Source organism: Heloderma suspectum, chromosome 6, assembly GCF_057233095.1.
Source record: "Heloderma suspectum isolate Gila_16-S chromosome 6, 16-S_ref, whole genome shotgun sequence".
NCBI lineage: Eukaryota > Metazoa > Chordata > Lepidosauria > Squamata > Helodermatidae > Heloderma > Heloderma suspectum.
In genome coordinates, this window is record NC_139463.1 from 92842488 (window position 1) to 92903794 (window position 61307).

The following is a 61307-nucleotide window of genomic DNA, read 5'->3' on the forward strand; positions in this document are numbered from 1 at the left end:
GATCTCTCCCTAGCCCATACGTTTAGGGTCTTCCCATGATTCTCCTTCAAACGGGGACCAACTGCCTTACCTGGAGCTTTGGCTACTCTGCTACCTTTCCCCTGGGCTGTTCCTTGCTTAGTCGCTGGTGATTAGCATCTGAAAGAGTCACAGAGTCAAGTTGTAAAAGGAATAAAGCCTTGAAAAGAATCCTTTTCATCTGTGTCTTGAGTTGGCTATTGGAGGTGACTGTAAGAGGCAGCTAGGGCGCTCCTGACATCATGCTGCAATACATGCGATGAAGGATAGCCGGATAAGCAGGAGGTATTACAACTGAGTCACATTGATTGATGATAGACACAGCACAGTTTTAATGTCTTCATCTGGTTCCCATTTTATGAATGTTATGTGGGGATGTTAGAGAAATCTGCTGCGGATTCAAATGAGGCCAGATTCCAAAAAATCCGGCCTCCGGAATCCACAGCAGGATGGCCCCACTTACCACTGCTCCAGGAGGATTTCACGTGGAACGGCTCTCGGCTGCTTGCTTAACCAGAACCGTTCACCTCCACGCTGTGTCCATAGACTTATACACAAGATTCATGGCTCTATTTTGCGTATAAGTCTCTGGGCACATCCTGCCAATGGTCTTTTTTTTTTTTTAAAGGCGATTTGTACTGAGGCAAACGGGTCCAGGACCAGGTAAGTGGTGCTCAAGTTGGGCAGCTCCGCGGACTTGCTAGGAATGGATTGGCTCCCCCCACCCACCCGGCTGGATTCCCCACCAGAACGGACAGTGGGGAATCCCTACATCCCTAATTATGCCAAGTACATAATTGCTGCCATAAAGATTTAGAGCCAAAACTACTGAATATTGTGGAAAGAACATTTTGTTTGTTTGTTTGTTTATTGCATTTATATCCTGCCTTTTTTCCTCCAAGGAGCCCAAGGAAAGAACATGGAGCTTTATTAATTAATGGCAGTAACTGCCTAGTTTTGTCTAAACAGAAGATGTTTTGGCAATTATCACATCATTTGTAAATTACAAAGAGAATCATCCAGAGATGATCTCCATAACACTATAGAACTCTCTTTCTCTCTCCCTCCCTCCCTCCCTCCCTCCCTCCCTCCCTCCCTCTCTCTCTCTACCTACCTCAGCATGTTAGATGATCTTAAGAGAGACAGGGTGCAAGGTGGTCTTAACGTAAGATCATCACTACTTCAAACTCTTCCTCTCTTTCCTTCACACAGAGCCATAACATAGTCATTCTCTCACACGCCTAGGCTCATGTTGCCATCTATCTATCTATCCATCCATATACACACACATCCTTCCATCCATCCATCCATTCACACAATACATTCTCTTTTTCTTCTCTTTGTCTTTCTGGGACCACTTTGTTTGGTTTTTGCTTCCCTGGTGATCCTGCTTCTCAAATTGTCAAAATCAATATGAATGTTCATCCTTTTGCTCTGATGAGTTGAATGAGACTGATCAGGGCTGGCCCTACCGTTAGGCAGAGTGAGGCAGTCACCTTGGGCAGCAGGTACTGAAAGGTGGCAGCAAGGTGTTGGAGGAGAACCCTGTGGTCCATACAGCCTGCCCTGCATCCCTACGTTAGCCTGCTGCCTTCAGATGTGGTGGAGGATGCTGCCCCATTGCCTGTGTTGGAGGAAGATTAAATGAAATAACCAGTCCAGTCAGCTTTTGTACATGGAATGGGAGGGGTCTCCATCTTGTCCTTTTCCTCAGGAAGCAAAACATCTTGGGCAGCCCTGTTTCTATTTTCTCATTGACCAGAGCCCTGTCTGTTGCCTGCTGATATGTGAATGGAAATCTAGCAAGTGATGGATGAACAGAAAGAAGAAAGCTTTCTACCCACCGAGAAATAAAGTACCAGGGGTTCCTACCAAAACAGGACCATGTCTCTCTGTCTCCACTCAGGTAGCTTGCTTTGCTTAGGGATGGGGGAGAATTTCTCCCTGAAACTTCGGGGGGCTGAGTGCCAATGCATTCAGTCCTCCGAAGGTTCGGGGAGAAATTCTCCACCCCCCCGCCCCCCCGCCCCCCACCCGGGATGGGACTTACCTTTCACGAATGTTGCTCCCGGCGGTGGGTTCCGGCGGCGGTTTGGCAGGTCTTCGTCAGGGGCGGGGGCGGCAGCTGGTCTTTTGACCGGCTGCCGCCGCCACCATTACAAGAAAAGTAAAAAAAAAAAACACCCCTGTGATAGGCTACGTAATGATTAACGTAGCCTATCAAGGCTACATTTGCAAAGTCAGCCATGATAGGCTACGTTAATCGTCACGTAGCCTATCACGGGTGACTTAAAAAAAAAAAAGCACGTACGCTAATGGCGGCCCCCATAGGGAGCCACCATTCATGTTCCTTATTTGGTCCCTGTAGTCTACGTAAAGACTTAAAACGCTATTTGCGTTGCCCTTATTTTCACCGTAGTCTACGTAAATCTTTACGTAGACTACAGGGACCAAATAAGGAACGCGAATGGCGGCTCCCTATGGGGGCCGCCATTTGCGTATGCGCTTTTTTTTTTTTTTAAGTCACCCGTGATAGGCTACGTGACGATTAACGTAGCCTATCATGGCTGCCTTTGCAGATCTAGCCGTGATAGGCTACGTAAATCGTTACATAGCCTATCATGGGGCTTTTTTTTTTTTTTTTAACTTTTCTTTTGAAGTTCGCGGCTGGGGAGACGGGGCGCTTCTCCCCAGCCTGAATTTTGGCCGGGCAAGGCGGGAAGCCTCCCCCCGGCCTGAACTTCAGGGGGAGAAGCGAAGCGCCTCCCCCCCACCGTGAAGCAAGCTGCGAGACCAGGTAAGTGACTTTTGTACATCCCTAGTTGCAATGCTGTGTGGGGAAAAGAGGCTTGGGCTCCAAATGAAAAGGTGAAGAGGGCAGTGCCAGAGTGGAGAGGTCATGGGCTGGACAGGGACCCAGAATTTGGGAGTTATACAGACAAACATACAGATCCACACAGAGAGAGTTTCTCTGCTGGAAGCTCCTGACAAGAAACTACAAATCTTCATGATAAACTGTTTCAAGTAATATATTTTATTTCTTTCACATTGCTTTGTCAAAGCTGTTGAGGGGGGAAAGAACTCAAGGTACAAATCACTGTGCACATATATTGGTCTTGGCCTTTAATTCATTCTTGATGCCCAGTTGAAACCAAAGTATTCTAAAGTGGAATGAATTATGAGTGTGGATGTGGAACTCAGCAACACTTGAGCTCATTGAAGTTCTCCAAGTTACAGCTGAAATCTTGGTCTGAATCACGACTGTATCAGATTACAAGTTTTCCCCCCTCTTTCCATGTAATATCATGAAGTACTTGGGTGAGCATTCAAACAGGCATAAGCTTATCCCATTGATTAAAGTGTGTTTATGAACATTTTTAAAAGTACACATTTTTCATGCATATTTTTCGAATGTATGCATTTTTCAAACACATTCCACCCCCACTCCCTGCAAACAGAGACAGACACTCGGGAGTGCAGATCGCACTGATATTCAGGTTCAGGAGATGCAAACAGGGTAAGTTCTCCTCCTCAAAAAACTAAGACAAATTTCCTTAGTACCCCTAATTATAAGATGCTGCAGATGGGGGCCAGAAGCGTGTTTCATCCAAGATTTCTCTTTATGAGTTGCTCCCGATTGTTCAGCTCAGGCCTGAAAACAATAATGTAGCATTTAGGGAAGAAGATGAAGCCCAGAAGCCCAGCACTTGAGGCTAAGATAGAAAAGACCTCCACAGCTACCATGTATCTCCCCTTGCTGCTCAAATAGGCTGGAACAAAGGATAACCAGACACTGCAAAACACCAGCATGCTGAACGTGATAAATTTTGCTTCATTGAAACTATCAGGGAGTTTCCTCGCTAAAAAAGCTACAATAAAACTAACAATCGTCAGGAAGCCCATGTAGCCCATGACACAATAAATCATAGTAACTGAGCCCTCATTACATTCCAATACAATTTCTTCCATTTCTGAATGCATATCAACATCTGGGAATGGAGGAGAAGTTGACAACCATACAGTACAAATGCCTGCTTGAATAAGGGAACAGGAAAGAACAATGGAGCTGCCCAGTCCTTTCCCCACACACTTCCTCATCCTGGATCCTGGCCTGGTGGCCATGAAAGCCAGAACCACAGTGATGGTTTTTGCCAAGACAGATGAAACAGCCATAGAGAAAATTATGCCAAAGGTAGCTTGGCGCAGGAGACATGTCACCCTGTGGGGTTGGCCAAGGAATAGCAACGTACAAAGAAAACAAAGCAAGAGAGAGATTAGAAGAATGTAAGTGAGGTTCTGGTTGTTGGCTTTGATTATGGGAGTGTCATGGTGCTTTATAAAAATTCCTAGCACTGAAATGGTGATAAAAGAAAATGAAAGAGCAGCAACTGTTAAACCAAGCCCCAAAGGTTCTTCATAAGACAAGAAGGTTACAACCTTGGGAATGCACGAATTGTGGTACTTATTTGGATAATGATCCTCTTGACACTGGTGACAGTCAATCATATCTGAAAGATAAAAGATGTAATTTCAGTTATACAGATGACTATGTTATAGTTATCTTGAAGAACTCACTTTAGGGGGAACGTGACTGCAATAATGAATACATCTCATAGATTTTCACTTATATGGACATCCTTACACTCACATCCAACCCAATGTAAATGCACAATGCTTAATTTGTGTGAAAAATATCTGGCACCTGTAGTCTCACTCATATTTTCAATAAGTAGTACAGGGACAGAGAGGGATAGGCAGGGCACAGGGGAAAGGGAAACTCAAGCCACAGAGTACGAGGACCAAACCACACAGCTGCTTAGGGGTGGACGAAAGTGACTTACCTGTCCTCGAAGCTTGTTCGCAGTGGGGGGGAGGTGCTTTGCTGCTCCCCCTGCGAAGTTCAGGCTGGGGGGGGGGAGGCTTCCCGCCTCGCCCGGCCGAAATTCAGGCCGGGGAGGAGGCTTCCCGCCTCGCCCAGCCGCGAACTCGAAAGTTAAAAAAAAAAAAATGCCCCTGTGATAGGCTACGTGATGATTAACGTAGCCTATCATGGCTAGATCTGCAAAGTCAGCCGTGATAGGCTACGTAAATCGTCACGTAGCCTATCACGGGTGACTTAAAAAAAAAAAGCGCTTATGCTAATGGCGGCCCCCATAGGGAGCCGCCATTCGCGTTCCTTATTTGGTTGCTGTAGTCTAAGTAAATCTTTACGTAGACTACAGCAACCAAATAAGGAATGGGAATGGCAGCTCCCTATGGGGGCCGCCATTATCCGTACGCGCTTTTTTTTTTTTTTAAATCACCCGTGATAGGCTACGTGACGATTGACGTAGCCTATCATGGCTGACTTTACAAATCTAGCCGTGATAGGCTACGTTAATTGTCACGTAGCCTATCACGGGGGCGTTTTTTTTCTTCTTTGATTGCAATGGCGGCGGCAGCAGCCGGTCGAAAGATCGGCTGCCGCCCCCACCCAGGACGAACACCCGCCGAACCGCCGGCCGGACCCGCCGCCGGGAGGGACATTCGGGAAAGGTAAGTCCCATCCCGGGGGGGTGCGGGGGGCGGGGGGGTGCGTAGAATTTCTCCCCGAAACTTGTTCGGGGGGCCGAACACGTTGGCACTCGGCCCCCCGAAGTTTCAGGGAGAAATTCTCCGCCATCCCTACAGCTGCTTCAGAGAGTTGTCTGAAGGCTCAGAAAGACAAAACAAGTATGCAAACAAATCTGAATGCTGAGATTCTTACCGGACACTTCTGAATATGACCATTTAGATGTAAGGCTCCTGAGCTCAGTTGACATTACTCCCAGATAAGTTGCTATAGTATTGCAGAATTAATACACCAATTCATCAATTAATCAAAGCATGCATAATCAATCAAAGCACACAAAAGCAATCTTTGGAAAACTTCCATAGTGGATGGAGGTATTCAAATTATATAACTTTAAAACAAAATGTAAAGTCAATAAATCCCAACAATAAAGTGCTTGAATTCACATTGATGTGGAGAGGAAAAGTTAGAATGTGGGTCCTTCAGAAACAGAAAATTGCTTCCACAATATTTTTTGTTGTTGCAAGTATCAGACAGATCACACTATCTAGATCAAAGAATATGGAAGATGCAGTTGTTTGCTACCTCAGTTATGTTTATTGCATTGCCAAGGAAGAGGCAAACACAGTACTGGGATTAAACCTAGGCCACAAATGTATTTCACTGTGTATGTACTTACAACAGTAATACTGGTTTGGTTGGTGGGGAGAAGGAGGCCAGCATTTTCCTTATTTGTTCAGGGAGCTGCCCTGGCTGCCTGGGCTCCTTGAGGGCCAGCTTGAATCTGAGCCTTCAGTTATTGTAAAGTGTTACAGTGGTTGTTAGAGTTATGTTATGCATGATCCACTATTCCAACAACTGCCCAACATCTTCTGAGTGGTATCACTCCACTCTATGACTGTAATTATTGGTATATCTAATTTCACTTTCTACAGGTGTTAATCTATGTCTCCTTTGCTTCTACCTACAAAGTTGTGGTGGTTATGTACAACATAATGTTGTATACAAATACCTATGCCAGGCTATACCCCAGGGAAGGTAAAAACAAAACTAAACTAAACTGTGCCCAAACTTTGCCAGTCTGAAGGACAAGAAATAACCCTCTCCAGACTCCAACTAAGCAACCAGCTACTTCCTAAGGTAACCCAGGGTGGATGGGTTGTGCTGTTTGGCCTGCCAAATGAGCCTGGGACACGTGTGGTAAGGCCTTACTTACTTACTTACAAGACTGAGATACCTTCCCACATCAAAAGATTTTGGAGCAGTAAACAGCAAGGATAAAAGAATAAAACACCATATTAATACAACGAAAACATTTTAAAAGGGTTCCGACAAGGCCAAATTTAATAAACTACGGCTGGTCACTCAAGGAAAGTTTCCCCAAATAACCATGTCTTTAGGAGGCACTGGAAGGAACACAGAATGTTGGCACCTGCCTAGCCTCCAAAGGCCAGAATTTCCACAGGAAGGGGGCCACGACACTGAAGGCTCTTTTCCTGGTGGACTCTAACTGGGCCATGGGTCCTTGTGAACCACTCAGTGACCAGGCGGGTTGGTAAGGAAGGAGGCACTCTCTCAGGTATCATGATCACAAGCTATTTAGAGCTTTTTATACTAGCACTAATCTCTTAAACCTGGCCTGATAGCGAATGCACAACCAGTATTCGGCAAAGGAGGTGCGCACTGAAAAGGGGCAGTTCCTGACAATAGCTGAGCTGCTGCATTCTGTGCTAGCTCCAGCTTCTGGACCAGCCTGAAGGGCAGCCCCACATAGAACACATTGGAGTAATCCAGTCTTGAGATTAGGGATGTCCACGGAATCCGCCGTGGACTCCAATGAGGCCGAATTCCAGTGAATTTGGCCCCTCAAAGTCCGTGGTGGAACGAATGCACTTACCTGTGCCTCTCCAGACTGAATATCTGCCCCTGGCTGATTCTGTTCTGCTGTCTGTGCGGAACCCGGAAGTAAGTGATCGGGTGCAAATGGTGTCCGCTATGCCGTTTGCGTCCCCGTTTTTCCTCGCGATAGGCTACGCATCTGTATTTATGTATACTTACGTAGCCTATCGTGTGAAAAATCAGGGACGCAAATGGCGTCCACTACACCATTTGCATCCCTGGTTTTTCATGCGATAGGCTACATAAGTATCTATGTAAATAGAGATGTGTAGCCTATCACGAGGAAAAACGGGGATGCAAATGGTGTTGCTGACGCCATTTGCATCCGGAGAGCACTGTAGGAGCCGGGACGGAGCCGGCCAGCTTGGATTGCCGGGGGAGGTTCGGATCGCCCCCCCCGGTGGACCCCCCCACGAATGTGAGGTAAGGGGACCTGTACATCCCTACTTGAGATTACTAATGCCTGTACCACCATGGTCAAGCTATCCCTTTCCAGGAGAGGGAGTAGCTGGCAAACCAGCCAAAACTCATAGAAGGCACTCCAAGTTGCCATGGACGTTTGGGCCTCCAGTGACAGTGAGAGATCTAGGAGTACCCCCAAGCTACGGACCTGATCTTTCAGAGGGAGTACAACCCCATTAAGAACAGGCAATGAGCCTATCTCATGGACTTGGGAACCACTCACCTACAGGGCTTCCATCTTGCCAGGATTCCGCTTCAGTTTATTGGCCCTCGTCTAGCCCATTACTGAGTCTAGGCACTGATTCAGGACTTATAGAGCCTCTCTTGATTCAGATGTCACAGGGAGATAGAGCTTTGTGTCATCAGCATACCGAGGGCACCTGGTTCCAAATCCTCTAATGATCATTCCCAGTGGCTCCATACACATGTTAAACAACACTGGGGACAAGATGGTGCCCTGCGTTACTCTGTAGCTCAATTGCCAAGGGGCCAAAGAATAGTCACTCAATGTTACTTTTTGAAATCATCCCCATAGGTAGAACTGGAACCACTGTAGCACAGCATCTCTGGTAGGGATTGCGGAGAATTTCTCCCTGAATCTTCGGGGGACCGAGTGCCAACGCATTCGGCCCCCCAAAATCGGCGGTGAAATTCTCCGCCCCCCCACCCCCCCCGGGATGGGACTTACCTTTGGCGAATGTCCCTCCTGGCGGTGGGTCCCGGCGGCGGTTTGTCGGCTTTTTGTCAGGGGCGGGGGCGGCAGCTGGTCTTCTGACCGGCTGTCACTGACGCCATTACAAAGTAAAGTTAAAAAAAAAAAAAACCATGATAGGCTATGTAACGATTAACATAGTCTATCATGGCTAGATTTCCAAAGTCAGCCGTGACAGGCTACGTAAATCATTACGTAGCCTATCACGGGTGACTTTGAAAAAAAAGAGCGCGTACGCAAATCTTGACGTAGACTACTGGGACCAAATAAGGAACGCAAATGGCGGTGCACATAGGGCACCGCCATTTGCGTACGCGCTTTTTTTTTTCCAAAGTCACCCTTGATAGGCTACGTAACGATTTACGTAGCCTGTCACAGCTGACTTTGGAAATCTAGCTGTGATAGGCTACGTTAATCGTTACATAGCCTGTCATGGCGTTTTGTGTGTTTTTTTTCACTTTTTCTTTCCTGGCTGGGGAGACGGGGCGCTTCTTCCCGGCCTGAATTTCGGCTGGGCAAGGCGGGGCGCCTCCCCCCCCAGCCTGAATTTCAGGGGGAGAAGCGAAGCGCCTCCCCCCACCGTGAACCAAGCTGCGGGACAAGGTAAGTCCCTTTTGTACATCCCTAGTCTCCGGTACCCATCCCACAGAGTCAATCCAGGGGGATAACATGTATGAAAAGCTGATGAGAGGTAGAGCAGAATTAACAGGATTGCACTCCCCTGTCCCTCTCTTGATAAAGGTAATCCATCAGGGCAACCAAGGCTGATTCAGACTAAAACCGAGACTGGAATGGGTCTAGATAATCAGTATCCTCCAAGAGTGCCTGCAGTTGTTCCACCACAACCCCCTTAAATAACTTCCCTATAAAAGGGGTATTTGTGACTGGGCAGTAGTTGTTAAATACCACAGGGTCCAGAGTGGGCTTCTTCAGGAATGGTCGCACCCCCACCCCCACTCACCATTTTTCTCACCTAAAAAACTTGAATATAGTAACCTTTCCTCATAGGATTGTTTCTCTAGCCCCTTGATACACCATTTCACTATTTCCTGCACCATTTTGGCTCTACAGTATCTATTTTTATGGCATTCAGATCAGGAGTATACTAGGGATGGCGGAGAATTCTGCCACGGATTTCAGTGAGGCCGAATTCACTGGCAGTCAGCCCCTCAAAATCCATGGCAGAATGGCCTCCCACCCCCTGCCCCCCACAGAATCCCCCCCAGGACGAAGCTTACCTGGGGTGGATGTTCTGGTGGCGGTGGCTCCGGCAGCGGTTCTGGCAGCGACGGCAGCAGCAGCTGCTGGTCTCTCAGTCAGCTGCTGCGGATTCAAATGGCAGCCACCACATCATTTGCATGGCTGCCTTTGCCATGATAGGCTATGTAAATACGTAGCCTGTCATGGCAAGCAAAAAAACAACAACTGTGTACCCAAATGGCGGCGGCTATGGCAGCCGCCATTTGCGTTCCCTTTTTTTCGCTGTTTTAGCCTACGTAAATATTTACGTAAGGTATTATGGTGAGAAAAAGGGGAACACAAATAGTGTAGTGGGCGTTATTTGCGTTCCTCTTTTTTTCGCTCTATAGCTTCGTAAATATTTACATAGGCTAAAACAGCGGGAAAAAAAGGAATGCACATAGCGCCCACTACGCTATTTGCGTTCCCCTTTTTTTGCTGTAATAGCTTATGGAAATATTTACGTAGGCTTAAACAGCAAAAAAAAGGGAACGCAAATGGCGGCCACCATAGCCACCGCCCTTTGCATACGCGGTTTCGTTTTTCCAGAAAGGTGCCCAGCGGCCGGATGTCCGGCTGCGGGCGGCCCCAGCCAGTGGCTCCGCAGAGTTTCCGTGGAGTGGAGCCAGGTGGATTAGGATTTCAGGGGGTGGTGCAGAGCGCCTCCCCCCACCGCGAATTACCTCGTTGAAAAGGTAAGTGACTTTTGTATATCCCTAGAGTATACACATTATTGAAAGTGTGGTCACAAAATAAATGTGTATAAAGGCATTACAATACTGGCAGATTTATTTGTATTACTTTCCTAATGATCACCAATATGGAATTTGCCTTTTTCAAAGCAGCCACACGCTCAGTTGATACTTTCATTGAGCTACCCACCAGAACCCCAAGATCCCTTTCCCCATCCGTCACCACCAGCTGAGACCCCAGGAACATATATGTGAATTGGGGGGGGGGGGAATTGCCCTATTGTGCATCACTTTACAGTAGCTTATACTGATCCAAATTTTCCATTTTAATGCCCATCCCCCAGTTGCAAGAGAGCATTTTCTAGCTTTTCATTTTAACCATCCTAAATTATTTGATGGCATTACCAGTCTTGCTCACCCTACTATTTCCCCCTAATGGCACATCATTTCTGAATGTAAAGCACTTTCCCCAATGCAAATGTTTGAAGATGGGGGGGTTCACACAACAACGGAAGGAGAAGTGAATGGAGAAGTATCAATGTGTTTAAAAGGAATCAGCTTTGCTGTGCTTTTGTCCATGCAGGGTTCCACGTGCAAGTTCTCTGCGCCAGTAAAAATCGCTGTACGGAACATACTTCCAGGTGCAGGTGGGGGTTGGAGTGAACATCTTCTGACTGGCAGGGGCTGCTCAACCAATAAGAAAGGCTTCCCTCCACCAGGCTCTTTGCCCCCCACCCCTTTTCTCCTTTCCCCTGAAGCTCCAGATGCACCTGGATTTAAGGAACGAGCCTCATTGACCACAATGGGGTACACACACATCAGTTGGTGCTGGGAAAAGGGAAACACCTTTTGTCTCAATACAAGAACAACAACAACAACCTTCTTTTCTCTCTCTCCCCTCCCTGCACCTGCTTTAAGTACTTTCTTAAAGCGAGAATCATTTAAATAACAGTGTTCTCCCTGCCAAAAAATCTCCTCCCCCCCCCACATTACTTCCTTTGTAAAAACAAAAAAATAATCAGTGCTGGATCAATCAAAGCTTAGAAGCTTTGGCATTAATGCTCCTAAATGTGTTATTTTGATTCATGGGAATCTCAGTGACTCCCGGTCGTGTGCATTTTGGGGACAAGCCTCAATGAGCATAATGAGAGTTACTTCCAACTAGACACAGATATGCTTGTGCTGGAAAAGATGGGGGGACAGGGAGGTGAAACCAGCCCCCTTTCTAAACTGATGCTGCACAGGGTCCTTGTAACAAAGGTATGAAGTAGCTACTTCCTAAGGCAATGTACCAAACAATGGAGAATTGGAGCCTCGAGATCACGCTTTACACCCTTTGGGGAAATTCTGCTTTAAACTAGGGATGTCTGAGAATTTCTCCATGAATCTCAGGGAGGCCGAATGCCAGCGCATTCAGCCCCCCGAAATTGGTGGAGAAACGGTCTGCCCACCCCGCGCCCCCACGGGACGGGACTTACCTTGTGCAAATGTCCCTGGCGGCGGCGGCTCCAGCGGCAGTTCGGCGGTGGTTTGGCGACAGCAGATGCGGTGGCCGTTCTTCCGACCGGCTGCCACCGCCGCCATTTCAAAGTTAAAAAAACCAAAAAAAACAAAAAACGTGATAGGCTACGTAAAGATTTACGTAGCCTATCACGGCTAGATTTTCAAAAAACACCATGATAGGCTACGTAAATCCTTACGTAGCCTATCACGACTGACTTTGGGGAAAAAAACGCGTACGCAAATGGCGGCGCCCATGGGCGCCGCCATTTGTGTTCCTTATTTGGGCATGGGTAGTCTACGTAAAGATTTACGTAGACTACGGTGAAAATAAGGGCAACATTATATAAGTGTTCCCCTTATTTTCACCGTAGTCTACGTAAATGTTTACGTAGACTACACATGCCAAAATAAGGAACGCAAATGGCGGTGCCCATGGGCGCCACCATTTTCGTACGCGCGGGGTTTTTTTTTTCACTCAGCTGTGATAGGCTACGTAAAGATTTACGTAGCCTATCACGGCTGACTGCAGGGACGCAAACGGCGGCGGCTACAGCTGCCGCCATTTGCTTCCCGGCAGGACAGGATTCGCGGCCGGAGGGACTGGGTGCCTCCCCCCTGGCAAGAATTTCGGGGGGAGGGATGGGGCGCCTCCCTCCTGGCCAGAATTTTGGGGGAAGGGACGGAGCGCCTCCCCCCCCACCACGAATCAGGCTTCGGGTTCAGGTACGTGACTTTCGTATATCCCTACTTTAAACCGGACCATTCCAGTTGAGGGGGATCTCTGCAAATTCTGATGTGTGCATTCAGAGGACAAGCCTCACTGAGCACAATGGGAGATTCTTCTGAGTAGACACTAATTGCTTTGTGCTGGGAAACACAGGGACAGGATACACCCCTTGACCAGATCCATACCTGGGCAGGGCTAGCGTACCTGAGGCAAATGTGGGTGCTGGGGCACACAACACCTTTAGCACCAAGAACCCAACTTAGGGAAAAGAACTGGTCTTCAAGCAGTCTCAGGAAATCTGGTTGTTGTGGTTGTTTTTCTGTGATAAGCGCTGGGGTGGCTGGTGGATAGCCATGATGTCATGTATCCCTAACGACCTCCAGACGCAACTAGCTCAGAGCAAATTGCTCATAAAGACACACACACCCTGCACAGTTGTTTACATCTCTCAGCTGCAAGGTGTCCATTTACACCCACATGTTCCTCTAGTTCATACTCAGTGACAGAGTTTGCACCATCACAAAGGGAAAATATGCCATGGTGGCTTATTTTCCCTGCCTGCACATACCAGTCTTGAGCTGCTTAATTAGTTGTTGTGACCTCCAAACCTAGCAAGGGTGGATGACTGGGATGGTTTACAAACCACCCTGAAAACCATGGTTTGTTCTAGCGTTTTAGGGTACTTTGTAAACCACCCAGCCACCCACCAACTGCATTTGGATGCCATGACAACCCCTACTCGGGGAGGGTAATTATGTAAATTATGCAGTTCACAACCAACATGTGTGGCAAGGGAAATGGAGCTACCATGGCTTATTTTTCCCCGTGAGGTTAGGGATGTTAGAGAATTCTGCCACAGATCTTGGTGAGGCTGAATGCCAGTGCATTTGGCCCCCCAAAATCCATGATGGAACGAAGCCCCCCGCCCTGCAAAAGTTGCGCGACATGGAGCACTTACCTGCTGCCGTTTGTGCTGCTTTGCGAATGTGTGGCCGCCATTCACTTCTTCATTATAACTGTGATAAGATTCATCTCCTCTCATGAGAGGAGAGGAGAGGAGAGGAGAGGAGAGGAGAGGGAGGGAGTTTTGCTGTGAGACAGCCTCTGTTTGCTCATTGTGAGAGTGACTGGAGAGGAGAGGACAGTCGGAATGTTACTTGGCTAGAACAGTGGACTCCAAAGTGGGGTGCACAAACCCCCAGCGGGGGACAAGATGATCCACTGGGGTGCATGAGCAACCTGACAATTGCGCAGCCCAGACGAGATGCTATTGTGTGTAATGATGGTGGTGGTGGCAGCAGCAGCAGGATGGGATAGAAGCTGAGAGGGAAGTTCCATGGCTTTTCTCTCTCCACCCTAGTCCTATCCTGCCACTGCTGCAGCCACTGGGGGCAACTGCCCCAGTCTCTGCCAGGCATGGTAGAGGAAGCTTTAACCTTTCCCTCTCTCCTTTGGCAGAATGAAGCCAAGAAGAAAGTGAGTGCTATGGGGACTGGGTAAAACGAGGATCCATACAATCAAAAAGGGATCCTCATGATTTCATATGGTTTTTAATGGAGAGGCCCGCAAAACCACCATCCAATCACAGAGCACATCTGCCTCCATGGACTGAACCAGAAAAATCACAGGTCTGCCAGCTGTGCCATGGCACAAACAATGGATCGTTGGCAGGGATCCTCTTGATTTCATTTGATTTTTGCAGAGCAAATCCCCCAAACCACTGACATACCACTGGGCACACCTGCCTCCATGGACCAATCCAGAAAAATCATGGCTCTGCCCTCATGGGCACAGTCATTAGGGATGGCGGAGAATTTCTCCCCGAAACTTCGGGGGGCCGAGCGCCAACGTGTTCGGACCCCCGAACAAGTTTCGGGGAGAAATCCTCCGCACCCCCCCGCACCCCGCACCCCCCCCCGGGACGGGACTTACCTTCCCTGAATGTCCCTCCCAGCGGCGGGTCCGGCTGGCGGTTCGTCCGGTGTTCGAGCAGGGCGGGAGCGGCAGCCGGGATTTCGACAGGCTGCCGCCCCCGCCATTGCAATGAAAGAAAAAAAAAAAACACGTCCCCTGATAGGCTACGTGACGATTCACGTAGCCTATCACGGCAAGATTTGCAAAGTCAGCCGTGATAGGCTACGTGAATCGTCACGTAGCCTATCAGGGGACGTTGTTTTTTGTTTTTTTTTACTTTCGTGTTCGCGGCCGGGCGAGGCGGGAAGCCTCCCCCCCCGGCCTGAATTTCGGCCAGGCGAGGCGGGAAGCCTCCCCCCCGGCCTGAACTTCGCGGGGGGAGCAGCGAAGCGCTCCCCCCCACCGCGAACAAGCTGCGAGAAAAGGTAAGTGACTTTCGTCCACCCCTAACAGTCATAGGGATGGCAGAGAATTCCCGGGATGGGACTTACCTTTGGCGAATGTCCCTCCTGGCGGCGGGTCCGGCCGGCGGTTCGGCGGGTGTTCATCAGGGGCAGGGGCGGGAGCCCATCTTTCGACTGGCTGCCGCCACCGCCATTCCAGGAACAGTAAAAAAAAACAAAAAACGCCCCCATGATAGGCTACGTGACAATTAACGTAGCCTGTCACGGCTAGATTTGCAAAGTCAGCCGTGATAGGCTACGTAAATCGTCACGTAGCCTATCACGGGTGACTTAAAAAAAAAAAAAAAAGCGCGTACGGATAATAGCGGCCCCCATAGGGAGCCGCCATTCCCGTTCCTTTTTTGGTCGCTGTAGTCTACGTAAAGATTTACGTAGACTACGGCGAAAATAGGGGCAGCGACCAAATAAGAGGCAGGAGTCGTCCCCCAGCCAGGCACCTGGCCTCCTTCCAAGGAAGGGAGGGAGCGCAGTTGGAGGGCGACTCCTGCTTTCATGCCTGTCGGGGGTTGGCGGGCTACGATGGGCAGCATTTCCCTGGCAGCGCCAGCAGTGGCTTCCCCAGCAGCATGGCAGCGCCAGCTCCCCTGGTGGCAGCATCCCCCCCAGGTAACGGCCTGGGGGTTGGGCTGCATGTTGTGGGGGCAGAAGCAGGATTCACATGTCCAAATCCCGCTTTGGCATCATAAGCCAAAGAGGCTTGCCCCTCCCCCCGAATCAGCCTGAGCCAAATCGGGCTCGCCTCGGAAGCCCCGAAGCAGCTTTCGAGTTGGATCCAGGGGTCCATGCCCAGCCCTACTATGCAATATGATGCTCACCATTCCGGTCAGACATCTTCCCTTCTGGACACGGGATGCAATCGTAGCAGCAGAATGGCTCCCCCTCCTTCTTTTGCTTGCTGTGGCCAGGCTGGCAGTTGTCATTGCATACAGAGAGGGGCTGTGCCTAATCCACCAATGGAAGAGGGGAATGTTACTCTTCAGAAGAATGGGTTAGCAGAATCCTTAAGGTTCAGAAGGGAACGTGATATAATGCAATGCGCTTCTGCTAGTTTCTTAGTCCTGATGTGCAGTTCAACTGGATATTTCACATGTATAATAAAGGCCTAAGGCAAATAGGTCAGATGATTTGATGCTTAACCAGTTGTCTCAGGATGCAAACCCAGACCCACTTGCCTGCGAATAAGCCCCTTGAAACTCAGTTGGACTTACTTCAGAGTAGTGCATACAGAGTGGCACTGTTATACACTTCATGATATGAAATAAGAGTCTGTGTTCTGGACTTAGGTGTTGAAGATGTTAGTTAGTGTTCCTCCTGTGAAGATCCTACAGTCCATACATTGTATAGGTTAAACTAAGGAAAATGAATGGAATCCATCTTCTTCACCACCTCAATGGGCCTTAGAAATTGAGGGGATAATTTGGGTTTGTGCCTAAATAGGAGATATGAATATAGAGGGAGAGAAAGAGAGATTTTCTTTGGACTCTGATACATGCTGAGAAACTTCTCCATGCATCATGTCATGGAAGATAACCCCTTTTAACTGCCACACCTTATTCATAATTGACACACTTCCCAAATGCCTGCATTCATTCAAGTCCTACCTGGTGAAATGAGCTGTGCCATACAATGTCATCTTCATTAATGGTCAATGCTTCGGCTACTGGAACTTGGGGGTTTATCCTTCCAACTTTTAGTCTAACAAAAGAATGGTTTGGAAATGTGACCCAGTTTAGAACATCAAAGTCTGTTATTAATACCCCATTCTGGTCAAAGGAAACCTTGTCCCCAGCACTGTTGTTAAAAGACACTTGTTTCAGAAAGTGGTGGAGCTAGATTGAATATGAAAAAGAGATGTTTAATAAAAAAGATGCAGCAAGAAACTCTATCATCTATCTATCTATCTATCTATCTATCTATCTATCTATCTATCTATCTATCTATCTATCATCTCCATCCTGGCTGTTCTTTAAGCTTACATCTTGGATGCATCACTCCTTCTTTTTGAAGGAAATGGTGCATCAATCGAAGCAGTGACAAAATATACCCAGTGGCCTCATTTCCACTGACGCATGCTTTGAAAATGTAAAAATTATTCCCCCCCCCTCCAAAGGGGAATGTCTGGCTCCATTTCCAAATGAAGAGGTGGAATATGCAACCCTCATCCACCTCGTAAACCATTAGCATTAGAATTTCTGTATCTCCACATATGGAAGTTCTGGTCTAGGAAAGAAGCTAAAGCACTGGGAGGTTGCTACCAAAGACCACCAAAGTTTATTGGTCCAGAATAAGCATTTCTGGCTACCTTTCTCAAACATAAGGAAAAGCCCCTTTGCTAAGACATGTCAATCCAAATTCTGATTTGGAGGGTAAGCTGTTGGCTCCATGACACTCAGTAACAGCTTACCCTCCTTTCTTTCTCCTGATCATCACCCATTCAAACAGAACCTGTCTGTTTCTTGAAGATCTTGCTCCAAGTATGGCTAGCAATGGTGCAAAATACCCACACTATGATAGCTACCAGGTTGCTGAAAAAGATATATGGATTTCCTGAGCACTCGAGAACTTACCTGCCATGGCTGGGGATTCTGAGGTTTCCATCTCTCTCTCTCCATTGCTGCTCTGCCTTTATATGTGGAGGAAACCATGGCATGTAATGCATGAGCCAAAGCATAGACAGCATTGTAGATGCTGTAGCTGTGGCCTGTAATGTGCTTTTCAAAAACATGCTCAGGGAGGTTCTCCAGCTTCTCTTCCCCGGTGCAGAGATCTCCAGTCATATTGGCCAAAACAGAATTTGAGGTGACACAGCCAAATGCAAATGCCCAGAAGTCTCCGATAAAACCATCTTCTTTTGTGCTGTAAGCATTTCTGCTGTGAAGGAAGGGTTGAAATCGTGGTAGTTCACTGGAGTGGACAGCAAAGGATAGAGCACCTTGGAATACATGGATATTCTCTTTCCAGGTCTGCATATTGCCATATGATTTCAGTTCTAGCTGGGCTGTCATAATCCACACTTTACCAGTTGATATTTGCCTTGTTTTTTTAACTTCAGAGCGAGATAGCATCCCGATCAAAATAAACATCGAATGAGAATCTCCAAAGAAGACAAATACATTGGCTGTGCTTTTCATGACTCTATCATGGAGTTTAATTGACCATTGTCTCATGCCCCCGAACATGTTGTTCATACCTAGATTGTAGATTGTGTCTATGAAGGCAAAGCAGATGCCATGCTTGGAAAAGTGTTGAACCACCACCTGCTTGATCCATTCCGAATTAAATCCAAATGAAGCGAATAATCCGATCCATGTCCACTTGAAATGGAGAAGCACATGCAGAATCCCCCTGTACTGATAGGCTTCATTCGGGACCATTTGGTAGAAAGGAATTCCTTGGGTGCTATCCATCATCACTGAACCATATACAAGCTACACATAGATTGGGAGTAGGTGGATAGACAGAATGATTTTCAAAGTGAATTAACAGATTTTTTTACTGCTGTCTGCATGGGATTAGTCCCTCACTGTTTATCAAGGCTAAGCAACCTTTTGTGGCCTGCAGGTAAAGATGACATTTGAAAGAAAATGTCCCAGGCACCATCACACATTGCTGTGGGAGGTAAACTGTTGGGAGCACCCCCTTCTCATAATTTTCACTTTTCTCTTCCGCTCCCCACTTTCTGGATGTTCAATCTTTTTGCCCCCCTTCATGGATTCTCATCTTTCTTTCCCCCTGACTCCACATGCCAGTTCTGGACAGGGCACCCTTTTACCCAGTTCTGTTAAAGTCAGTGGACTTTAATGGAATTGGGGGAAAGAGTGCTCTGCTTAATAACTAAATAAATAAATAAATAAATAAGCCTGGAGCAGGCCATCCACTGCCAAGGATGCTGTTGCCCCAAGATCCTTAGTGGGGACAGGCTTCTCCCCTCAACGCTTGTGTTAGGCAGGGCACCCTTTCCCTCACCTCTACTAAAGGCCTTTGCTAGAGGCAGGGAGAAATGTGGGGATTGTGGCCGCACTCTGCTGTGTTGTTGGGTCTGCAGCACCAAGTTGCCAAGCCCTGACACACGTACCATTGCCTCCTTGTTTTTACCTTGAGATTTAGAGATTTTTGTTGGATAGTCTGGTGTGACTTCACAGCAGTGTTGCTTTATGTAGAGAAAGCAAGGCATAGGGATGCTGGAGAAATCTACCACAGACTTAAATGAGGCTGTATTCCAAAGAATCCAACCTCCAGAGTCTACAGAGGACCAGCCACACTTACCTTCAGGTCCGGAGGAGTTCCCGCAGGGTGGCTCGCTAGCTTCCTAAAAAAACACAATACGCTAATGGCAGCTTGCAGTAAACAGCTGTTTACTGCTAATTCCAGGAAACAGCTGCAATTAGGTAAAAGTAAGTGCTTTATGGCTGGAAATGGCAGACAATAGTCCATTGATGGCTGTAATTCTCCTGTGATAGGCTAAAGGCAGCCTCAATTAGCATATTGTGTTTTTTAGAAAGCTGGAGAATTGCTCTGACAGATGTGGCAGGGCTCCGGAGGACTTGTGGGGCCCCAAGCGGCCCAAAGTGCCCCTCAGCGGACCCCTTCCCTGGACCAGACAGTGGGGAGTTCATACATTGCTAATGGCAACACAGCCATAGCCACAGAAGACAATAAACACAGGCTAGAGCCAGTTTAGAAGAATTTCAAATCAACTGACATTATTACTGTTTTTATACACATCGTCAGAGAAGGCTATCTAACACTGTACAACTGCAAGCACTCCCCAAAGCTGTGTGTCTGAGTGTAAGCAAGCAACAGCATAAGATATGGCTACGTGCTCCCTCTCCTGGAAGGGCACACAAGGGGGGTGAACAAGACAAGGGGAAGGGGCTGTGGATGCAACGCATTCTCTGTCGCTTCCTAGTGTCTGAAAGCATGTGGAATTGTTCCGTGTATACAAGAGCGTTTTGCTCCTTTATTGCTATATAAAGCACAACATGCATGTCCCTTTCAAGTGCTGAACCTTTGCAGCAGTCAATTCTGTTTCCTTTGCAATGAAATGTCTCCTCTCATATGTATCTGCTCAGCCTTTGCAGTCACCTTCAGAGGCCCTCCTTTGGCTACTCCCTCTGAAGGAGATTAAGGAGCTCACTGCAAGAGAGGGGCTTCCCACTTGTTCTGCCTCATTTCTGGAATGCCTTCCACAGAGAGGCTCACCTGATACCTACATTGTTATCTTTCTGGCAACAGGTGCAGACCTTTCTTTTCTCCCAGACATTTTACAGTTTGGGGCTGGGGCCAGGGGTTGAAGAAGAAGAAGCTGTTTTTTGTAAATCTTATTCCAATGTCATTGTTTTGAATTGTGTTTTATTCATTTAGCTTTTGAAATCCCCCCAGAAAATGTTTGTTATTGGGCAGATTAATATATAATCAATAGATAAAATAATTAATTAAATGAATTCTTTTTCGTTTACAGAAGAACATGACCTCTTTAGTGGCAAATTTGCTCTTGTTTCAGGCACTGAGCACTCAATTGGGTAAAACCAGGGGGGAACTTTCCCCTTTACCGGGGAACAAACATTTGTTGAAACTATAGTGGAATCTCTTCTCTGAATGCTTTCTTTATCAAGTTATATAGTCTGTTATATAGCCACCAAGGCAAGGGTATTTGTTTGTTTTTGTTTTGTTTGTCTTTTAGTGGTTGCACCTGGTAGTGTAACACCCTCCCTAATGAAATGTGCCTGTATTTCATTTTTTTTCAGTGCCAGGTTAATACATTTTAGTTCAAGAAATGTCATACTGTTCTTCACATTTTAAGCTATTTCCTCATTTTATTATTAATGTAATGGTTTGATAGCATATTGTAGTGTTTTATGATGTTAATAATTTATTATTATTCTTTGTTGTTGGAATATGTTGGATGAATGGTGGTATACAAATGTTGTAAACATCTGCTTCTGACAGCAGAAGTGTCCATACTACCATTTCTCATTATTGATTAATATTGATTAATACCAACCTGGATAAAGTTGGAAAAAAGAGAAAAAAAGAGAAGACAAAAAAATCCTAGGTATCCAGGAATTATCAGAATCATTTCACTTCCTTCCACTTCATAATTTAGAGAAATAAGAAGGTATACCTGACGACATGACATACCTCCATCTCTGTTTATATGAAACCACAAAGTCACATCCAGGAAGGAAATGATTAATTGGATCATTTGTAAATGTTTGTATTCCACACATACTTCCTACCTGAGAAATCTTATAGATGCCCAAAATATTTTGTATCTGATCAGAGGAGTCCAAGTCAAGTCCTGAGATGACTGCAATAAGATTACCCTGGATATCACACTTGTAGTTGGGAACAAATTGGTTCATTGGAGAAATAAGATGCAATGTCGAATGATACGTCCACCTTGTATTCATATGGCCATCATAGACATGGAATCCCAAGGTGACATTGGGTAAGATTTGGGGATTTCTGTTGATTTCCTGTATGGCAAATACCAAGGCCAGGATATGCTGGTAGTTCTGAGTCATTGACCTACAATGAGATTTCCATTTGAGTCAAAAACCTCTCTTGTATTTTGTAAAACCATTGCTACTGCATTGTGCGTCATTTTTGTCTCTATTATACAACATTACACAGTCAAGAGTGTGTCCTTTTAATTGCTAATACTAATGCCCTTAGGAAAAGAACCTCAAGAACCAACGTAAGTAGTGTAAATAGGAATCCACAGTTCTATGGATGAGAGTATTCAGAGGTGTCTTGATGATGGGTGAATTCACTTGTTAGTTTTGACACAGAAACATAGGATTGGATCCCGATTTAGTCATCCTTAGAGTAGATCCACTGAAGTGGAATGCTGTCTGTGAAAACCTTATGCCACAAGACCCTTCCTTCCTTGTTTTTTGCCACAGACTAACATGGCTATCCCTCTCAAAATTAGTAAGGCACATAAGATTTGGTTACATCAAAACGACTGCATGTTTTAATTAATATTGTGACCCACATTTTTTTAAAATGATGCATGAAAATAGATGAAGACATACAATTCCAGTATTGTAGTGAAACAAAACAAGGGTTTGAAGATGCAGATCAAATGTTATTTTTACCAATTTTATTTGGAGAATATATATATATATATATATATATGCCTTTATAATGTCTTCACACCTAATCAACAGTTCTTTCTATGTTTGTTTGGTGTCTCCAGCAACAGGACAGTCATGCTTGTTGCGAAGGGAGGAAAGGCACAATCCCTTTCACATTTGGAGGAGAATGAAGAGTAAAACCAAGGTGCTTCCCCTAGGTGACTGTTTATATCATATATAGAGTAATTTGTTTCTGTTTCTTACGTAAACATTTCTCAGAGCACGACTTAGTAAGCCACTCTTTTGAGGAAGCAGTTCTTAAGATTCATCCTTCCTGTCCTTCCCCCCAAAATGTGATCTGTGCAGCTTCCATCTCCATCTCGTTCCACCCCACATAATTGTGCTACAACCTTTCAAGTTCTCCAGAGCTCTTCCTCTGGCTAAGTGGTACGAAAAGCAGGTGAGGGGAAAAGAAACAGCAAAATCAAAAGGTCTGGCCAGCTCTAGTGGCCGTGGCTTCTGCAGTACAGATACACCCAATCTCAAATTGAAAATTTCCAGTCTGGATACATTAGTCAGTTGCAGGTGTTGCCAATGCATTTTCGGAAGCAATGCATTTTGGGAAGGAGAAGCAATAGCTGATCTAAAACACAAAGGCCAGTTGTAACTCTGGTCAGCCTTTTGCCCTGGGCAAAACACACAGGTTCCTGAGGCTGCATAGAGCAAACCTGAACAGAAAGATGTTAGTAAATATATTTACAAAGCTGGACCTACCTTTCATATTTTTAATAGTTGAGTCATGGCATGTAAGTGTGTTCAAGCCACAATTCCAATGCTGAGGATCGATATGGTAAAAGGAGGATTTCATCTCATGACCTTTAAGAACATTAGGGGCTGGCCTTTGGGCTGGGTGAACTGGGCAATTGCCTAGGGTGCTGAGCTGAGGGGGGCGCCAAGCTGAGCTGGGGGGGCACCAAGCTGAGCTCAACGGCTGTGTTTTTTTTAATGTACTGTCTGCCGTGAGCTAGCGTGGCAGAAAGCAAATGTCTATAAGCTTTTCCCTCCCAAGATTCTACAGATTGTTTTGGTACCAACTACAACAATGATCCTCCCTCAATTAGCTTTAAATATGCTTCCTTTACACTGTCCACTTTGATGGCATTTGTGGGTTGTGCTAGGTAAAAATGAGTGCAACACAACTTTATTTCAAGGAAATATTACAGAGCCCTGAGCACTTCAGATATTGTAAACATTATAAGTGCTATATAAATAATAATAAAAGTAAGCTGTTAGTTTTTTATTTTTAATGTTCCTGTATTATTTTTAAAGATAGAAATAATGGATATTCTAAAACAAAGAATGCTTATCAAAAGACAGGAACTGCTACAAAACAAAAAATATTAAAACTAAAAGCTGCGATAGCTCTGCGGCGTTGCACAATGCGCTGGCGCAACTCAGAACGTGGCTGTCAGAGCAGGCAAGGAGGGGTGCAGTGGAGAATGCTCAGATGTCATCCATGCATGCAATAACTCTGGCATATGACCCCAGCTTTGTGCACACATGCATGGGTCCTTGTGAGAAGCGGCAGCAGCCCCTCCCTCCACAACACTACACCTGCACCCGGCCCCATAAAGCTTTTGGGTGGTCCTGGAAAGCTGGCCATGGGGGTGGGGCGGGGCCACCAAAGGCATGCCTCACCCAGGGCATAATTTATCCTAGGGCCAGCTTTTTTTGCTGCAATCTAGCCCATCAATAGAATTGGCCTCTCTCAAGACTTAATAAAATGCCCTCCTTAGTTGCTCCTCTTGCCCTCTCCTCCTTTTCTATTCCTTCTCACTCTTCTCACTACTCCAGGACCATTCTGAACATGCTCACACAGATGCCTTATGAACTTAAATATGATACAGTGGGTTGGAGATGGTGGGTAGGGAGGGAAATCACATGTTTTAATTTAAAAAATAGCAACCACATTATGGTATTACTAAGAAAAAACACATCCTAGACCTTCCCCCTGGTTGTTTCCAAAAAGGTGTTGTATAAATGGAGGAACTAGGCAATAACATTTAACCCAGCAAATCTATGGGGAACAAACAAACAAATACTAAAACACTAAAGGTCACTTGTCAAAATTGAAATTTCTGTAAAGGAGCTATTTATTACACTTTATACCTCAACACTGGACCATCCTGAAATCAACTTCTGCTACACTTCCTGAACATAAGCCATAGAATCTACTCTCCCTGAATGTCTGGTTATAGTGGCAGGATGCAATTAAAACAGGGCCACAAGTGTGGGCCTATTAATGACTTGGATGGCGGAATGGCATAGGGAAAATATCCTTACAGGTAATGTTCAGATTGTAGTGGAGAAGGTGATCCTTCAAAAGATTTTGGCATGGAGCTAAAGAAGGTCTGATAAACAAGGCCGCCGAACAGGACATCTCCTGGCTGAAGATACTTGTGCAAAATACGGTGGTAGTCCATGATATGACACTTAACAACATTCGCCTTACATACCATGTGAGGCAACAGCAGTAGTGATACCAGCATCAATATCACCATCCCGAACACAGAACGAAGGGCATCTACTACACTGTCGTTGGGGCCTCCACTACAACAGCCAGATTTAACCAGATGTTCTGTCTGCTGATTGTACCCCAAAGTATGGAATGTAAAGTATCAGAAATAAGCCAATCAGATCCCTGCCTGTCCCTGTATCCAGGTGTTGAATGTTACTGGGATATTCTTATGCCATTCTTCAGCCTTTGTTATTCATTTGGGTAATGACCACTGTGACTCCACAGTGGATACAGGAAGCAGCGGAATTAATTGCAGTCACTTTTGTAATTACAGTGGACTCATCTAAAACTAATGTATTCTCCATGGCATTGATTAACAACGCATTTGTTATTTTTGAACAGAAGTGGAATCCTGGTGGGAAAGTCCTTTTTTCATAGCTTCATTTCTTATAACTGCCTCTGTACTCCTCCATGGTATACTGAGTTCCTGCTTCCCTACAGATGGATAGAGCATGTGAGGGAGGGGGAACAGGCAGAGGTGGGATGGGTAGTCAAAGCAGGGATGACAGACAAAGTACTACCAGCAGAACCAACACATGCACAGATGACCTTGTGCAGAACCTTTCCTTGATTCTGCTCACACCCCATCTCTGGCCAATCCCATCTCCTCCTTCCCTAAGGCCACGTAGAATTGCCTGCCTGCAGGTGGAGATCACATCCAATGATAATATCCCATGACCTCAAGCTGCAATGCCTGCAACTCAAAAAATGGCTGTAGCAGGGCAAAACTCTGCTTATCCCCGAAGATCCTCAACTGGGCAGAGACCACAGTATGTCGATAAGGCCCTAGCTTCTTCATTTTATTTCATTTCATTTCATATCTTTCTATACCGCACCTAGCCAAAGCTTTCTGGGCAGTTCATAATAATAATAATAATAATAATAATAATAATAATAATAATAATAACAAATAAAATACAGTAGATGAATTGTAAAACCATTGATGTAATGACACAGAACAAAGAGCTCACACAGCAAAAACATATATCTAAGAGACCAATCCTGTGGTCACTAGACAGTGTCTAGATGGCCATAGGATTTTTTTGGTTTATGGGAAACCAGAATCCGTGCTCCCCACCCCCTCCGCCTCATAGGCAGTACAGTTCTTCCCTGTCTCCATATGTGTAACCACAGTGTGGAGCGGGTTAAAAGGGGGCATTCCCAGGGAAGGGAGGGGAGGGGCGGAGACCATGGAAGCCTCCTTCCCTCTTGCTCTGATGTCCCCAGCTAGAAAGCTGAAATTGGCTGTCTAGCCACAAATTCAGGGCAGCTGGAGCATGGAGGAGAGGATCCCCTCCATGCTCCACCCACCCTGCATTAGTCAGCTGACCCCAAGTTTAGGATTGTGCCCAAAAACAATGCTAAACTATCAGCCAGAGACAATCCAGGGGACTCCTTGTATGCTGCCAAATGCTGAGAGAAGAAGGCAGTATTAGCCTGGCACCAGAAAGATGACAATGCTGGTGCCAGGCTTCGCACAATATTCAGAAGTGTTTGCTTTCTCTTATCTTTATGGCCACAATTATGTAAGTTCGGTAAGGCCTGTAATATAGGAACCCAGGGAGACAGTTATTGAGCGATATTACATCGGAACATGACAAAGGTACTATATCCTGTCATTCTTTCAGGAAATTCTGAAGGCATGGTTACAAACAATTCCAACAAGAGAAAAAGGTGGAAGGCAACAGAAGAAGCCCATATGGCTTCACCAAAAGCTTCGAGATGACCTGGAAACAAATAAAAAACACACATATAGGAAGTGGAAGGAAGGACAAGCAACAAAGGAAGAGTACAGGCAGATAGCACAGAATTGCAGGGATGGCGTCAGGAAGGCCAAAGCTGAGAGCAAGCTGAGGTTAGCGAGGGATGCTAAAAACAACAAAAAGGCTTTCCTCAGCTACGTGCAAAGTAAAAGACAGAGGGAAGAAATGGTGGTTCAACTATTATATGAGGATGGCAAAATGATAAGAGGACAAAGTAAAGGCAGAGGTGCTCAATTCCTACTTCTGCATAGTCTTCTCCCAAAAGAGGGTCTATGACCCCCCTGGCAAAGGCAAAGTACAGGCTGAAGGGGCAGGATTGCAGCTTGAGATCGATAGGCATATGGTCAAGGAAAACAGAATTACTTTGAATGAGTTCAAATATGCAGGGCCAGGTGATCTGCACCCTAGAGTAATAAAGGAACTGGCAGAAGAACACACGGAACTACTGTCTATTATCTTTGAGCAATCATGGAGGACGAGTGACGTGCCAGATGACTGGAGGAGGGCTAATATTGTTCCTATCATCAAAATGGTAAAAAGGAGGAACCTGGGAACAGCAGACCAGTCAGTCTGACATCAATCCCTGGGAAAATTCTGGAGCAGATGATAAAGCAATCCATTGGTACGCAGCTTGAACACAATGCAGTGATTACTCGAAGCCAACATGTATTTGTCAAGAACAAATCCACCAGACTCATCTGATCTAATGTTTTGATCAAGTAACCTCCCTTGTGGACTGTGGGAATGCCGTGGACATAATAAATCTTGACTTCAGCAAGCTTTCAACAAAGTGCCCCATGATATCCTGATGAGCAAACTAGCTCAAAGTGGGCTAGATGAAACAATGATCAGGTGGGCCCAGAGTTGGCTACAGAATTGGACTCAAAGAGTGCTTATGAATGGGATCTTCTCAAACTGGGGGAGGTCACAAGCAGGGTACAACTGGGCTCAGTCCTGGGCCCAGTTAGGCATGGTGGAGAATTCCGCCACGGATTTCAGTGAGGCCAAATGCACTGGCATTTGCCCCCCCAAAACCCGTGGCGGAATGGCTTCCCACCCCCAGCCACCCCGCGGAATCTCCCCCGGGACGAAGCTTACCTAGGGCGGATGTTCCGGCGGCAGCGGCTACGGTGGCGGCTTCGGCAGCGGCTCACGTGGTGGCGGCAGCTGGTCTCTCGGCTGGCTGCTGCGGACGCAAATGACGGTCATCGTAGCGGCCACCATTTGCATCCTGCCAGGCTGCCGTGATAGTCTACATAAGTATTTATGTAGCCTATCACAGCAAAGGCAGCCATGCAAATGGCAGCCACTACGCCCTTTGCGTAGCTGCCTTGACCGTGATAGGCTACGTAAATACTTAGGTAGCCTATCATGGAAAGAGCAGCAGCGCAAATGACGTAGCGGCCACCTTTTGCACCCTTGCTCTTTGCCATAATAGGCTATGTAAATACTTACATAGCCTATTATGGCAGCCTGGCAGGACGCAAATGGCAGCTGCTACGGCAGCCGCCATTTGTGTCCGCAGCAGCCGACCATGGCCGGAACTCCAGCTGTGGACAGCCCTGGCTGGTGGCTCTGCTGAGCTGCCGCAGAGCAGAGCTGGCCCAGGGACGATTCTGGGGGTTGGGACAGAGCACCTCCCCCCCACTGTGAATCCAAGTTGCGAAAAGGTAAGTGACTATCGTACATCCCTAGGCCCAGTGCTCTTCAATGTTTTTATTAATGACTTGGATGAGGAGGTGCAGGGAATGCTGATCAAATTTGCAGATGACACAAAATTGGGCAGGATAGCTAATACCTTGGAAGACAGAAACAAAATTCAAAGTGATCTTGATAGACTGGAGCACTGGGCTGAAAACAACAGAATAAAAATTCATAGGGATAAATGCCAAGTTCTCCAACTAGGAAAAAGAAATCAAATGCACAGTTAGAAAATGGGGGATACATGGCTCAACAACACTACAAGCAAGAAGGATCGTGGAACTGTTGTCGACTACAAGCTGAATATGAGCCAACAATGTGATGTGGCTGCAGAAAAGTCAAATGCTATTTTGGGCTGCATTAATAGAAACATAGCTTCCAAATCCCGGGAAGTACTAGCTCCCCTCTACTCAGAGCTGGTTAGGCCTCATCTGGAGTACTGTTTCCAGTTCTGGGCACCGCACTTGAAGAAGGATGCAACAAGCTGGAGAGGGTTCAGGGGAGGGCAACAAAGATGATCAGGGGCTGGAAACAAAGCCCTATGAGGAGAGGCTGAAAGAACTGGGCATGTTTAGCCTTGAGAAGACAAGACTGAGGGGAGATAGGAGAGTGCTCTTCAAGTACTTGAAAGTTTGTCACAGAGAAGAAGGCCAGGGTCTCTTCTCAATCATCCCAGAGTGCAGAACACGAAAGAATGGGCTCAAGTTACAGGAAGCCAAATTCTGGCTGAACATCAGGAAAAACTTCCTGATTGTTAGAGCAATACCACAATGGAACCAATGACCTAGGGAGGTGGTGGGGTCTCTCACACTGGAGGCATTCAAGGTGAGGCTGGACAAGGGATGCTCTGACTTGGATTCCTTCATTGAGCTGGGGTTTGGACTTGATAGCCTTCTACGCCCCTTCTAACCCTACTATTCTATGATTCTATGAGGCCAGATGGATCTTAATATCCTTGTCCTGCCAGTATGCAAGATTTTTTTGGGGGGGAGCCATTTTGGGAAGAAAAATTGTCCTTGACATCTAGGAACCATACAGTACAGTTCTGTTAAAATAAACTATAGCACTACCACCTGACAGCCATGAGTATATGAGCATCATCACTCAACAGAGACAGGAATTGGATACAAGGGCAACCCATTCTTTATTATGAACACTTTAGCACCGGACATACATACATACATACATACCTACATACATACATACACTGAAATTTGCAAAGCATAATAAACTGTGGCCAACATGTAAAATTCACAGACAGCTTTAGGTAGACACATACATTCATTGCCCAACTGCCCTCCTGTTTTCCCAAAGGTAATTTTTAACAGCCTCCTTGACCACTTTACCCTGCTCAGACTGAACATTGCCATCATCCAGGTAGGGCAAACCCAAGGTTGGAAGAACAAAGGTATTGTTTTCCTGCAGATTTTCAGATAGGGCATGTCCCTTAGTTTTGCATATGTTGTATAATATAATACAGGCACAGATGACTGAAGGCACATTCTCCTCCGCAATGTCAAGTCATCCAGAAAGGCACCTCCATCTGCTTTTCAGCCTTCCAAATACCCTTTCAACAACATTCCTGGCTCTACTTAATCAGTAATAGAAGTAAGACCTCTTTCCATCCAGATGCCCTCCGTAAGGTCTCATTAGCCAAGAACAAATGGGGGATGCTCCATTTGCAACTACTGGGGGGGGAGATTTCTACATCCCCTACAGTCCAGGTTGGCTTTCCAGGAACAAAAGCTCCAGCCTCCATCACCTCAAACAGTGCTGAGTTTCAGAAAATGCAGGCATCGTGATTTCTTCCGCTCCAACCGATGTCAACATCATGTCACAAACTGCCCGGAGTGATCTGTTTTTCCTTGGAGCAGCATAGAATAGTAGTTCTTCCTATTTATGAAATCACTGCCTTGACAAACCAGAGATTTGATACAAACATGCGTGCCATCCACCGCGGCAACACAAGGAGGGAATCCAAGGGCATCACATCCGTCCATGATCTGTGTTGTGTCACTGTTGTTTGTGGGAGGGGTGGAAAGGGAGATAATAAAATGAGGAATAGTTAGCTCTTGGTAGAATTCAAAGACAATGTATTTCAAGTAGGTACATACTTCGAGAATGTTCACACACGCACATGCACAGACACACACACACACACAGGGAAGGGCATACTCAGACATAAGACAGCACAAACAGGGGCATGTTTTGCACCAGAAAAGGAATAAGGACATCTGTATGAAGCACTTACTTTCCTGGCAACTCCAAGGTACACTGTACATTGAAGGAGAATGTGTTCCATTGCAAGACAAACCTCCACAAAAATCTCTGCCACCATTAGGGATGGCGGAGAATTTCTCCCCGAAACTTCGGGGGGCCGAGCGCCAACGTGTTCGGCCCCCCGAAGAAGTTTCGGGGAGAAATTCTCTGCACACACCCCGCCCGCCGCACCCGCCCCGGGATGGGACTTACCTTTCCCGAATGTCCCTCCCGGTGGCAGCTATTTGCGTTGCCCTTATTTTCGCCGTAGCCTACATAAATCTTTACGTAGACTACAGCGACCAAATAAGGAACGCGAATGGCGGCTCCCTATGGGGGCCGCCATTTGCGTACGCACTTTTTTTTTTTTTTAAAGTCACCTGTGATAGGCTACGTGATGATTAACGTAGCCTATCACAGCTGACTTTGCAGATCTAGCCGTGATAGGCTACGTTAATCGTCACGTAGCCTATCACGGGGGCGTTTTTTTAAAAAAAAAACAAAAACTTTGTAGTTCGCGGCCGGGCGAGGCGAAGCGCCTCCTCCCCGGCCTGAATTTCGGCTGGGCGAGGTGGGAAGCCTCCCCCCCGGCTTGAATTTTGGCCAGGCGAGGCGGGAAACCTCCCCCCCGGCCTGAACTTCGCGGGGGGAGCAGCGAAGCGCCTCCCCCCCACCACGAAAAGCTTCGAGGACAGGTAAGTGACTTTTGTCCACCCCTAGCCACCATTGATCTTCCAAGCCCAAAGTGTTCAGCAGCATTCTTGTAGAAGCAAGGGTTGGCCAGCTTCCAAGTGGTTACAGCTATTCTTTTCTCAACACTGACCAGAACCCACATAGCTGTGCATTCCCTTTGTAGTGCAGGGGTCAACGCAGCCACAATCTCAAATAGGGTGCTTCGAGACATCCTGAAGTATTCTATCCAATGGGCATCATTCCAGACCTTGAGAATGAAGTTCTCCCCCCAATCCTTGCTTGAAGGTCGAACCCAGTAACAGCAGAAGATCGAGGGCATTCTCACATCAGCAACACGGTCGGCATAATATTCAGGTTAGTTTGCAGTCTGGCAGAAAAATAATCTTGACGCTTCTGGAAAAATCTGAGCACAAGCAACCGAGATCATCTCCACTTTGCTCGCTGAGCCTCAGTGAGAGTCAAGGCCCAATCAGCAGCACATATAAAACTAAGAAGGAGTATAGTTAGTTCCGTGTTCTCAATGAGGGCACTCGATTTCTAGGGATGTACAAATCCCACTCACCCATCCAGTCCAGGGCATCCACTGGGGGAGAGTAGGCGATCTGTCCCTCCCCCCGGAATCCTCGCCGGATGGCTCCACTCTGTGGTGATTCCATGGAGCTGCCAGCCGGCTCCCAGGTGCGAGCAATATGGCCACCATGCCATATTGCTGGCTGAAGGGGACTACAGCCTGAGGATGCAAATGGCGTCCAGGACGTCATTTGCGGCTGTAACGGCCTTAGTTTAAGGTAAATGCAGCCATTTACAGCTGGATTTACCTTAAACTAAGGTCTTCATGGCCGCAAATGGCGTTCCGGATGCCATTTGCGTCCCCAGTCAATCTGACCAGCCAGTGATACGGCAAAGGCAGCTGTATCGTTGGCGCTCCAGAGTCGGCTAGCAGGGAGGATCCGGCCAGTGAGGATTCCTCCTGGAGGTGGAGGTAGGAGATATCAGATTGCAAGGAATTATTTTTCATCATACCATGTAAAATCATGAAGTACCTGGGTGTGCATTCAAAAGTATGTAACCTTATCCCAATGATTAAATACTCTTTCTGCACTTTTTAAAAGTACACATTTTTCATGCATATCTTTCTAATGTTTGTGTTAGAGCAAAGGAGATCGTTACCGTGTCATGGTGCTGGAGTTTGAGCTTGAGCACCTCAGTGAGGTCATGAGCTAAACCGTGAAGGGACACCCAAGATGGGAAGGTCATGGCAGAAAGGTCAGCCTAAATATGATCCCTGGGGAAGGAAATGGCAACCCACCCCAGTATTCTTCCCATGAAAACTAAATGGATCAGTACAACCAGAGATATGTTGGTATACCATTGGAAGATGGGACTCCCAGATCGGAAGATGGTCAAAATGCTCCTGGGGAGGAACAGAGGATAAGTTCAACTAGCCCCAGATGTGAGGACACAGCTAGCTCAAAGCTGAAAGGATGGCTAGCAGCCGATGGTGCTGGTGGTGAATGACGAATCCAATGTTCTAAAGATCAACACACCATTACCTGGAATGTAAGATCTATGAGCCAGGGCAAATTGGATGTGGTTATTGGGGAGATGTCAAGATTAAATATAGACATTTTGGGTGTCAGTGAACTGAAATGGACTCGGATGGGCCACTTCACATCAAATGACCACCAGATCTACTACTGTGGACAAGAGGATCACAGAAGAAATGGAGTAGCCTTCATAATTAATAATAAAGTGGATAAAGCAGTGCTTGGATACAATCCAAAAAATGACAGAATGATCTCAATTTGAATTCAGGGTAAGCCATTTAACATCACAGTGATCCAAATATACACCCCAACCACAGATGTTGAAGAAGCAGAAGTAGATCAGTTCTATTAGGATCTGCAGCACCTACTGGATAGTACGCCAAACAAAGATGTTATTTTCATTACAGGAGACTTGAATGCTAAGGTGGGTAGTCAAACGACACCTGGAATTACAGGCAAGCATGGTCTGGGAGAACAAAATGAAGCAGGACATAGGCTGATAGAAAACTCACTGTGCATAACAAACACTCTCTTCCAACAACCTAAGAGATGACTTTATACATGGACTTCACCAGACGGTCGACACCGAAATCAGATTGACTGCATCCTTTGTAGCCAAAGGTGGCGGACATCTATGCACTCGGTAAAAGCAAGACCTGGAGCTGATTGTCGTTCAGATCATGAACTTCTTATTGCACAATTTAGAATCAGACTAAAGAGAATAGGGAAGACCCACAGAGCAGTTAGATATGAGCTCACGAATATTCCTGATGAATATGCAGTGGAGGTGAAGCATAGATTTAAGGGACTAGATTTAGTAGATAGGGTCCCGGAAGAACTATGGACAGAAGCTCGCAACATTGTTCAGGAGGCAGCAACAAAAAGTGTCCTGAAGGCTAGATGGCAAGATGGCTGTCTGCTGAGACATGGGAAGCAGCCCAAGAAAGAAGGAAAGCAAAAGGCAACAGTGATAGGGGGAGATATGCCCAATTAAATGTGAAATTCCAGAGGTTAGCCAGAAGAGATAAGGAATTATTTTTAAACAAGCAATGTGTGGAAGCGGAAGAAGAGAATAGAGTAGGAAGGACAAGAGACCTCTTCCAGAAAATTAGAAACATCAGAGGTAAATTCCAGGCAAAAATGGGTATGACCTGCAGTAGGTGCTGCAGATCCTCATAGAACTGATCTACTTCTGCTTCTTCAATGGGTATCAAAACAAAGATGGCAAGGACCTAACAGAAGCAGAAGAGATCAAGAAAAGGTGGCAAGAATATATGGAATATCTGTATAGGGAGGATAATAATATTGGGGATAGATTTGACTATGGTGTGGTCAGTGAGCTAGAGCCAGACATCCTGAAGAGTGAGGTTGAATGGGCCTTAAGAAGCATTGCTAATAACAAGGCAGCAGGAGATGATGGTATCCCAGCTGAACTGTTTAAAATCTTGCAAGACGATCCTGTCAAGGTGATGCATGCCATATGCCAGCAAATTTGGAAAACACAAGAATGGCCAACAGATTGGAAAAAAATCAACTTATATCCCCATACCAAAAAAGGGAAGCACCAAAGAATGTTCAAACTATCGAACAGTGGCACTTCTTTCACATGCCAGTAAGGTAATGCTCAAGATCTTCCAAATTAGACTCCAGCAATTCATGGAACGAGAATTGCCAGATGTACAAGCTGGGTTTAGAAAAGGCAGAGGTACTAAAGACCAAATTGCCAATATCTGCTGGATAATGGAGAAAGCCAGGGAGTTTCAGAAAAACATCTATTTCTGTTTTATTGACTACTCTAAAGCCTTTGACTGTGTGGATCTCAACAAATTGTGGCAAGTTCTTGGTGGTATGGGGATACCAAGTCATCTTGTCTGCCTCCTGAGGAATCTGTATAATGACCAAGTAGCAACGGTAAGAACAGACCATGGAACAACGGACTGGTTTAAGATTGGGAAAGGAATACGGCAGGGTTGTATACTCTCACCCTACCTATTCAACCTGTACACAGAACACTTCATGTGACGTGCTGGGCTTGATGAAGCCAAGGCTGGAGTTAAAATTGCTGGAAGAAACATTAACAATCTCAGATATGCAGATGATACCACTTTGATGGCTGAAAGCGAGGAGGAGCTGAGGAACCTTATGATGAAGGTGAAAGAAGAAAGTGCAAAAGCTGGGTAGCAGTTAAACCTGAAAAAAACCAAGATTATGGCAACCAGCTTGATTGATAACTGGCAAATAGAGGGAGACGTGGAGGCAGTGACAGACTTTGTCTTTCTAGGTGCAAAGATTACTGCAGACGCTGACTGCAGCTAGGAAATCAGAAGACGTTTACTTCTTGGGAGGACAGAAATGACAAATCTTGATGAAATAGTTAAGAGCAGAGACAACACACTGATAACAAAGGTCCGCATAGTTCAAGCAATAGTATTCCCCGTAATAACCTATGGCTGCAAGAGCTGGACCATAAGGAAGGCTGAGTGAAGGAAGAACGATGCTTTCGAACTGTGGTGCTGGAGGAAAATTCTGAGAGTGCCTTGGACTGCCAGAAGATCAAACCAGTCCATCCTCCAGGAAATAAAGCCAGACTGCTCACTTGAGGGAATGATATGAAAGGCAAAACTGAAGTCCTTTGGCCACATCATGAGAAGACAGGATACCCTGGAGAAGATGCTGATGCTAGAGAAAGTGGAAGGCAAAAGGAAGAGGTGCCAACCAAGGGCAAGGTGCATGGATGATATTCTGGAGGTGATGGACTCGACCTTGGGGGAGCTGGGAGTGGTGACGGCTGACAGGAAGCTCTGGCATGGGCTGGTCCATGAAGTCACGAAGAGTCAGAAGCGACTGACCGAATAAACAACAACAACAATGTGTTAGAAAAATGTATGTGTTTTTTCAGACACATTCCACCCCCACCCCCTGTGAACAAAATTAGAGGCCAAGGAGTGCAGATTACACTCACATTCAGGTTCAGGAGGTGGGAATGGGTAAATTCTGGTCTGAAGCAAACTGAAACAAGTGTCTTATGCATCCCTAATTATAAGACGCTGCAGATGGAGGCCAGTAGGATATTTAATCAGAGCTTTCTCTTTATGAGCTGCTCCCGATGGTTCAGCTCAGGCCTCAAAACAATAATGTAGCATTTAGGGAAAAATATGAAACTCAGCAACCCAGCACTCGAGGCTAAGATGGAGAATATCTCCACAGCTACCATGCGTCTCCCCTTGCTGCTCAAATACGTCGGAACAAAGGATAACCAGACACTGCAAAACACCAGCATGCTGAAAGTGATAAATTTTGCTTCATTGAAACGATCAGGGAGTTTCCTTGCTAGAAAAGCGACAGTAAAACTAACAATAGCCAGGAAGCCCATGTAGCCCAGGACACAGTAAAACATCGTAGCTGAGCCCTCATTGCAATTCAATACAATTTCTTCCATTTCTGAATGCATATCAATGTCTGGGAATGGAGGAGAGGTTGACAACCACACACTACAAATGCCTGCTTGAATGAGGGAACAGGAAAGAACAATGGAGTTGCCCAGTCCTTTCCCCACCCACTTCCTCATCCTGGATCCTGGCTGGGTGGCCATGAAAGCCAGAACCACTGTGATGTTTTTTGCCAAGACAGATGACACAGCCACTGAGAAAATTATGCCAAAGGTAGTTTGGCGGAGGAGACATGTCACCCTCAGGGGTTGGCCAATGAATACTAAGGCACAAAGGAAACAAAGCAAGAGGGAGATGAGAAGAGTGTAAGTGAGGTTCTGGTTGTTGGCTTTGATTACGGGAGTGTCATGGTACTTTATAAAAATTCCTAGCACTAAAACAGTGATTAAAAAAAATGAAAGAGCACCAGTTGTCAAACCAAGTCCAAGAGGTTCTTCATAAGATAAGAAAGTTATAAGCTTTGGAATGCATGAACTGCGGCGCTTATTTGGATAATGATCATCTGGACACTGGTGACAGTCAGTCATATCTGAAAGTCAGAAGATGTATTTTCAGTTATACAGATATTCCATATCGTAATTATCTTAAAGAACTCACTTTAGTGGGAAAGTGCCTACAATAATGAATCAAACTCATAGATAACCATTTGCATGGGCATCCACATACAAACCGATGTAATTGTATATTGCTTTATTTGTGTGAAAAAGGGGTGGCACCTTTAGGGAGCAATCCTATGTCCCCTGGATAGTGTCTGGCGACATAGGACTATTCGGTTTCTGGGATCTGAGGTCGGAACCAGGGCTCCAATCTCAGAGCCCAGAAACCGCACTCCCTGCCCCAACCCCCTCATAGCCAGCACAGTTCTCTCCACACTGGCTGCATCTCCACGCTCGGAAACAGCATGGAGACAGGGAAAAGGGGTAGTCCTAAGGGCGGGAGGGACAACAGAAGCCATGTTACACAGCTTCCTATGCACATCCCAGCCTCCTTCCCTCCCCCTCCCCAAAGCCGCGCCTAAATCTGAACATCTTCATAGTATCCACCGTCAACATTCACTATTTGTCTCGCCTAAAAACTCTTGAATATAGTAACCTTTCCTCATGGGAGTGTTGCTCCAGCCCCTTGATACACCATTTCACCATTTCCTACACCACTTATGGCTCTACAATATCCATTTTTGTGGTACTGTGATCAGAATTATATACATTATTGCAAGTGTGGTGACATCATAAATCTGTATAAAGGCAGTATGATATTGGCAGTTTTATTCTTCATGCCTTTCCTAATGATCCCCAACATGGAATTTGCCTTTTTCACAGCAGCTGCACAGTGGGTCAATATTTTCATTGAGCTACCCACCAGAAACACAAGATTGCTTTCCTCATAGATATCATAGATCCTCAAGATTTCTTTCCTCATAGATTTCATAGATCCTCAAGATTTCTTTCCTCAGCTGATAGCGTGAACCCTCCATTGTATTTGAAAAATGCTGTACAATTAGGGATGTACGAAAGTCACTTACCTTTTAATGAAATGTGATTCAAGGTGGGGGGGAGGCGCTCCGTCCCTCCCCCCCCCCGAATCCTGGCCGGCCGGGTCCGCAAATGGCGGTGGCTGTAGCCGCCACCGTTTGCGTCCCTGCAGTCAGCCATGATAGGCTACATAAATGTTTACATAGCCTATCATGGCTGAGTAAAAAACAAAAACAAAACAAAACACGTCTACACAAATGGCGGCGCCCATGGGCGCCGCCATTTGCGTTTCTTCTTTTGGCACGTCTAGTCTACGTAAACATTTAGGTAGACTACGGCAAAAATAAGGGGAACGCAAATAGCATAGACGTGTTTTGTTTTGTTTTTGTTTTTTACTCAGCCGTGATAGGCTAGGTAAACATTTACGCAGCCTATCACGGTATTTTTTTAAAATCTATCCATGATAGGCTACGTAAATCTTTACATAGCCTATAATTTTTTTTTGTTTGTTTGTTTGTTTTACTGGTAATGGTGGTGGCGGCAGCCGGTCAGAAGACCGGCTGCCACCGCTGCCGCCGCCGCCGCCCCGCCACCGGAGCCGCTGCCACCAGGAAGATTCGCCCAAGGTAAGTTCCGTCCCGGTGGGGGGGTGGGGGGGACAGACCGTTTCGCCACCGATTTCGGGGGGCCGAATGTGCTGGCATTCAGCCTCCCTGAGATTCGTGGTGAAATTCTCTGACATCCCTATGTACAATATAATTCTCACCGTTCTGGTCAGAAATCTTTCCTTCTGGACATGGAATGCAGTTGTAGCAGCAGAACGGCTCCCCCTCCTTCTTTTGCTTGCTGTGGCCAGGCTGGCAATGGCCATTACACACAGAGATGGGCTGTGCCTAATCGAGGAAAGACGGAGGAGAATGGTAAACTGCCTATTCCACCAATGAAATATGAGAATCTTCAGGCGAATGGGTTAGAATCATTAAGGTTCAGAAGTGAACATGATATAATGCAATCAACTTCTGTGGGTTTCCTGATTTTGAAGTGCACTTCAATAGAATATTTTACCTTTAAAATAAATGCCAAAAGCAAATATTTCCATGGATTAGATGCTTAGCCAGTTGACTCAACCCGAAAACCCTGACCAATTTGCTTGTGAGTAAGCTCCTTTGAACTCAGTGGGACTTACTTCTGAGTAGTCCTATACAGAGTGCTGCTGTTATACTTACTGATGTGAAATATTGGAAGTGTCTATGTCTGGCCCTAGGTGTTGAAGATGTTAGTTAGTGTTCCTCCTGTCAAGATCCTACAGTCCATATGTCTCATAGGTTAAAATAAAAGAACCTGAAAGGAATCCAGACCCTTCACCACCTCAGTGGGCCTGAGAAATTCCAGGGATAATTTGGGTTCATGCTTAAATAGGAGATATTTGAATATAGCGGGAGAGAAAGAGAGATTCTCTTTGGACTCTAATGCATGCTTAAAAACTTATCCATGCATCATGTCTTGCAAGATAACCCCTTTGAACTGCCACACCTTATTCATAATTGACATGCTTCCCAAATGCCTGCATTCATTCAGGTCCTACCTGGTGAAATGAGCTGTGCCATACAATGTCATCTTCATTAAGGGTCAATGCTTCGGCTACTGGAGCTTGGGGATTTATCCTTCCAACTTTTAGTCTAACAAAAGAATGGTTTGGAAATGTGACCCAGTTTACAACATCAAAGTCTGTTATTAATACTCCATTCTGGTCAAAGGAAACCTTGTCCCCAGCACTGTTGTTAAAAGACACTTGTTTCAGAAAGTGGTGGAGCTAGATTGAAGATGAAAAAGAAGTGTTTAATAAAAAGGATGCAACAAGAAACGGAATCACCTATCTTTCATCTATGTATCATCTCCATCTTGATTGTTCTTAAAGCTTACATCTTGGATGCATCACTCCTTCATTTTGAAGGAAAGGATGCACCAGTCGAAGCAGTGACAAAATATACCCAGTGGTCTCATTTCCACTTTGGGGGCCAAAAATGCTCCTTGGATGGAACAATGCTACTATATCACATGTTCACGTAACATCTTTTTTTCCCAAAGGGCAATGTCTGGCTCCATTTCCAAATGAAGAGGTGGAATATGCAACCCTCACCCACTTCATAAACCATTAGCGTTAGAATACCCATGTCCCCATGAATGGAAGTGCTGATCTAGGAAAGAAGCTAAAGCACTGGGAGGTTGCTACCAAAGACTACCCAAGTCTATTGGTCCAGAATAAGCATTTCTGGTGACCTTTCTCAAACATAAGGAAAAGCCCCTTTGCTAAGACGTGTCAATCCAAATTCTAATTCTATTTTAAATCACATCATGGTGGCTCCATGACGCTCAGTAAGTATTAACAGCTTAGCCTCCTTTCGTTCTCCCGATCATCACCCATTCAAACAGAACCTGTTTGCTTTGCTACACAGATTAAAACCTGTTGAGTTACTCAGAGATGGTACTCATGCCCCATGAGTTGGTTTGATATTTCTAAGCAATGGTAAAGTTACCAGAGACAAAGCTGTGGAAGAAACAGGTCTGCAGTGTCTTCTTGAAGATCTTGCTCCAAGTATTGCCAGCAATGGTGCAAAATACCCACACTATGATAGCTACCAGGTTGCTGAAAAAGATATATGGACTTTCTGAGCACTCGAGAGATTACCTGCCATGGCTGGTGATTCTGAGGGTTCCATCTCTCTCTCTCCATTGCTGCTCTGCCTTTATATGTGCAGGAAACGGTGGCATGTAAAGCATGAGCCAAAGCATAGACAGCATTGTAGATGCTGTAGCTGTGGCCTGTAATGTGCTTTTCAAAAACATGCTCTGGGAGGTTCTCCAGCCTCTCTTCCCCGGTGCAGAGATCTCCAATCATATTGGCCAAAACAGAATTTGAGATGACACAGCCAAATGCAAATGCCCAGAAGTCTCCGATGAAACCATCTTCTTTTGTGCTGTAAGGATTTCTGCTCTGAAGAAAGTGTTGAAATCCTGGTAGTTCGTTGGAGTGGACGGCAAAGGATAGAGCACCTTGGAATACATGAATATTCTCTTTCCAGGTCTGCACTTTGCCGTATGATTTCAATTCTAGCTGGGCTGTCATAATCCACACTTTACCAGTTGCCATTTGTATTGTTTCTTTAATATCTGAGAGAGATAGCATCCTGTTCAAAATCAACATGGAACGAAGATCTCCGAAGTAGAGAAACACTTTGGCTGTGCTTTTGATAATTCTATCACGCACTTTAAATGACCATTGCCTAATACCTCCAAACACATCGGCCATACCGCTATTGTAGATTGTGTCTATGAAGGCAAAGCAGATGCCATGCTTGGAAAAGTGTTGAACCACAACCTGCTTGATCCATTCCGAATTAACTCCAACTGAAGTGAATAATCCGATCCATGTCCACTTGAAATGGAGAAGCACATGCAGAATCCCCCTGTACTGATAGGCTTCATTCGGGACCATTTGGTAGGAAGAAATTCCTTGGGTGCTATCCATCATCACCGAACCATATAAAAGCTACACATAGATTGGGAGTAGGTGGATAGACAGAATGATTTTCAAAATGAATTAACAGCTTTTTCTGCTGTCTGCATGTCATTAGTCCCTAACTGTTTATCAAGGCTAAGCAATCTTTTGTGGCCTGCAGGTACAGTTGACGTTTTGAAAAAAATAAATGTCCTGGGCACCACCACAAATTGCTGTGGAAGGTCAAGTGTTGGGAGCAGCCCTTCTCTGAATTTTCTCTTTTCTCCCACCCCCCACACTTCTGGATGTTTTTTGTCTCCCTTTATAGGTTCTCACTTTTCTTCCCTCCATAAGCCATTTTTGGAAAGGGCCTTCCAAAGGGCTTTCTCCAGCTCTATTAAAGTCAGTGGAGCAAGATTGAAGGCCAAAATGATGATGATGATGATGATGATGATGATGTCACCTGGAGCAGGAAGTAAGCCTATCCATTGCCAAGGACACTGCTGTACCAAGGGTTCTGAATGGGGTGGGCTTTCCTCCTCAACGCATCTCTTTTAGGCAGGAAACATTTTCCCTCACCTCTCTTAAAGTTAATGGAGTGCTCTTGTGCCATTGACTTCGCTAAAGGTAGGAGGAAGTGTAGGGATTATGGCCACACTCTGGTGAGTTTTTGGGTCTGCAGGCACCTAGTTGCCAAGCCCTAATACACAAGCAAGTGCCTCCTGATTTTTACTTGAGATTCTGCTGTGGCTTGTGTTGGATATTCTGGTGTGACGTACAACAGTCTTGCATTTTATAGAGAAAGGGTGGTAAGTAAGACAACCTTTAGTATTGGAGGCAATAAACACAGGTTAGAGCCAGCTTAGAAAGTACTGTATTAGTGCTTTTATACACATCATCAGAGAAGGCTTCCTGAAACTGTTTAACTAAAGCTGTGTGTATGAGTGTAAGTATGCAATAGCATGGGATATTGTTACTTGCTTCTTCTCTTGGAAGGGCACACACTTCTTGTTGCAGAGGGAGAAGGGAAGAAGGGAGAAAGAAGGAAGAGGAAGGGAAGAGAAATGGAAAAATGAACTGATCAAGCTACAGACAACAAGGGGGATGAACAAGATATGCAGCTGTTGATGCAACACATTCTTTATCTCCCTCTAGTGTCTGGAAACATGTGGAACTGTTCCTATTATCCAAGAGATTTTAGCTCCTTTATTGCTATATAAAACACTATGTATACTTTAGGGGTGTATGAAACCCACTTACCATTCTGGTCCGGGCATCCGTGGGGGGTGGGAGGCAATCCGTCCCTCCCCCCGGAATCCTCCCTGGCCAGTTCCACTCCGCCGTGAGTTTGCAGAGCCTCCATCCGCGCCCGTCCGCAACCAGACTTCTGTCTGCTGCTGGGCTGCGGCTGTAAATGGTATCCGGCAAAGGGGATGCCATTTGCATCCCTGCTGTTTTCATGATCAGCTACGTAAATATTTATGTAGCCTATCACCAAAAAGAGCAGGGATGCAAATGGCGTCCACTACGCCGGACGCCATTTGCGTCCACAGTCCGGGGCAGCGGACTGACAGCAGCAGCGGATGCACGAGGACCAGCTGGCAGCAGGTAGGGTCCATCTGGGGAGGATTTCGGGGGGTGGCGAGGGGGAGTAGTCCATTCCACTGTGGACTCCGGGGGGCTGAATCCGGTGTCATTGGAGTCCTTGGCAGATTTTTCCGCCATCCCTAGTATACTTCCTTTTCAAGTGCTGAACCTTTCTAGGAGTCAGTTCTTTTCTCTCTCTCAATGAAATGAAATGCAATGTGTCATCTCATAAGTATCTGCTCAGACTTTACAGTCATCTTCAGAGACCCTCCTTTGGGTGCCCCCTCCAAAGGAGATTAGGCAGGTCACTACAAGAGAGGCCATTCTTAGTGATTCTGCCTCACCTTTCTTTTCTCCCAGACATTTTCGTGTTTAGGAAGAGGGGCTTGAAAAAAGTGGTGTTTTATATATTTTATTCCAATGTTGTTGCTTTGTATTGTGTTTTATACTTTTAGCTTTCGTATGGTGTTTTATTCTTTTAGCTTTTGGAATCCTCCCAGAGAATGCTTGATATTGGGGAAATTAAAAATATAATCAATAGATAAAATAATTAACAAAATAAATCCCCCCCTTTTTAGGTTACAGAAGAACATTACCTGTTTAGTAGCAAATTTGTTCTTGCTTCAGGCACTGAATGCTCATTTGAGTAAAGCAAGAGGGGAAATTTCCTCTTTACCTGGGAGCAATAGTTTGATTCTACTGTGGAAGCTCTTCTCTAAATGCCTTTCTTATCAGATGTGTGCTGTGTAGCAACCAAGGGTTATTTATTTGTTTCAGTGGTGGTGCCTGGTAGTGGAACACCCTCCCTAAAGAAATGTGTCTGATTCCTGTATTACTATTTTTTTTCTGTGTCAGGTTAATAGATTTTAGTTCAGGAAATGCTGTACTCTGCTTCAAGTCATCAGCTGTTTCCTCATTTTATCATTAATGCAATGGTATGATAGCATATTATAGTGTTTTATGGTGTAAACCAGTTATTGTTTTTTATGTGTTGTTCACCACCCTGGGATCTATTGGATGAAAGGCAGTAGACAAATGTTTTAAATACACCAGTAAAATAAAATAAACTTTGTCGTAAGTATGGAAAAATCGATTGGTTCTCATACATGACATCAGAGGCTCAGTATAAGCTCCTTGATCATTCAAGTATGGAAAATGAGTATATGCACTTTCATTCATGGTAAAGGAAATTGCGGATGTGTTTTGCTTATCATCAGTGGCGTCGCTGGATTTGCCATATTCTTTAGGGGTTGTTGGTGTGCAGAGCTTTGGCTGCTCTGATGACCATAGTTGAGATGATCCTGGAGATTTTCTCATTTGTAATGGCAGTTCACTCATGAGTAACAGAATTCAGAGTCTCAGTGGCCAGGTTCTGGTCTATTAACAAGGCCAAAGCCAGAAATCTAGATCACAGCAGCCCATGGTCTCTGTAAGAGATATTAAGCTGCAGTGCCAGAAAACTAGGGATGTATAAGACTTCCATCTGGGGGGTGAAACTTCAACAATTTTTTCCCCAGTTCGGCCTTGCGGATTCCATTCATTTCCACCCCAGTGATGTTGACTCAATCTGTAGCAAGTCTATTCAATAATGGATTCCCTTGTTTATTTTTTTAAATGGCTGCGATTTGTACAAATTGTACCCCCCCCATGCACAGGTATTTACAGTTGCGCAAATGGGGCTGTATTTATTTATTTATTTATTTATTTATTTATTTAAAAACACGGCAATCTTGTGCAAGCGCACATGATTGCAAGTCCACCTGTCCACTATGTAGCTTTGCAGAGATGTACTCCACTCTTGTAAATATTCTTGGCAGTTTCCTCCTTTCACCACACATCATCACACGGGGGAGACCAGCCTGGTCCTACACATCAGCCAGAGAGGGGGGAGCTGCAGGGAGCTCACTCCACCCCTCCCTGCTAGAAAGAACACACAGCTCCAACTGACAGTTCCTTGGGACTGCAGACTCTGGCCTCATCCATCAGCTAGAGAACCGAGGGCCACTGGGGGGCTGCACCTCCTTCCTCCCGGGAAGAACATCATCACAGGGGGGAGACCAACCTGGTCCTACACATTGGTCCTTGGTGTATTTGCTCCCCTTCCCCTCCTTCCTCCCAGTCCCTTTTCCTTTTGTGTCATGTCTTGTAGATTGTAAGCCCGAGGGCAGGGACTGTCTTAATAATTAATATTCATCTTTGTAAGCCACTCTGGGAGCCTGTTTCGGCTGAAGAGTGGGGAAAAAAATTAAAGACCTTCTTCAGGTGACAGTGGAAAAGCCATGAGAAAGAAAGAAGAAGAAGGTATGTGGGCACACTACTTTGCCTGCTTCCCCTTCCATTCACAGAAAAGGTGTTACCAGTCCAAGACAATGCCATACAATTATGGTCCACCTTAAAAGAAAGGGACTGGCAGTCAGAACCCTCAGAAAAGCCCTTCCTGGCTGTGCTGGTTGCCCAGGCCAAAGAGCAAGCTGATACCATGGGTGATTTGTGGATTAGGAAGTTGCTGGGGGGTTGGTCCAGGCTCTCCCCTCCAAGCCCACACATGTGCAGATGTTTCATAAATCATATCAGTCAATAGAGGTGAGCAGCCTACAGGAATTGCATATGGCCATGGTGATCAGCTGATGACTTGAGCAACACTTCCATTGTGCTGGTTCTTTGGCACTTTGTGACACGTGTCATTCTTTTGATAGTGTTAATTCTTGTATTATTTTAATCAGGTTTTGGCTGGTTGACATTTTCTACCAGGACCTTACCTGAGGCCACTCCATTGTATTCTAGGTACAGGGTAGGGCAAGCTACTCCAGCACCAGAAGGCAACTGGGTATCGGCAAATAGGTCTGTATCCGAAGAGCTGGAAAGTGGTGGTAGGGGTGCATTGTCATGGATAGTTTTAACTTTTTATCAGCTTTTGTAGATTAACCCCATCCATTCAGTTCCATTGTGGCATCTAAGGGAGAATTCTTTGGTACAGAGTACAGAATTGGCATCAAGTGCAGCAGGCCCTGGGCAGGGTAATGACATGGTCCCCTAGGCTGCTAATTGTGTGGTTACAGAGCTGTTGGACATGCAGGTAACCAGGGCGAGCCTTAGGGGTAGATGAGCTGGGCAGACACACAGGGTGCTGAGGACATTTGCTTTGTTTCTAACTCCCAAACTCAACTTGTTCTCAAATCCATGTTTTTAAGTTCTATGGTTATACCTCGTAATTTGAGACAAGGAGGAAATGAACCATGTTACAAAGGTCTGATTCTGACAGTGGAAGTGTCCATACTGCCATTTCTCAGACTGATTAATACCAACATGGATAAAGTAAAAAACAAACAAACACCTAGGTATGAAGGAATCATACCAATCATTTCACTTCCTTTAGCTTTGCAATTCACAGTAATATGAAGGCATAACCGATTACATGAACTATATCAATCTCTGTTTAGACAAGACCACAAAGTCACATCCAGGCAGAAAATGAACACTTGGATCATTTGTCAATGTTTGTACTCCACACATACTTTGTACCTGAGGAATCTTGTAGACGCCCAAAATAGTTTGTATCTGATGGGAGGATTCCAAGTCAAGTCCTTCGATGGCTGCAATAAGATTGCCCTGGATATCACACTTGTAGTTGGGGACAAATTGGTTCAGTGGAGAAATAAGATGCAAAGCAGAATGAGATGTCCACCTTGTATTCATATGGCCATCAAATACATGGAATCCCAAGGTGACATTGGGTAAGATCTGGGGGTTTCCATTGATTTCTTGTATAGCAAATACCAAGGCCAGGGTATGCTGGTAGTTCTGAGTCATTGCCCTACAATGAGATTTCCATTGAGAGTCAAAAATGACTCCTGTATTTTGTAAAATTATTACTACTGCATTGTGTGGCATTTTAATTGCTAACATTAATGCTATTGGGAAAATAACCTCGAGAATCAACACAACTAGTGGAAATAGGAATCTGTGTTTCTGTCCACTGGCATGGATGAGAGTATGGAGAGTTATTATCATGATGCTAATTCACTTGTTAGTTTTGACACAGAAACATAGGATTGGATCCAGATGTAGTCACCCTTAGACTAGATCCATTGAAGTGGACTGTAGTCCATAAAGCTTTCTGCCACAAGTCTATTCCTTGTTTTTTTATGCAACAGACTAACATGGCTACCCCTCTCAAAATTATTAAGCCATATAAGATTTTGGTTACATTAAAACAACTGCATGTTTTAATTAAAATTGTGAGGAATGTTGGCATTTTTAAATTGGTGCGTGAAAATAGACAAAGGCATACAATTCCAATAGTGTACTGAAATAAAACAAGGGCTTGAAGATGTAGATCACACATTTGTTTTACCAATTTTATTTGGAATATAGATGGTGTGTTAAAGGCCAATGCCTTTCTATGTTATTCACACCTTAATCTTCACGTTTTGTCTATGTCTGTCTATCTGGTGGCTTCAGCGACAGCCAGGACAGGCATGCTTGTTAGGAAGGGAGGAAAGGCACCATCGCTTTCCCATTTGTGGGATAATGCAGTGGTAAACAATATGAGAAAGTCAAATGTTGTAAAGCCAAGGTGCCTCCTGGATGGCTGATTATAGCATATATACAGTAATTTGTTTCTTCCATAAACATTGCTCAGAGTGCGATATAGTAAGCCACTCTTTAAGGTTCATCCTTCCTGTCCCACCCCCCAAAATGTGATCCTGTGCAGCTTAGGGATGTACAAAAGTCACTTACCTTTTCGAAGGGTGACATTCGCGGTGGGGGAGATGTGCTCCGTCCCTCCCCCTGAAATTCTCTCCAGCCAGCTCTGCTCCACGGAGATTCTGCAGAGCCGCCGGCCAGGGCCGCCCGCAGCCAGACATCTGGCCGCTGGGCAGCCTGCAGGGACGCAAATGGCAGCGGCCATAGCTGCCATTTGCATCCCTGCATTTTGCCGTGATAGGCTAGATAAATATTTACATAGCCTACAACGGGAAAAACAAAAACAAACAACGAACGTAAATGGCGGCGGCTACCCCATTTGCGCCCCTCTTTTGCTGTAATAGCCTATGTAAATATTTACATAGGCTATCACAGCAAAAAAAAAAAAAAAGGAATGCAAATGGCGGCTGCCGTAGCCGTAAATACTTACGTAAATACTTACGCAGCCTATCACGGCTTCTGCAGGGATGCAAATGGCGTCCCTGCGTTAGCCGTGATAGGCTATGTAAGTATTTACATAGCCCATTATGGCTATAGTGATGAAGTGAATGGCGGCCGCGGCCACCATTTGCAAGTCAGCATGAACGGCAGCAGGTAGGTGTTCCGTTTCGCACACCTTTTGCTGCGTGGGGGGGCGGGGGGGCTTCGTTCTGCCACAGATTTCGGGTGGCCAAATGCACTGGCATTCGGCCTCACCGAGATCCGTGGCGGAATTCTCTGACATCCCTAGTGCAGCTTCCATCTCCATGTCGTTCCACCCACATAATTGTGCTACAACCTTTCAAGTTCTCCAGAACTCTTCCTCTGGCTAAGTGGTTAGAAAAGCAGGTGATGAGGAAAAGAAACAGAAAAGTCAAAAGGTCTGGCCAGCTCTTTTGGCCATGGCTTCTGCAGTATAGATACACCCAGTCTCAAATTGAAGATCTGCAGTCTGGATACGTTAGTCAGTTGTAGGTGTTGCAGGTATCAGATTACACCCAGCAATGCATTTTGGGAATGAGAAGCAATAGCTGATCTCAGTCTTTAAAACACAAAGGCCACTTGTGACTCTGGTCGGCCTTTTGCCTTGGGCAAAACACACAGGTTCCTGAGGCTGCATAGAGCAAACCTGCACAGAAAGATGTTAGTAAATATATTAACAAAGATGGATCAACATACTTTTCATGTTTTTAATATCTGAGTCATGGCACGCAAGTGTGTTCAAGCTGCTTTTGCTGAGGATCGATATGGTAAAAGGAGGATTTCATCTCATGACCTTTAAGAACATTAGGGGCTGGACTTCAGGCTGGGTGAGCTAGGCGATTGCCTAGGGTGCTGAGCTGAGGGGGTGCCAACTGAGCTGAGGGGGGGGGGCACCAAGCTGAGCTCAACGGCTGTGTTTTTTTTAATGTACTGTCTGCCATGAGCTAGCATGGCAGAAAGCAAATGTCTATAAGGGAGAGCCAGTGTGGTGTAGTGGCAAGAGTGTTGGACTGGGAGTCGGGAGATCCGGGTTCTAGTCCCCAGTCAGCCATGGAAGCTCACTGGGTGACTTTGGACCAGTCACAGACTCTCAGCCCAACCCACCTCACAGGATTGTTGTTGTGAGGATAAAATGGAGAGGAGAAGGAGCATAATGTAAGCTGCCTTGGGTTCCTTGCAAGAGGAAAATGGCGGGATATAAATGCAATAAATAATAATAATAATATTAATAATAATAATAATAATAATAATATAAGCTTTTCCCCCCAAGATTCTACAGATGGTTTTGGTACCAACTACAGAAATGAACCTCTCTCAATTAGCTTTATATATGTAATTTTGACAGTGCCCACGTTGATGTCATTTGTGCTAGGTAAAAATATTAAAACTAAAAGCTGTGATAGCTCTGTGGCATTGCACAATGTGCTGGCGCGACTCAGAACGTGGCTCTCAGAGCAGGCAAGGAGGGGCTGCAGTGGAGAATGCTCAGATGGCGTCCATGCATGCAATAACTCTCGTGTGTGGCCCCAGCTTTGTGCACACGTGCATGGGTCCTTGTGAGAGGCAGCAGCAGCTTTCCCAACATTACACCAGCACCAGGTCCCATGAACCCATACAACTGGCCTCTCTCAAGCCATCATGTAATGCCCTCCTCAGTTGCTCCCTTTGCCCTCTCCTCCTTTTCTATTCTTTCTCGCTCATATTGCTTCTGCAGGATCATTCTGAACATGCTCACACAGATGCCTTATGAACTTAAATACGATAAAATGGGATGGAGATAGTGGGTAAGGATGGAAATCACATGGTTTGATTAAAAAATTAGTACTATGTTATGGTACTACTAAGAAAAACCACATCTCAGATCTTCCCCCTGACTTAAAACATCTAACCGTTTCCAAAAGGTTGTTGTACAAATGGAGAAACTTGGCAATAACATTCAACCCAGCAAATCTATGGGGAAAAACCAACAAACACTAAAGCACTAAAGCTCACTTGTTAAACTTTAAATTTCTGTAAAGAAGCTATTTATCACCCTTTATACCTCAACATTATAGAGAGCCAGTGTGCTGTAGTGGCAAGAGTGTTGGACTAGGAGCTGGGAGATCTGGCTTCTAGTCCCCACTCGGCCATGGAAGCTCACTGGGTGACTGTGGGCCAGTCACAGACTCTCAGCCCAACTCACCTCACAGGGTCGTTGTTGTGAGGATAAAATGGAGAGGAGGAGGATATTGTAAGCTTCTTTGGGTTCCTTGCAAGAGGAAAAAAGGTGGGGTATAAATGCAATAAACAAACAAACAAACAAACATTGGACCATCCTGAAATTAACATCTGTTACACTTCCTAAACATAAGCCATAGAATTTACTGCTCCATGAATTTCTGGTTATAGTGGCAGCATGCAATTAAAACAGGGCCACAAGTGTGGGCCTATAATGGCCTGGATGGAGGAATGGCATAGGGAAAAAATCCTTACAGGTAATATTCAGATTGTAGTGGAGAAGGTGATTCTTCAAAAGATTTTGGCATGGAGCTAAAGAAGGTCTGATAAACAAGGCCACCGAAAAGGACATCTCCTGGCTGAAGATACCTGTGAAGAATAGGGTGGTGGTCCACGATGTGACATTTCACAATGTTTGCTTTACATGCCATGTGAGGCAACAGCAGTAGCAATACCAGCACCAATATCACCATTCTGAACACACCGAAGGGCATCTACTACACTGTCACTGGAGCCTCCATTACTGCAACACCAAGATTAGAGTGAAAGCACTGTCTGCTGGTAGGCTTGTACCCCAAAGTATGGAATGTAAAGTATCAGAAATAAGCCAATCAGATCCCTGCCTGTCCCTTTATCCAGGTGTTGAATGTTACTGGGATATTCTTATGCCATCCTTCAGCCTTTGTTATTCATTTGGGTAATGACCATTGTGACTCCACAGTGGATACAGGAAGCAGCAGAATTAACTGCAGTCCAATTTGTAATTATAGTGGACTCATCTAAAACTAATGTATTCTCCATGGCATTGATTAACAATGTGTTTGTTATTTTTGAACAGAAGTGGAATCTGGGGTGGGGGTGGATCCTTTTGCATAGCTTAATTTCTTATCACTGGCTCTGTAGTTTGCCAAAGAGCAGAATGGTATACTGAGTTCCTGCTTCCATGCAGATGGATAGAGTGTATGAGCGAGAGGTAGCATACAGAGGTGGGATGTGTAGTCAAAGCAGGGATGCCAGACAAAGAACTACAAACAGAACCAACATGTGCACAGATAGCCTCATGGAGAACCTTTCCTTGATTCTGCTCACACCCCGTCACTGGCCAGTCCCAGCTCCTCCTTCCCTAAGGCCAAGTAGAATTGTCTGCTTCTTGCAGGTGAAGATCTTATCCAATGATAATAACCCATGACCTCAAGCTGCAAAGCCTGCAGCTCAAAAAATGGCTGCAGCAGGGCAAAACTCTACTTATCACTAGGGATGGCGGAGAATTTCTCCCCAAAACTTCAGGGGGCCGAGCGCCAACGTGTTTGGCCCCCCGAACAAGTTTCGGGGAGAAATCCTCCTTACCCCCCCGCCCCCTGCACCCCTCCCCGGGACGGGACTTACCTTCGCCGAATGTCCCTCCCGGCGGCGGGTCCGGCCGGCACTTCGGTGGGTGTTCGAGCGGGGCGGGAGCGGCAGCCGGTCTTTCGACCGGCTGCCGCCGCCATTCCAATAAAAGAAAAAAAAAAAAACACGCCCCCGTGACAGGCTACGTGATGATTAATGTAGCCTATCACGGCTAGATTTGCAAAGTCAGCCATGATAGGCTACGTAAATCGTCACATAGCCTATCACGGGTGACTTTGCAGATCTAGCCGTGATAGGCTACGTTAATCGTCACGCAGCCTATCACGGGGGCATTTTTTTAAAAAACAAACAAACAATGGAGTTCGCGGCTGGGCGAGGCGGGAAGCCTCCCCCCCGGCCTGAATTTCAGCCGGGGCGAGGCGGGAAGCCTCCCCCCCTGGCCTGAACTTCGCGGGGGGATCAGCGAAGCACCTCCCCCCCACCACGAACAAGATTCGAAGAAAGGTAGGTGCCTTTCGTCCACCCCTACTTATTACCAAAGATCCTCAACTGGGCAGAGGCTTCAAGATGTCCATAAGGCCCTAGCTTCTTCATTTCATTTCATATATTTCTATACCGCCCCTAGCCAAAGCTCTCTGGGTATTTCACAATTTTTTTTCCAGAAATGTAAAATATATTATATGAAATATAAAATCATTCACATAATGACATAGAACAAACGGAACACACAACAAACATGAATCTAAAATAATTTAAAACCATCAGCCAGAGACAATCAAGGAGACTCATTATATGCTTCCAAATGCCTGAGAGAAGAGGGACGTTTTAATCTGGTGCTGAAAAGATGACAATGCTTCGCACAGAAGACTTCACAGTCTTCACACAATATTCAGAAGTGTTTGCTCACGCTTATCTATATGGCCACTATTATGTAACTTCGGTAAGGATTGTAACATAGGAACCCAGGGGAGACTGTTGTCTCTTATCAACATGGCTCAAGGCCTATTCTGAGTAGAAAGAAAGAAAGAAAGAAAGAAAGAAAGAAAGAAAGAAAGAAATCCCTCTCCTGATGGTTTCTGCACTGGTCTTTTTCAGAGCTCCAGGATCTCTAATTCAATCTCAAGTCAATGGATTGGATATACAATCATAGAATCATAGAATAGACAGTAGTTCTGAGAGTTCTTCTGCCAGTTCCTTTATTACTATAGAGAGCAGTTCATCTGGCCCAGGAGATTTGAACTCATTCAAAGAAATGAGGTGTTCCTTGACCATATGTCTATCGATCTCAAGCTGCAATCCTGCCCCTTCAGCCTGCACTTCGCCTTTGCCTGGGGGGTCATAGACCCTCTTCCGGGAGAAGACTGTGCAGAAGTAGGAATTGAGCACCTCTGCCTTTTCTTGGTCATCTGTTATCATTTTGCCATCCTTATTGAATAGCTGAACCACCATTTCTTTCCTCTGTCTTTTACTATGCACGTAGCTGAAGAAAGCCTTTTTGTTGCTTTTAGCCTCCCTCGCTAACCTCAGCTCATTCTCAGCTTTAGCCTTCCTGGCACCATCCCTGCAATTCTGTGCTACCTGCCTGTACTCTTCCTTTGTTGTTTGGCCTTCTTTCCACTTCCTATATGTGTCCTTTTTTGTTTTCAGGTCATCTCTAAGCTTTTTGTGGAGCAAAGGCTTATAAGGAAATCATGGAATGGAATGGGAATAAACATTGGTTCACAAGCAGACCTATCTTTCTCAGAAGGCAGAAAGTTTTTTCTGCCTGAAGTCTGAGATGAGGACAGTTATGCTGGCAAAGCTGTGGTCAAACTGTTGAACAATCTAGGGATGTACGAAAGTCACTTACCTTGAACGAAATTTGATTCGCGGTGGGCGGGAGGCGCTCCGTCCCTCCCCATGAAATTCTGGCAGGGGGGAGGCGCTCAGTCCCTCCCCCCCAAAATTCTGGCCAGGAGGGAGGGGCTCCGTCCCTCCACCCCCGAATCCTGGCCGGCCGGGCCGCAAATGGCGGCAGCCATAGCTGCCACCATTTGCGTCCCTGCAGTCAGCAGTGATAGGCCACGTAAAAACAAACAAACCGCGCGTACGCAAATGGCGGTGCCCATGGGCATCGCCATTTGCGTTCCTTATTTTGGCACGTCTAGTCTACGTAAACATTTACATAGACTACGGCGAAAATAAGGGGAACGCAAATAGCGTGGCATCTACGCTATTTGCGTTCCCCTTATTTTCGCCGTAGTCTACGTAAATGTTTAGGTAGACTAGACGTGCCAAAATAAGGAATGCAAATGGCGGCGCCCATGGGTGCCGCCATTTGCTTACGCATGGTTGTTGTTGTTTTTTTACTCAGCCGTGATAGGCTACATAAAGATTTACGTAGCCTATCATGGTATTTTTAAAAAATCTAGCCATGATAGGCTATGTAAATCTTTACATAGCCTATCACTTTTTTTTTTTTTTACTGGAAATGACGGCAGCCGGTCGGAAGACTGGCCGCCACAGCCGCCGCTGCTGCCGAACCGTCGCCGGACCGCCGCCACCGCTGCCAGGAGGATTCGCCCAAAGTAAGTCCCGTCCAGGGGGGGGGGCAGACCGTTTTGCCACCAATTTCAGGGGGCCGAATGCGCTGGCATTCAGCCTCCCCGAGATTCGTGGCGAAATTCTCTGACATCCCTACAATGGACCAGTATGAGAAATCGTTACTCCCTGCACCTAGCAACTCTATGAGGCCAGAATGTTCCTGTGTACCCTGATAAGGCCGAAGGTAATGTCAGCTGTCTAAAACCATGCAAAAAGACTGTTTTCACAGGTTTTTCCCACCCAATATATCTTTCACCAGACCAGAACCAAATTTCTAGGTGGCAACTCGCAAGAAGGAAAAAGTCCAATCGGAAGACGGGAATGTTTAGGCTGGATCTACACTTACCGCCTTTTTTCGCTTCCAGTGAGGTTTCACTGCCCGCCTTTCACACTACGCAGTACCTGCCTCGAATTGGAACTACAGTTTCCCACTTCTGTGCTCCTGCTTTCAATACCCTAATATCCCGGTATTTCCCCTTAATGTGCTCTGATTGTCCACCTTCGCTACCATATCCAATCGTAGTCCCCTCCCCCGCCTGTCCATATACGGCGGTGTTTGTATTTCCCTCCTGTCCAATCACAGCTCTCGATGGCCCCATGTCTTCTTCCAGCTACTGATCGCATAGCTTCCTCAGCAGCCTCAGCTGGATGTGCATGTGCTTGACTGATCTCGGAAGCTATGCGGGGTCAGCCCCGGTCAGTAGTTGTATGGGCGACTGCCTGGGATTAAGGGTTCCTGCACTGAGCAGGGGGTTACTGTATCCCATCAGATGAGATTAAGTTTTATCCCCTCCTATCCCCCAGTCTGGATGTCTTTTTTTTAATTGAGGCATTATCCTCGCAGAATCGGGGCTTCTCCGTGATGGTTTTTTTTCCAGTTCAGGCATGATCAAGGTTAGGCTGGTAATTATGAGCAGTTTCCCTATAATGGGATGTGAACTTTGTTTCATAAACCTTTTCAGCATTTTGTGGAATTATTGCTAATTTATTTTGCATCTTTCTCAATACCATATGTATTTTCTATATTATGTGAGGCAAAGGAGATCCTTCATGCAAGATGTTTGGCAGAAAACTAAGTCAATAAAATTGCATCAGTGCATGCAGTCAAAGCTTCAAAATGTGACACAGTGCACAGGGCTAAAGCAAGTCTTTACACTTGGGTGGGGCTGGTCCAAGATATTTTTCTCCTTCAGGTGGTGCAGCAAATGCCACCCTTCCTCCCACAAAAGTTAAGGTGCATAACATCCCAATCCAGTCAAGTTATTCTAGCTTCTGAGTTTGTTTTTTGACCAAACATTCATTTCTTCTATTATCTCTGCTTACACCACAATCCAATAAGCCATACATTTTGAGACTGCAATTCTTAGCACTCATTGTTTCCACACCTCACAGTGTGTGTGTGTGTGTGTGTGTGAGAGAGAGAGGGGGGGGGGATAGGCACCACAAGACAGAAGCACTGACACCTGGATTGTAGAACCTCTATGTTGAGGCTCAGTACTCATCTGAATTGGGTTCCTTGGCAGTCTGCATCTGAATATAAAGTCCCATCAACCTCTCATGGCTTCTATTTTGTGATGAGACCACATCCACATGATAACCAGTACACCATAGTTGTTGTTGTTGTTGTTTAGAAGGAGAATTCTGAAACAACTGGATGTATTTGCCCAGATAGTCATATCAATCATTGCTTTTAAAGATAAGCAATACTTCTGCATATTAAAAGAAACATGCTGAAGCAAGATATATACTTGCTGAGCTAATCAATCAGTCACCTAAGTACTATGTATATGTATTTACCTCCAGAAATCTATTTCTGTATTTTTGTGGTGGTGTGCACTACCCCCCAGTTCAGCACTTTGGAAAACAGACCAATGCATTTCAATCAAGTTCGAGTCTGTCTGATTCAGCTCAGTACCATGCAGTGATGTACAAACCCCCCACTGCTGTGTCATGGAGGAGCAATTCGGATAACTAGGAGCCCCACAGAATCCTCCAGAGCCCAGCTGTGTCCCTTGGAGTTGGCAGAGCAGCTCTCCAGCTCCCTATAAGACGTGATACGCTAATGGCGGCTGACAGCCTATGACGGAGAAAAATACAGCTGTAAATGGTGTATGGTACGCCATTTGTGGCCATAGAGCACTGACTTTGACCTAAATGCAACTGTAAACAGCTGTGATTTAGGACAAAGTCGGTGCTTTAGTGCTGCAAATGATGCACAATATGCCATTTGCAACTGTATTTTTCATTGAGGTAGGCTAATGGCAGCCACCATGAGCATATCACGTCTTATAGCGGGTCGGAGAGCCGCTTGGCAGGAAATCTTCCAGACCCAGACGTAAGTGCGTCCACTCCACCGCAGATTCTGAAGGTCAGATTCTTTGGAATCCAGCCACATCTGAGCCTGTGGTGGAACTCTCTGGCTTCCACCATGTTTGCTAATAGGGACAGGCACCACTGGGATAGAAAGATGCTGACCACAAACTAGCATTCAGTGCCTCCAGTCCACCAGGACACCTGGTCCCTGAAAGCAGATGGAGAAAAAACAGAGAGTAAACTTCTAAAACAACAACAACAACAACAACAACAACAACAACAACAGGGATTTATTTACCAGGGAAGGGGAAAGGGGAGAGGCAGACATCTACATGAATGTCTTACAGTATGACTTACATTTACAGTAAGACTCTAAACAATAAAGTAAAACTAAGGGAAGGGAGCCCAATAGTGATATGTTTTCTAAAGGTAGGTTGTTTCCTAAACTAAAACCTGTGTCCGTCTCTGCAGTCCAGGACTCAGAAGCAACAGTAGCCTCCATTACTCGCAGTTGGTTGTCAAGCATCTACTGAACAGAATGTGGGAGAAGTGCAGAACCTTCCTTTACAAACTCTTTGTCCTAGTCTCTTCTCAAAGTCCCCTCAGAAAGAATCTCCCTAGAGTGGCTCATCAGGGATTTGTTGAAATGCTTCCAGAGGCAGCACTCATGTTCCATTCTATTCCCCTGCCATCCGGCGAATGAGAGCATATCAACATCTATAGACTAAGATGGGGTAAAAATCACACTTTTTCAAAACCTGTGAATATAGTCAATCAAACTATATCAGTGCACAGATTGAAAGCTACAAAATGTGACACAGTGCACAGAACTAAAGCAAGTCTTTACACTGTTGTGTTGGGCTGGTCCAAGAGATATTTCTCCTTGACGCAGTGCAGCAAATGTCATCCCCTCCACACAAAGAGGTTAAGGTGCATAACTTCCCAGGCCAGTCAAGTTCTTCTGGCTTCTGAAGCAGAAAATCAATAGCCTCTCCCCTTCCCTGGCATCAAAAATGTTGTTGTTGTTCAGTCGTTAATTCGTGTCCGACTCTTCGTGACCCCATGGGTTCTCTTGCTTTCTCTTGCTTTCTCCATGATCCAGCGAATGTTGGCTACCTGATCTCTAGTTCCTTTGCCTCTTTGAAACCCCACTTGCACTTCCGGTAATTCTCGGTTCACATGATGCTGAAGCCTAGCTTGTAGGATTTTGAGCATCACCTTGCTGGCATGTCAAATGAGCACAATTGTACGGTAGTTTGAACACTCTTTGGCATTGTCCTTCTTTGGAATTGGAATGTAAACTGACCTTTTCCAGTCTTGTGGCCACTGTGGAGTGTTCCAAATTTGTTGGCATATTGAGTGCAGCACTTTCACAGCATCATCTTTTAGGATTTTAAATAGCTCAGCTGGAATACCGTCATCTCCGCTAGCTTTGTTATTAATGCTTCCTAAGGCCCACTTGATTTCACTCTCTAGGATGTCCGGCTCAAGTTCAGTGACCGCACTATCATGTCTATCAGGAACATTCAGATCTTTCCGGCATAGTTCTTCTGTGTATTCTTTCCATCTCTTCTTAATCTCATCTGCTTTTGTTAGGTCCCTGCCTTCTTTGTCCTTTATCATGCCCATCTTTGCACAAAACGTTCCCTTGAGATCTCCGATTGTCTTGAAAAGATCTCTAGTCTTTCCCATTCTGTTGTTTTCCTTGATTTCTTTGCATTGCTCATTTAAGAAGGCCTTCTTGTCTCTCCTTGCTATTCACTGGAAATCTGCATTCAGTTGGATATACCTTTCCCTTTCTCCCTTGCTTTTCACTTCCCTTCTTTCCTCAGCTACTTGTAAAGCCTCCTCAGACAGCCACTTGGCTTTCTTGCATTTCTTTTTCTTTGGGATGGATTGAGTTGCTGCCTCCTGAACAATGTTACGGACCTCCGTCCATAGTTCCTCAGGCACACTGTCTGTCAGGTCTAATGAATCCAAGGCAAACCATTCAACATCACAGTAATTCAAGTCTTTGCATTGTTCATTGAATCCCTTAAATCTGTCACCTCCACTGTATATTCATAAGGGATATGATTGAGGTCATACCTGAATGGTTTAGTGGTTTTCCCAACGTTCTTCAATTTCAGCCATAATTTTGCAATAAGAAGCTCATGTTCTGAGCCACAGTCAGCTCCACATCTTGTTTTTACTGACTGTATAGAGCTTCTCCATCTTTGGCTGCAACGGACATAATCAATCTGATTTCGATATTGACCATCTGGTGATGTCCATGTGTAGAGTCACCTCTTGTGCTGTTGGAAAAGGGTGTTTGCTATGATCAGTGTGTTCTCTTGGCATAACTCTATGAGCCTTTGTCCTGCTTCATTTTATACACCAAGCCCATGCTTGCCCAGTATCCCAGTGATTTCTTGACTTCTTACTTTAGAAGAGGACATCTTTTTTTTGGTGTTAGTTCTAGAAGGTGTTGTAGGTCTTCATAGAACCAATCAACCTCAGCTTCTTCGGCCTCAGTGTTTGGGGCATTGACTTGAATTACTGTGATGCTGAATGCTTTGCCTTGGATTCGTACTGAGATCATTCTATCATTTTTGAGATTGTGCCCCAGTACTGCTTTTCCCACCCTTTTGTTGACTATGAGTGCTCCTCCATTTCTTCTAAGGGATTCTTGCCCACAGTAGTAGATACGATGGTCACCTGAATTAAATTCGCCCAAGCTTGTCCATTTTAGTTCGCTGATTCCCAAGATGTCGATGTTCAATCTTGCCATCGCATGTTTGACCACCTCCAGCTTCCCTTGATTCATTGATCTTACATTCCAGGTTCCTAAACATTATTGTTCTTTACAGCTCTGGACTTTCTTTTAATACTGAACAATTTGCTGCCTTTCATTACACCAAAAATCAGCTGTGTGAGGTGGCGACATCAGTCTGCCTCATTCTATGTTTTGTTTGGCCTTGTATGACAGCTGTTCCACTAATTCAATAATGTATTTTTTGGAGTGATGTGTATAAAAGGATATTATCTGAGTGCAGGCAAATGCACGTGAATTGAGAGGCTATTCATCATTCTTATGTATGGGTTTCCTCCTTCCACAACAAGCATGGCTACAGAAAGTGCTGATGCACTTGTTTAGACAAACACACACTCATACCACAGCCACACAACAAACATGGTGATAAAATTATTATTGTTGGTGTGGTTCTTATTTCAATTCTGCCATGAAACACCCTCAAATGTCAATGTAAGTGATGTAAACCAGAATCCATGTGGCATGATGGCTTGATTAGGTAAGCGAGGGTAAATACATTTATTTTTATTTCAACCTTATAGTCTCTCTGAAGTGACCAGAGAGAGATATGTAGTGTTACATTGCCTTGAATGTCTTTGGCATACTAATAACAGTTAGTGCTGCTGTAACTTTGTAATTTGTTGGCTCGTTGGTCAAAACTCATCTGTTCATAATATTCACCTTTGTAGCAAGCCTGGATCAATGTATTATGAATTCTGTGTTGAGTTTGGAATTGATTGTGAGCTTCAGAGCATCGACACTAAAGCAGTACACAGATCCCCTTGTCTACATTTTCAGTTGTCCTATCACCCAGACCCCCCAAAACACATTTGAAGCAGACTCATTAGCTGTTTCCCTCATCATTGGCACCACCACCACAGCTGTTGTGGCTCTGAAGAGGAGGAGGACTCCGTGTGACCACCTTCATTGCAGCAGTCAGCGACAGCAAGGAAATGTCACATAACATCAGCATGCAACCAGGCCACATGAAAACAACTAATTAGAAAGGGGACACATAATGTGGTGAAGCATGTCATTATACCACACTATGTTTTCCAAACTACAGCTTCTAACATTCACTTTGATATTGCACATGAGCAAAAAAAACTCATATCCATATAAAGAGATTTTCTTCTGAAGGACAGCTCTCAGGCAAGCTCACATGGACAAATACTTTCTGAGAAAATAACAAATTCATTCAGGGCAAGTTCACCGATCACTAAACAGAATTAGGCATGGGTCATCTCACAGGATTTTTCCTCTAGCAATACAGCAAGGCTCAGGTACTTCATAAGGAAATACAGGACCAGAACGATGCGGGGCATCTTTGCTGGTCCCAAGCACTCCATTTGACCCATTGGGCCTGAAAGACCAAGGACAAGTGTGGGTGCATGGAGGGTAAGTTGAAAGCAAGAAAACTGTGACATTGCATAATGTCATCACTGATGACGGGGCATGTCAGTGAAGGCATCAGCCTTAGCTTGTAATTTCCTGGCTTTGAGGAATTTGAGCCAACATGAGATAGTCCTAACCTCTGGACTTAAACTGGCAGTTGTTGCTGCTGTTTTAATCAGGTCAGTGTCTGATTCATTCTGGGAAAGAACAGTCCTCCAAAGAATATGCACGTTAAAGATAGGACCTCGAAGTTCAGAAGCACTGTACTTTGCAAAGCCAGAGAGACAGACAGACAGCATGGTGTGTGTGTACCTTGGGGAAACATTTGCTTTTCAACAAGCAAGGGAATTCAATTATCAAAAAACCAGCTGGCTTAAAAGACCAGGCGATAAGGCTGTCTCATGTTGGTCCAAACTCTACAAAGCCAGGAAATTGGAAGCGAAGGCTGATGCCTTATCTGATGTGCCCCATGATCAGTTCAGATGTTGTGCAATGTCAGAAATTGTGCTTGCTTACAATTTACCCTTCCTTCATGCGCCCACATTCTTCTTGGGTCTTTCAGTCCCAAATCCAGATTGCGAGGATGGAGTGCCTGGGACCAGCAAAGATGCTCCACGTTGTCCTTATCATCTGTTGTTGTTGTTGTTGTTTGTTTTTGTTTTTAAGCTGGCAGGTCTT

The 61307-nt window shown here is 45.4% G+C and overlaps 1 protein-coding gene and 1 long non-coding RNA gene across 2 annotated transcripts; both read right to left on the minus strand.

Moving 5' to 3' along the window:
- Positions 1-3031: 3031 nt before the first annotated feature.
- LOC146341843 (uncharacterized) lies at positions 3032-5208 on the minus strand. Its single transcript, XR_014784128.1, has 3 exons — positions 4860-5208; positions 4456-4526; positions 3032-3670 (listed from the first exon to the last, which is right to left on the minus strand). It is a non-coding gene; the product is annotated as an uncharacterized LOC146341843 (long non-coding RNA).
- Positions 5209-35880: 30672 nt separating this feature from the next.
- LOC146341844 (vomeronasal type-2 receptor 26-like) lies at positions 35881-41073 on the minus strand. Its single transcript, XM_084807062.1, has 4 exons — positions 40415-41073; positions 39311-39538; positions 38492-38618; positions 35881-36782 (listed from the first exon to the last, which is right to left on the minus strand). Exons 1-4 carry the CDS (start codon positions 41033-41035, stop codon positions 35881-35883), a joined length of 1878 nt encoding a protein of 625 aa, XP_084663188.1. The 5' UTR covers positions 41036-41073.
- Positions 41074-61307: the final 20234 nt, after the last annotated feature.

Excerpts from the sequence above, each read along its gene's own strand:
- LOC146341844 (XM_084807062.1), bottom strand. The coding sequence starts at position 41,035 with ATGGCCGATGTGTTTGGAGGTATTAGGCAATGGTCATTTAAAGTGCGT. Across the intron at positions 38,619-39,310 it reads GGCACAGCTCATTTCACCAG|GCACAGCCCATCTCTGTGTG; the intron begins GTAGGACCTGAA and ends TTCCTCGATTAG. Across the intron at positions 36,783-38,491 it reads AAAGATTTCTGACCAGAACG|ATATGACTGACTGTCACCAG; the intron begins GTGAGAATTATA and ends TCTGACTTTCAG.